General features: G+C 40.5%; 1 long non-coding RNA gene across 1 annotated transcript; it reads left to right on the top strand.

Moving 5' to 3' along the window:
• The first annotated feature begins 4459 nt into the window (after positions 1 to 4459).
• LOC142150115 (uncharacterized) lies at positions 4460 to 54359 on the top strand. The gene is made up of 3 exons (XR_012691018.1): positions 4460 to 4553; positions 21257 to 21324; positions 53940 to 54359. It is a non-coding gene; the product is annotated as an uncharacterized LOC142150115 (long non-coding RNA).
• The last annotated feature ends 17730 nt before the right edge of the window (positions 54360 to 72089 follow it).

Consider the following 72089-nt stretch of genomic DNA (forward strand, 5'->3'; position numbering starts at 1 on the left):
CTGATTGAATCTTTTCTTTCTTCCGCTAAGCTTTCAAAACTCTCTTCACAAGCTAGTACTCTTTTGGGGGCTGAGATTACTAGAGAGGAAATTGAACAAACCATAAAGTCTCAGAAAACAGGAAAGGCTCTGGGGCCAGATGGCTTTACTGCTGTGTACTATAAGAGGTTTGCTGGGCTCCTGGTCCCCCGTTTGCACACCCTATTCAACTCAGTCCTGACTGGGGGTTCCTGGTCTAGGGATTCATTGGAGGCCCGGATCTCCGTCATTCATAAAGAGGGCAAGGATGTTCATGACTGCGCTAGTTATCGCCCTATCTCCCTGCTTAATATAGATGTCAAATTATATGCAAACATTCTAGACTAGACTAGAGTCATTGATCTGATTCATATCATTAATACCAGGAAGGCCCCAGCCATTGTTCTCTCCCTTGATGCCGAGAAGGCTTTTGACAGGATCTCCTGGAGCTTTATGTCCCGAGCCTTGTTGGCGTTTGGGATTTTGGGCAACCTCTTCACGGGTATTCAAGCCTTATACTCTCGACCCTCCGCAAGAGTCATGATCAACGGTTCTCCCTCTGACCTTATAGCCATATCCAACGGTACCCACCAGGGGTGCCCTCTGTCTCCTCTCATCTTTGCCCTTGTTATTGAGCCTCTAGCGGCCTCTATCCGGGCCTGCCCGAACATACAGGGTATGCGGACGGGGAACCTGGAGAGTAAGCTCTCTCTCTTTGCGGACGATGTCCTTCTGACTCTCCTGCAGCCCGAGAAGTCTCTCCCTGGACTTTTTAACATATTTCACCATTATGGGCACCTCTCAGGCTACAAGATCAATATTACGAAATCAGAAGCTCTCCTCCTTAATATTCCCTCCCCAGAAGGATTGGTACTCACCTCCCGCTTTAACTTTCGGTGGCAGAGAAAGAAAAATAAATACTTAGGTATCTTCATTACTGACTCCTATGAATCCCTCTACCGGGAGAACTACCCGGCCCTCTTTGCTAAGATCAAGTCTGAATTGATCTCCTGGCGCTCACTGATCATTTCGTGGCTGGGCAGGATTATCTCTGTCAAAATGAACCTCCTTCCTAAGCTCCTCTATTATTTCCAGACCCTTCCTGTCAGAGTTCCCCTTTCAGATCTGACATCTATCCAAAAATGTCTCTCTAGGTTTATCTGGAATGGCCGGTCTCCCAGAATTAAGCTGGCTCTCTTAAAGAGACCCACCAAAGGTGGTGGTAGGGGTTTTCCGGATTTGAAAATTTACTATTGGGCGGCTCATTTGAGCCAGATCGTAGCCTCCTTTGCCCCCCCGCGGCACTGTCGTGGGTTGACATCGAATCCGCTTATCTTGATTTTCCAATCTTGTCCTGTATATGGGGTCTCTCAAAACAAACTAGATCTCCCCTTACCTCCCAATGCCCTACCCTTCTATTCTCAGCTGCAATATGGGAGACCTGCCGACCCCATCTCAAGATACCGGTGTCTTCTCTTACTGTCCTACCTCTTTGGGGTAGCCCTGCCTTTCCTCCTGGGCTCTCCTCTGCCTTCTATAGTCCCTGGGTCACTGTGGGAGTTCGATTTGTTGGAGACCTATTATTCAAGGGGGCCTTTATCTCCTGGGATGACCTACGCTCTAAATATCTAAGGCTCCATCCTAAATTCTACGAGTATTTCCAATTACGACACTTTGTGGGCTCTCTCCTCGGGGGGGGAGGCACCTCTCCCCCCTCTTAGGTCTCCCTTTGAATCCCTATGTCTCTCCTCACCCTTGGGTAGGGGCATGATTTCCTCTATCTACAGCTTAATTCTCAATGTACTTTTACCTCCGGGCGGTAGGCATGAGAGGGAGTGGGAGAGGTATCTGGGGCCCCCAGAGGAGGATTGTTGGGAAATCAGAAGGGATCAAGTTGCCACCAGCTCTATTTCCACTTTGGTGAAGGAGAACGCATATAAAGTATACTTTAGATGGTACTATACACCTGACAAACTCACTAAAATGTTCCCCTCTAGTTCTCCATTATGTTGGCGGGGTTGTGGCCAGCTGGGCTCCTTTCTGCATATCTGGTGGTCCTGCCCTAAAATATCCTCCTTTTGGGACCGAGTTAGGACCCTCCTCTCCTCCCTCCTTCCATGCCCTGTCTGGAAAGACCCATGGTCTTTTCTTCTCTGTTACCCTTTGATTGAGGATGATAGAGAGTCTGCAAAACTGGCCTCCCATGTCCTGGCTGCTGCACGTTGCCTAGTAGTCTTGGAAACGAGTTGATCCCCCCACTATGGCGGCCCTGCGATCCTATATCTGGTTTATTGCCCGGATGGAACAGATTACATACCACCTGCATGATAAGGATGATAAATTTCACCAGGTTTGGGCCTCTTGGCTTTACTTATAACCCCTTACCTCCTGTACCATCTCCTTCCTCCTAAATAGACTCCCTAGGTTCATAGGTGGCCTTACTCTTGACTCTCGATGTTGTTTCCCTTCCCAGGGAATCTAAGCAGTAATCTCCTCTGAAACTCTTATTGCCCCTCTTCTATTTATTTGTTCCTCCTCTTAAAAAGGAAGGATAGGGTTGGGGAACTGTGTGGATAATTGGGAAGAATGTTCTCTTTTTCTTTCAGTCTCTGTGGTGACCAATGCCCCCCCCCCTCCTACCCCCTCCCCCACAATATATTGTTATAAAATGTGATAGTGTCTTGAGTATTCTGCATAACAATTGTATACTTACCTGCCTGTTTATTGACAACATCTGGCTATTTTATATATTTGCTACTCAAATATTTTCAGCTTCTTTGACTTATGCCCATGACATGTACTGTTCTCTGTTTTGGTCTCTTGTCCTGCAAATGTACTAATTGTTGATTCTTATCTGTACATGATTGCTATTTTTCAAAATAAATAGTTAAAAAAAAATAATAATAAAATAATTTTTTGTAAGGTGCAAGAGATAAAAATGTTGAAATGCTATACACACACTAAATTTGGAACATTATACAGCATGCATCATGGAGAGTTAAGATGCAATAACAATCAGATGTCATTAGATGGACAAAGGCATCAGTAGATATTTAGACAAGTACATATCCAATTGTAAAAAGCTAAATAATTTGCGGTCACTATATAAATAATGATGACGCTGATAGACAAAGATTGCCTGCACCCATACTAATAAACTTAAAAGATTACGCACACAATACATTTTGAATTTCATAGGGTATTGTTCATAGACAGACAGTGAAGCTACAGTAACAGGCAGATGTCATTGCATGGACAGTGGTATGGATAGAGTTAGACATTTAGAAAGTAAATAGACGAAGGTGGCATGCACCTATACTACGAACGGCTCGAGTGTATCCAGATTGTGACCCTGGCAGCCGGGAGTTCACATTCAGTCCTTCGCGTCCGGGCCATTGCTAGTGCATCTGTGGCACCTCTCATATTGCTGTTGCATCCCGGCAAGTAACAGGCACCTGTGACGCACAGTTGTAATTAAATTATTGCTGCCTCTTGCTTGAGTGGACATAGGAGACATGCTTTTGGCCCCTTTTTTTATTGGTCCCTATCAGTTAAAAGACAGGGAGGGCTTAGTCTCCCTGCCAGTTGTAGAGCTTTTACCCTGCAATAGCTAATCTGCTCCCTGTTCTGTGAATCCTGGGAATACCTCTGATTGATTCCTGTTGTGACCCTTGGCTCGTTTTCTGGACCCTGCTTGATTGCTGATGGCCCCTCACCTCTTGGCTCATTCTTCTGGACTATACTTGTTTGCTTCCAGTCCCGACCTATTGGCCTGTTTGTGATACACCTTGCTCGCTGCTGACCCACAACCTCTGGTCTGACCCTGGTTATTAATGTACTGAGTCGCCTGACTGCCTGCCTCCTATCTCCATGCTACCGGTTCTTGCTCATAAGCTTTTACTACATTGACCTGAGCCCTGGGGGCATTTGAGTACCTGTGAGTGCATCCAACTTAATGGGAAAGGTGACTACTGTAGGTGAAGATCTCTCCTGTTAGTTCTAAAAGCTTATGACAGTAACTAGACTTAACATCCTAAAGGATTAGGATGCAATAAAAGGGAGATATCAACACTATGCAACAAAATTATTTTTTTAATGAAATCAGAGAAAGAAAATGCAATGATGGCAAAGATACAAAATCATTATTTAAGACAGTTTTCTGCAGACTTTGGCCAAAGTTGGTGAAACTTGGGAAAGTTCTGAAGGAATTTTTAGAAAATAGGCTGAAAATGACTGGAAATGAATGTTAGCGCTTTAAATAGTAATATTGAATCAAAGACAGCTCAAAATGACATTATTTTACCTATTTTTTGCACAATTTTTAATTAAATCCAAATCAAAAACACAAACACTTTTTAGAACCAAAACCACATCCAAAACCAAAACTCGGGGGTAAACGCACATCTCTATTAATAATGTCTAAAATTTATTTTCAAACAGAGTGCCGCCATCAGCGCCTTCACCGGGAGGTCCATGATGAGGTCCAGGCGAAGGCCCATGAGGAGGTGGGAAGCCCATACCAGGCACCTGAAGAAGTATGTAAGTATTTTGATTTAATAATATAGTATTATATTTTAGTGTGTTGTTTCCGTAGAAAAGTATAGGCTTCACAAAAGATTTATTTTTGATTCTGTATTTACATAGGCAAATGCTGCTATTATACAGCTGTATAAATGAATGGGCATTATAACTGTTTATCCGTAAATAAAACAATCCCACCAACTACTATGTTCCTCCAAAATGCAGTCTTCTGCTTAGTACTGTGTTAATAATAAGATGAATCTACTATCAACCATACAGCATAATTATGTTTCTAATATGTAAAATTATTATTATGTAGTGATGTTCAAATGCAGTATTTAATATTTTTCTCCCAGCTGAACATCATGCAGAGGCAAAAGAAAGGATCCCCTTGCCTTTAATTTTAGAAGAAAGAACCCGCCCCCAAACAAAAATTACACATCTAAAAATATATTAGCAATATCAAAGTACGTTTGTGGGGTTTTTTTTTTGATTTTTATTTTGTTTTTGTTGTTATATAAAAAAGAGGATTTATATACTTACGTTAAATCCGTTTCTCTGATTCCGTCTGGGGGACACTGCTTACCATGGGGTGTGAAGGGGAACATGGGAGTTGGCACCTAGCTAGTTAATTTCTAGCACTGCTGACAGACCCCTCCCATCTATAACTCCCCCCCCCTGCCTCTTCCGCCTCAGTTAATTTAAAAAGCCCCAAGGAGAAGGGTCAATCAAACAAGAGCACACAGAGGAAAAGCAAAAGGGAGGGATTGCAGTGTCCCCCAGACGGAATCAGAGAAACGGATTTAACGTAAGTATATAAATCCTCTTTTCTCTTTCATCCAGTCTGGGGGACACTGTTTACCATGGGGATGTTCTAAAGCAGCCCCCTAAGGGTGGGACTGCTCTGAAAACCCCGCTCGTAGAGCACTACGAGTGAAATCTGCATCTGCGGATGCGAATACATTAAATTGATAGAATTTGGTAAATGTGTGGACAGAAGACCAGGAGGCTGCCCTGCAAAGCTGGTCAGCAGAAGCCCCATTTCTCGCTGCCCATGACGCCCCTACCGATCTGGTGGAATGGGCCGTAAGTCTCTCCGGCACAGGCCGGTTAGCTGTAATGTAAGCCTGCCTAATAGTTGCCGTAATCCATCTTGCAATGGACTGTTTTGAGGCTAGCCAGCCTCTTTTGTTAGAATCATATAGGACAAACAGAGAATCGGTTTGTCTAATTTGAGGTGTTCTTTTGACATAAATACGGAGAGCCCTGACCACATCTAACTTTTTCATAGACTGCCGATCAGAGTGAGAAGTAGATGAAAAAACCGGAACTACAATTTCCTGGTTCAAATGGAAGGAGGACACCACTCTTGGAACAAAAGAGGGGAGTGTTCTCAAAACCGCTCTGTCCTCATGAAAAAACAGATATGGCTCCCGGCAAGACAGAGCTCCCAATTCCGATACCCTACATGCCGATGCAATTGCTAAAAGAAAAACAACCCTTCAGGTCAAACACCTAAAATCTGCCTCAGGTAAAGGTTCAAAGGGAGGCCCTTTAAGCATGTCCAGTACCAGTTTAAGATCCCATGGTGCTGTAGGTGGAACATAGGGAGGTTGAATATGTAAGACTCCCTGAAGAAAAGTCTTGATATCTGGCAAATCCGCTAATTTCAGATGAAGAAAGACTGAAAGTGCCGATACCTGAACCTTTAGGGAACCTAAACGAAGACCTGCTTCCAGCCCATGCTGAAGGAAAGCCAATAAGCAAGGGAGACGGAAGGAAGACGTGTAATATGACCTATTTTCACACCATCTGATATAGGCTCTCCAAATCCGTTGATAGATGCGAGCTGAAACTGGTTTTCGAGATTGCATCATAGTGTTAACTACACTGGAGGAAAAACCCCTAGCCCTCCAGAGGCTGGTTTCAACAGCCATGCCGTTAAACTGAGCTGAGGTAAATTCTGCTGACGGAAGGGACCTTGAAGAAGGAGGTCGTCTCGTGACGGAAGACGAAGTCCTTATCCTATCGCCATAGAGATTATGTCTGCGTACCACACACGACGTGGCCATGAGGGAGCTATTCGTATTATCGGAAGACCCCCTTGCCTTACTCGTCTGAGCATGCGAGGAAGCATGGGAATCGGGGGAACCAGGTATCCCAACCTGAGCTCCCATGACATTGTCATTTCGTCCACTGCCACCGCTAAGGGATCTCTTGCCCTTGCGAAAAACCTGTGAACCTTCTTGTTGTGTCTGGAGGCCTTGAGATCTATATCCGGAAGACCCCACCTCTGAACTAGAGACTAAAATACTTCCGGATGGAGTGACCACTCCCCCGGCATCATTTGATTTTGACTTAGATAGTCGGCCTCCTAAATCCTTATTCTTGGAAAGAATACTGCCGAAATTTCTGGAACCTACTGTTCTGTCCAAAAATAAATCTGAGCTGCAATTTTCATTGCGGCTGTACTCCTGGTTCTTCCCTGCCTGTTGACATATGCCACAGCCATGGCATTGTCGGACGGAATTCTGACAGGGTGGCCCTAAAGGAGGGACTGGGCCCCCCGAAGGGCTAAAAGAATTGCCTACAACTGTAACACATTTATTGGTAAGGCTGATTCCTGAACCGACCAAGGTGGTGCAAGACTACCGCCCCCCAACCTCTCTGGTAATGGGAGGACCCCACTGTGAATCTTAGGCTGCAGATGACTCTTTGTGAAAGAGGGGAGGAGACACAAACTTGTATTGCCTGACTTCCTGATCGCTCTCGGGGTAGCGGTGTTACAAAAAAACAATGTGGTACCGGACCCAGCAGGTCTCTCATGTACCCCCTTGTTATAATACCCCGAATCCAAGTGCCTTGGGATGACGCTGCCCACTGTTCCCGAACAGACAGACATCTCCCCCCGTGGCGCCACCTCTGGCAGAGTAGATTGGTCGTCAGGACACAGGCTTCTCCTGTGTCCTAGAGGCCTGGCGCCTAGCCGCAAATGAGGATCTTCCCCCGACGGAGGAGCCTCGAACATTTGGTTGTCTACCTCTAAATGACTGTCCTCTAGGCCAGGAGTTCCCTCTAAAGGGCTGACGAAAGGAGCCGACCCGAGGAGTCCTGCCCCTACCTGAGAATACCGGCAAAGAAGTGCTTTTGCCCCCTGTTGCCTGGGAAATCATAGTATCCAATTCCGGCCCGAACAAACCTGCTGCTGAAAAAGGAATGGATTCAATGGACTTCTTTGATTCCGAATCTCCTTCCCAGGATTTCAGCCATAACGTTCTTTTTGCTGAAATGGATGCAGCCTGAATAGAGGAGGACACAGATGCTGAGTTCTGAGCCGCCTCATAAAGGTACCCCAATGCCTCTTTCATATGCAAAGCCAGGGGAAGTAAATCCGAGTCCTGTAAGGCATCTGCCAGTTGGTCTGCCCATGTTTCCATGGCTCTAGCAACCCAAGCTGAAGCAAATGAAGAACCCGCAGCTACAAATATAGATTTTAGCTGGGATTCCACCCTGCGATCATTGACATCCTGCAGAGTTGCTGAACCTGGGACTGGTAGTGTGTCTGGCCAAATGGGCTACTGGAATATCTACCTTAGGAATACTCTCCCAGCGGGCCAAATCTTCCTCCTGTAATGGATACAGGAAAGGGAACTTTCTGGGAACAGAGAACCTTTTATCAGGCTGTTTCCAGGCTGCCTCTGCAATATCTCTGAGTTCTACAGAAGGGGGAAAACGAATAGCCTTCCTTTTGGCCTTCTTAAAGAGACATCTGTCTCTAGGAGTAGGATCCTCCGGCTCTGGGAGGTCCAACGCCTCTCTTACCGCTAAAACCAAATCATTAATAAAATGGCTTTTAGGGTCTTCTTCCTGTTCCAAAGGTTGCCCCTGGTCAGGATCAGAATATACTTCCCCCTCCTCCTCTAAAACCCCCTCCGGGTCTGAAAGGACCATAAGGGTATTAGTGGATCTAGGCCTCTTCCTTTTAGCAGGCGGGATGTTTGGGGATTCAATTAACTGGTTTAGTTTATCCAAACCCTTTATAAATGCTGCGGACCATGCCGGTTCTGTGGGAACAGGGGCCTGGTCTGTAAGCAATGAGGAAGGTCCTGGCATAGACTCTTCAAAAGAACCTGTGGAAGCAGGGAGGCCCAAAGGCTTGCTAGCACTATTAGCCACCACGGCTGCCACAGTAGACATCAGCTGATTGGACTGTGACACCATCTGTGCTAAAGAGGAAACCGACTGTGTCAGGGAGGCCACCCAGGCCGGTTCCTCCGTCAGTGGGGCTGTAACAAGCTGGGATTGCGTAGGGAGACCCCCTGCATTGCAGACAGAACATAGTGCCAACGGGTCCTTCTGCCCTCTAGGTAATTTTGCATTACATTTTGAACATGTGAAATACTTTACTTTAGAGCCCTTTCCTTTATCTGTCATTTTACAAAGGAAGGCACACCAAACACACAGACTTAAATTTAGCTGTTAGAGAGCGAGAGACAGCAGAGAAAATAATATGAAAAAGAAAAGAGAAACAAGTAATCGGACATAAAAGTTATACTTGTAAATTGTTAAACCAAAATAAAATAACTTGGCAAGTGGGAGAACTATAATATAACTCCCACTAGCCCACTTTGCAGTCAGCAATACAATAATATATGTTTAAATAAATCAGATACTTAGCCACAGGCCAAACAGGGGAGAAGTCCAACAGCAGTGCCTGGTGCCTGCTCCCTCTCCTCTACGTCCTTTCCCTGGCTTCTATATGGCGCCAAAAGGCCGGGCTAGTCCAATTTTCCCTGGAGAGCAGGGGAGCTCTATATCATAGCTCCCCCCCTCTGATAATGCTGTCTCTCTGTGGTGCTTTTCCTGCCCCATTAGCGGGGAGGAGAAAGAAAACAAATAATATATGGCAGAGTAGTGGAGACCTCAATTGAGGTCTCTGCCGCGGATTTCCACCCCGATGCCCCCTCCTATGTCTGAGGGGGGATCTTGGTATGGACCCTTTACGTTTCCTCTCCTGCACGGATTTAAAAATGGCCGCATTCTTTTCATTCCGATACCCGACCCTCCATGCCCAATGGCAGCGCCGGTTATCGGTGAAGCCTCAAGAGTGACAGCGGTCCGGAGAGACCGCTAGTCACTCTGTAGTCAAGCACCCTAATTTGCTCTGCCAGTGAGAGCCTCTGGCTCCCAGCTGACAGAGCAGTGCCTGCGCTGCTTTTCTGGGAGTGTGCTCTCTATAACAGAACACACTCCCAGGTCTGCCCAAGATATTCTCCTACAAAAAAAGAAAAAGAAAAGAAAATTTAGCAGCAACTAAAACAGTGCCTAACTCCATGGGCACCTATAAAAACGGAGGAGGAAGGGGCAGGGGGGGGGGGGGGGGAGTTAGAGGGGAGGGGTCTGTCAGCAGTGCTAGAAATTAACTAGCTAGGTGCCAACTCCCATGCTCCCCTTCACACTTCATGGTAAGCAGTGTTCCCCAGACTGGATGAAAGAGAAAATACAATTTTTAATCAAAAATTGTGTCTTTGTTTAATTCATAATATCCAATTTGTAATAACATTGCTTTTCTTCATATCTGTAGTGGATGAGCTCTTATTTTATGGCATTTATAGGAATTGACTTTATTTTTCATCTAAAATTTAGACCAAGAGCAGTGAACAAACACTTTGACAGTACACTTGCATATAGTTGTTTCTATGGCAAATTGTCTTTGGCTACTGGTTAGGAGTCCCATAGACCTTCAATTATATTCAACACATAAACAATCGCAACTGTATTTTCACACATTTCTTGTAACTGATTTAAATAAGCTTGTAAATAAAAATACATTTATTCCAATATGCTACTAGAAATGTCCTATCTATTTTGAAAATATAAAAAAAATCAGTAAGAATGAAATGAAATAATTCCTGGTGAAAGTGACTAAATGATAAAACAAGAGAATTGATGGTGGAAAGAGCAAAATCCCTCATGTAATTAAAAAGTTAATCATGCACTTATTTAATTACATAATGCAATGTACACACATTTGCTGAAACCACATACTAAAGTTAATGACACTCAGGAATTTTTAGCCCTACATGATTTACATTTTGGAACCTGGCACTTATACATTTTATTGGCCTGCATATAGTTGATGCACCCCAGCACAATTCTCAGTTTTTTCTTCATATGCTGGGTTGCTTGGTAGCCAATCTATTAGCACAGTGTGGTCACTTGAATGCATTGCACCAAATCACTAGAGATTGAGAGAGTGCTCGGCTCTGCTGGGGACTCTGATTGGCTCATTGCTCCTTATAGTGCAGGAAGCCCAATCTCCCAGTGCCAGTAATTGTAGTAGCCATGCTGTGGCTGTGCATGTGTGAACCCTGCCTGGACTTTGAAGTTTGTGTGGATAACTGACAACCCCTTATACTGACTGCTGCCTAGACTTTGCATACTGCTTGTATAGTGACTTCTGGCTGGACTTTAATTTTGATCATCACCATTCCTGACCCTGACTTGGTTCTATACCCCCACTTGTCATCTCAGTCACTTCTGGAGCAGTTGGACATCTGGACATTGCTAAGTGCATCTACTTATTAACTGGTCATCAATATATCTCTCATAAATGCCAGAGCTGGTATGAACCGGTACTACCAAGTCCTAGAGGCAACTGAGTACCGGTGAGAATGTCTAGATTCAGGGGAAAGGGGACTATTATAAGTAAAGTTGTGTATTAGGTATTAGATTTTGTGTATTAGGATTTAGGGGACTCCTGACAGTTTCTGGTGACTGACATCACAGCACCAAATTTCTAGCTCACTAGTGCTTCTAAGCGCTATGAACACTATCTAAAGTGTTTATAAAGCTTCTTATCAGCAGTATTGTGTCATGCACTCTGAAGTTTACAATTTTTCCTATGTACAGGCAAATACAATGTATAAGCACGAGGTTCCAAGAGCTCAACCATGCTGATGTTTAAAATACCAATGTGATACTGGCATGAGTATTGTTTGTTTAAGTGTAGTTTACAAATGAAAAGTACAAGTCTGATGGCTTGCTATTTGGTTACAGCACATTTGTGCAGTTTTATGTTACTAAATAATATAATTTAAACTTGTAAAGTCAACTTGTGGCATCAAAATTAATTAAAAACATATTTATGTTGTTCCTACCTTGTTTTTATACCATGGTTGTAAGTTGCAGCTGAATTCTTGTAATTGGTTCTCATCAGTAAGGCATATATAATACTTCAGTGGGATGGCAAAGACAGCAGGAAAATTCTATCATCATACTGCATGAGATAATGTGACATAACATATCCTTCCCCCATTCAAATAAAAACATTATACACTGTGGGCCTAATGCAGAATTAAATGCAACTTAGACCTAATTTACAACCTAAAAATGCACACACAAAATCATTATAGCATACCTCCAATTCACTTCTGAAATCACCTCTGACCAAACTACAGTGATTGTAAATCAAAAAGCAGTGATCTAAGCAATGTCACTCTTAATAAGGTTGACAAGTTCAACTGTCTTCACAAGTCACAGATCATTGCTCTACACATGCCGGAAATATGGGACCTTGGAATCAGGCAAAAAAACCAAGATGTAATTTTATCAAGAAAACTTCTCAGACTACTAATTCCTCTCCACCTAATCTCGACCTTTGTCTCTCATTGTGCTCTGTAGTACAATAGGCAATTAAATGACCCATCACCCAGATCTACACTGGTCAGCAACCTGTAAAAATCAGAAACAAAGATTAGGGTAAATATACAATTGGTACCCAATTGAAATCACATCTATATCCAAAAAGTCTGCTGTAAGGTTTTCAAATTAACAGACACTCATAAACTTCAACAATTTCCCGCCTGTTCCATAGTGGATCTCCTAACAAAAGCCTATAGGAAATATATCCTCATTTGTACATCATTAAAATGAAACCACTAGCTTTGGCCCTTCTGGACAGTATCAATCTGTCAATTCACAAAACAAAAAAGAATACAAGGTGATGTTGCAGTAAAAACATAATGGAGTTTATTGCAGTTCAGTGCACATAATGACGGTCTAAATACCACACACTGGATATTGCAGTAATTAAGAGAAGCCAGGTGAAAACACAGACTCAGAGGTAGTGCAGGGATGAGTCACAGTCTAAAGACAATGCATGAATAAAACACAATCTTTGCAATAATGTAGTTATATAACACTGTCTCTGTACCAATGCTGGTATGTAACAGTCTTTGTAGCAATGTAGAAATATACACAGCCTTTATTGCAAATGTCCAGCAGAGTGAGCAATGATGGTGCCGGAGGATACTCTGCAGAGCTATATGAATAGCATGCAGATACAAAGCCAGTAAAGAGGAAGCAGCAGGCTGTAAGTTGCAGACTCAGATATCATGAATCATGGGACTGTAAGTTGCAAATCCATACACCGTAACTAGGAGACAATAGGTTTCACAACCTGGTATCAGGAATCAGGAGACCGCTGAATGCAGAGCCAGGAACTGCTTGATGCAAGATCAGAATAGCACAGAATACAGATACAGGAACCACTGGCCTTGCGTGCAGGACAGGTGAGAGCTTATAAAGTGAAGCATTCCAATAAATAGTCAGAGGGAGACACACCTGAACTGCATAGTAGATGTGAGCAGCAAGCAGGATGCAAAGCAGATGAAAACCTAACATGCACACTTTGAATACAATCACTATAAGGAAAGCTCTAAGAATCATGTTTATAGTTAACCCCCTTTCAACCCAATTATCTGGCCATCTCTCTGCATACCACATGCCTGCCAAGTACGCTACAATTCTAATATATTGCATCAGTAAACAGCTCTAACACAACATTAGAATTCTCAGTTTCTTGGCAACAGGATTTCCCATTATAGTTAGCCAGAAATGTTTGCCAGACTCATAAGTTCTCCCGTATAACTACAAACACTCTCCTAAAATGATTTGGATTTTGACCCTCTTTGTTGTCAAGTTCAACCTAGTGCAAAAAACATGAAAAGTATTAACTTGATGTTTGGTCTGGCTGGGGGGAAGTAGGAAATTTATTAAATGGGAATTCTATTAATTTAATTTCAGGGTTGGTTAGGGGAAGGAGGCCTAAAGTGTTCACTCATTGCTTGTCTTTCCATATTTCATGTAGATATCCCTTTTCCAACATTCCAGCTTAAGACACCAGCAGCAGCAGGTAGTGAAATTTGCAAGAGCACTACTGTCTGCCTTCTGTTCCGATTCTGCTGGCACAGTCCAAATTTTGAGGGACTATCTCGCTTAGTCAGTTTTGGGAGGTATGGATAGGCAATATACTGACCCTATCGTAATACCTCGCCAATAGAAAGGAATGATAACACAGTATGTCTTCTTTCTACTGCAGTATTAAAGGTGTCACTGTGTATGTGGCCTAGTTGGCTCCCTCAACAATTTCTTACTTTTCTGAGGTGTCTGGTGGAGGAGGGGTCAGAGGGCAGATCTTCTCACTCACTTACTCACTCAATCACTCACTCAATGCAGTGCCATGTTGATGGAAGGAGTCTGTGCAGAGTGCCAAAGTTGTCGTCTTTGGCACCCCCCCCCCCCTGAAGAGGGGGCCGTCCCCTGAACTGGGATTTAACTGTACAAACACAGTCTCCTTTCCTCCATGTTGATAAAGTTGTGTTGTGTGAGTGGTTGAGATGAGCAGCCCTCTGGCACACTCCTCCACCGGACCCCAAAGCAAGGTAAAAGTGGTGGAGAAGGGGAAGCTTACTTTTCACATTTCTTGAAACGCTGTGCAAATGAAAACACCCCAAATGGCATAAAGCAGCACCTCCAGATTGAATGTCAGTGTCTCCAGATTGATTAGGCTTTATAATGAGTGTTTCATTATTTTAGATGTGTCTTTGTGGTGCTTCATATAGATAATGACAACAAAAAAACATATACATATGCTTTCATTTACAGGACTATCATGGAGATATGGTGCAAAAATTTCAGCAGCAGCAACATCTGCAAGAAGGTATAGACACACCAACAGAGGGAGAACATAGCACCATGGTCACCCTCCATGTGTTAGACATAGGTTCAGAAGTACCTGCTGCAGAATATAAGCCTAGCCACAAGGCCCCGTCCAGCTACACATCTGCCATAACAGAACCCTGTAGAGCCAGTGCTAGATATGAGAGCTGCATTATCGTACACAAAGTGATTTAAGCATATTATTTGTCTAGCAAACATCAGCTCCATCTAGGTTAGTGACTGTTTCTTCTTCTTCTTGAGCTTTGTAAGCAATTTCTGAAGACAGGTTATTCACAAAAATTTCCCGGCGCATATCAGGACATGGAAAATAAATTTCCAATAGTGTGTACCACTTTTATTTTTATTTCTTTTTATATTATTTTTAACAATAGTTCTTATTGACTTTATCAACAATTATACATAGACAAAAACACACAAGTCACAAAACCAAAAAAAAAAAAGAGAATCTCCAAGAGATACATAATGAGAAAATAAAGATATCACTGTTAAATATACAAACAGCATCAAACATTACATATCAGATATGTAGCCAAAGCGTAATACCTCAAAGAACACCATTAAAGTACCTTAAATCTAAACATATCTATGTGATACAAAGATTTAACTAAGGTTTCGATTCTAAGGAAACCCTATATTGAATAGATCTACTCACATCGGACATAAAATCTAGTCAGCTACTCCAAGACATATGTTAAGGTCTTATGGAGGAAGAATAGGAAGCATTAAAGTTTCCAGGTCGCAGCTAACTTGCACTTTAGCAGCTATCTTCTTTATGGAGGGTACTATTTCGGATTTCCATGACTGTGTAATTACAGCCCACGTAGCGATAAAAATAGGACCACTAACATAATTATCGGAAGAAGAAATACCAGATGGAAACATCCGTAATAGGGACACTTCTGGAGACATGGAAAAATCCTGTTTAATAACAGCTTTAATGAGCGCAAGTACCGTGGTGCACAAGGCTTAAACTACAGGGCAAGTCCAGAAAATGTGGAAAATATCTCCACTTTCCCCACACTTGTGCCAGCAATATTTTGACACCAAAGGCCACATTTTATGTATTTGGAGCCTATGACTTACCGTAGTTTAAAGAGCATCTCACTATGATTTAAGCAGCATGAAATATAGTGAATTGAGAAAAAAGAGACTCCAATTGAGCTGTGGTATGACCTATGTCTCGTTCCCAAGAAAGTTGAGAAGAGGACTTTAAATATTGAGATGATAGAAAAAACTCATACCAAAACAAGATATCTGCTCTATTATCACCCGATTTCAGTCTAGTCAACAATCGATGGGGAGGCTTGGAGAACAATGAGTGGTAGAGCCCAAGTGATTTTATCCAAAGTCTTAGTTGAAGAAATTTATAAAATTCTTATGCTGGTGGGTCAAATTGAAACCTAATCTGTGAATAAGATATAAGACCCTCCTCATTATATAACTGTGTCACTGTAGAGACACCATCTGCAACTATTGATCAAGATTAAGATCAGGGATAATTTTAGCTATAACAAACACGGAGATATTAGATGTAGGTAACAAAACATATTGAGCGTCAGCCAATACTTTATCCAAGACCATCAAGGAGTCTCTCATGGAAAGGGGGCAGACTACAAGCAGGAGGTCATCAAGTCCTAGGAGCCATCACCAAATCTGTCAAAGGAAAAGAGGGGATGACATTTTTCTTAAAGTCTACCCAGGGCTTTAACTGTGGTGGTAGAGACCAGTTCCTCATTTTAAACAAAAATCACGCCTCCTGGGATTTTGTCAGATCAGGTAGTGCTAGACTTCCTTTCTTCTACTCACGAGTCATACAAGAGTAGCTCAAATGCGGAGGTTTACCTTTCCAAACATATTAACACATTAATTTATGAAATTCGGAAATCAACCCGTTAGGCAGCACCATTGGTATATTTGCAAAATAGATATAATAACTTGGGTAGTATCATCATTTTAAAAATTATGATCCTACTCGCTTTTAAATAAATCTAAGATCTAATAATGAAAATCTGCTAACCTGTGTGCAGACTTCACAATGTCAAATCTTACAAGTCCTCTTCTAAGCTTCAATCACTAAATGCATTCAATGCTGTCTTGTCAATGCAGTGTTTTTAGCTTTCACAGATGTATCTCCATCTATTTCTTAATACCACCACTCAGAGGTTTCAGTTTATTCCCAAGGTATAACTTTAATTTAATAAAAACAAACCCACATCATGTAAAAAATTTCTAACATTTAAAAAACTATACAAATTGAACTCACATTTGAAGAAGCTATTAAAGCCTGTCATCAACCTGTTTGCAGTCCAGTGTAGAGTCCTCAGCTTTCACTACAATTGGATACTAATTGGTCTCTTTGAATATTGTTTAGTCATAAATGAAAATGAGATTAATTGCGGAAATTTTAACTAAATGTATCAGTTTGTATAGCGCTACGGAATATGTTGGCGCTATATAAATAAATGATGATGATGATGATGGTTTATGAAATATATTATTATTACTGTTGTGTGAACAATGTATAGCTATTTCAGGATTGCTGTGTGTTTTACATTTGGAAAAGGTCATCTAATAAGATTTGGGATGGGGTTATAAATATGGATTCAAGTCAGTTGACCATCACTTTCTGAGGAAGTGAGTGGACTCCCATCAAACACATTAAAGGTGGTGGCTATACACCGGAATGCAGACTGGGAGTACTCCGAGTTCAGGACAGGCTTGAATAGCTTCTTCACCAGTGGCTGCAATTTGTATCATTTTTTTAAATGTTAAATGGTTTTATATGATGTGGGTTTGTTTTTATTAGAATAAATTTATATTTTGTGTAGCAAAGAGGGCTTTTTTCCCACACTTCTCATGCATAGGGAAAGGTGTGGTCCTTGGACGTCTGCAGAGGAAGACTACATACAGTGTTAATTCCATACACAGACAAATTCCTAGTCTACACACACACACACACACACACACACGTGGCCTAATGAGGTAATTAGATTAAGGGGAGGAGACTTGTGTATGTAAAAATTGAGTTGGACAATTGTGTTTGTGACTAATGCTGGAAGAGCTGACCAGTCAGTAAAGAGCCAGACTGTGTTTAGCTTAGCATTTCAGTCACCAGGAGGTGTAACAACGGGACTTTGTTTACTGGTGTCCTTCTGATGAAGTATTGCTCTTTATTGTGATGCAAACAATAAAGCAACATTTATTTTGAAGCTGTCTGTGTCTGATGTCTGTGGGATGTCAGTGCCAGAAGTACTACAAGTGATGTCAGAAGGTGTCAGCAGTGCCACACTTGGTAATATTCTGAAACCTCTGAGTGGTGGTATTAAGAAAGATATGGAGTGATATTTATGGATGCATTGAATGAATGAAGCTTAGCAGGGGGTTTCCCAGATACATGATTTTGAAATCTGCATACAAGTGAGCAGATTTTCATGATTAGATCTTGTACTTATGTATTTTATGTTCATCTTACCACATTTCAACATATTAGGAGAGTAAATGTTTATCATCATAATCACTCAGGATGACTCTTACATTGAAGAACTAAAGACTCATCAGTCTCATCGTCAAATTGATGCGACGAAAACTCTGTGTCATGATTTGATAAAAAGGATGGTATAAATTCAAGTTAATGACAGTTGATACAAAAAAACTTGATATCGAGGCTTCATAATACAAGAAGGGCTCTAACTAGAAGCGATGGACTAACTACCAACAAGTGCAGAAATAAACTACTTGAGATGACAATTTATTGCCTTGGTATTCCTACAGTAGCAAATGGTAATTATACAAGTGAAGACAAAAAAATGTTGTTGTTTTTAACCAGTGCATTGGGAAATATACACCAGTGATATTCCAATGTGTTCCTTGGATATTTCTACACTTAGAGATCTAACAGTACTAATTGTCAAGTGGAGTAAAAAAACATTTTGCTCCAGTCAGTGTGTGTTAAAATGATATCAGTTGGGATGCCAATTTCTTGCCTGGATATCATCCGGTTTTACTGTGCAGCGTTGTTATGTGCGCCGTCTGGCAAGATGACACCTTCCTGGTTTAACTGGCTGGGTGAGTGCCATTTCACCAGACAAACCTTTCCTACACATAAATAGATTAAAAAAGACAAGTGTGGCTCCCACTAGAATACTGAACCATCTCCAGCTCTATACAGTCTAAATTGGTGGAAACCAGCACCAGGCTACACAGATTGGGCCAGATCACACTATAATAAGGAAACCCACTGTATGGGGTCCTCCTGTCATAGAGGGGAATAGCACCAACCTGGTCAGTGTGGGGCTAGAGACTCTACAGAGGAGGGGGTGGAAATATAAAGGATGTTCCCCCTCTCAAAGATAACCAGCCCCATGCTTAAAAGCAGTAGACTCTTCAGGCACACCTGAGCTTTAGGCACCAGGCAATGTAATAAATTGAAGCCACTGGAATGCTAACTTTGCCACCCCAAGTGATCCCATTATAATGAGAAGGAGTCCATAAGTCATATAACATGTGCAGTTTGTATTAGAAAATAATAATTAAAATGCCGTCTCTTTCTTTTGACCAGACTACTCACTTGTAAAAGTAAAAAGTTAATTTAACATTTAAAGCAATTAGCAAACAAGATAGAAACTTTCCCAAAGAAACAAGTCAACTACTTCAATTTGTTTGCTGTGATCCAAAAAAGAAGAAGAATGCATGACAGGTAAATGTAAAGACTGTACTACAGATCTCAGAACATTAGTTTCTGATGATGCTGACACTTACAGCAACATTATCTGGCAGCAAAGGAAAGAAATTGATTGTCACCCCAAACTAGTTGAGACTGAAGGCTACATGAAGATGGTATTGCTGAGCTAAATTCAGTTACTTCGATTTGAAAATCTTGCTTATGTTAAAAGATTTCAGTCTCATTCATTCACTGACATGATTGAAAATCAAAAGGAAGGTGAGGCTGTACTCCAAATTGATTTTGCACAAAATTTCTCTGCAGTGACCCAAGATGAAATACAGTCAGTGCATTGGAACCACAATTAGGACATAGCTTTCAAGGGAAGAAAAACGTTCCTTTGCAATGGTCACTGATTGCCTTGCCCACGACAAGCATGCTGTATTTGCCTGATTCAAACTATAGTTGGGAGTCCGTGCTTCCCTATTAGTGTAATAATCAGTATGCTGCCAGTGGGAAGATGAAGGTGAATTTATGTACAATATAATCCCAGGCACAGTATAAATATGAAGCGAGAGTCACAGTCATGTGCACTGATGTGTAATGTAATTCTGCAGGGAACTGAATGCACAATCAATAATCATCAATATGTAGACCCAAAAATTGTAGATTCCCAGGTGACGAGAAGGTGTTGGGTTTATAAAGGTCTCAGGAATGTACATGTATATGCAGATGGTGACAAGAACCAGTAGGTGTAAACTGAATAAATCTGATGGAACATTCAAATAATCAAACGCTGTAATGAAAGCACGAACAGTAGTACCAGTGCACCGATGAAACAAAACAAACAATGTAGAGAACTTGCAATCATCACCAAATGCTGATGCTCAAATGACTTCAATGGTAATGAAAGTCCAAAAGCGCACAGTGGTCCCTATTAGAGTAACCAAGTATATGACAATTGACAGTAAATGGCTGTGGGGTTCCTTTTGCCAATATAGTCCACAAATTGAATGAGGCTAAATTTTATGAAGAAAGTTGATGCACACAGTTGATGTCACAGTCCCATACTGGCATTTAACACCCATTTCAGAATACACAAGAATAAACCATATCTATATGTATGGAGTGATTTTATAATGTCTGCAGCCTGAGACAAACTGTAAAATACCCTTTGGACCAAGATTCAGCTTTCTGTCTTCACGATCCATCATAACAGCATCTACTAATATTGAATTCTAGCATTAATACAGTTCCAACATATAACAGAACTTGTCACATCCTCATCCCCATACACATCCTCATGAATGGGATAATTTTGCTTCTATTAGGGTCAAGCTTCAACTTTCTGTCCTCTTATTACTTCTAAACTACCTCCTCCCTTAAGGCCATAATTATTCCCTAGTTACATGAACTGTCATTTTTGGTGATTAGATTTAAGATCCCTGAGTTTGAAAGTTCTGGAGAAACCTGATATAATTGCCCAACATCCCATTCTAAAAGATCTATGCAGATGTGTATTTTATATATTTATGTTTATGACATATATTTATATCTTTTCATCAAGTGAACAAAATCATGGTTTTATTTCATATTGATATTCATAGCATGTCAAGTTGTGCAAACAGTGGTGAAACAAGCTACTTGGTAACAAGTTACTTTTCTATTAGACTGTTTCCAAACTTTGGTAACAGCATAAATGTATAGAGAAATAAATAAAATAAACATTTGACAATATCTGTTCTACCCTATGTAAATGTGTATTTCTGTGCTGCAGTGGCAGCAAAGCAAGTTGTGAAAGAAACAAAACACTTGTAACTAAGTATTAGTCAAGGTATGAGATTTATCATCTGTTTTGACACAACAGTGTTGGATTCTTTTCATATTGCTTACACTGGAAGCTGGCCATTTAATACAGTATTCAAGTTTTGATGTTAACATTCATTAAACTTTTCTAGTGCCACCTTATACATAATGTGTTTCTAGCATGCCATATGGGTTATTGAAAGATGACCATGTTATCTCATTTCCTAGGCCTATATGGAGATGGTTGTACAGGTGATAACTCAATGAAAGGTACAGGATATAAGAAAGTGACTAAGGTAAGTTTTTAATATGAAAAAGTAAACCCGGTGTTAGAGGTATGCATGTTACTGATACTGACATGATTCCAATCTAAACAGAAGTAAACATGTTTAATTTATAGCACATGTCTAGAAAGAAAAAGTACTGACCAGGTGTTATGTAGACATTATTAAGCATTCTGAAGTTTTCCACAATATGTCACAATCTATCTCTGCTTTCTGCTGTTTGTGATAACCAAACAGGACTGACTTAAATGTACAAATGCTTTCTTTGGGTGCAATTCAGAAACACTGATTCGGGTAGACTAGTAAGGACGGTAATTAGTCATTGCGGGAAATTATGAGTACATGAATTAATATTTTTTTTAGATGTAAATAGCAGGATTCAGATATACATTGGATGTGGGGAACAAAGGATTGTTCTGAGTCAAGGATCACACCTAGACAACAAGCTTAAGGGGTGGAATGTATTGTCATGTTGTCAGCAGAAATAGACATGTTCAGTAGGTAACTTCTGTTGGCTGGTCAGAATAATATTAGCTCTGTTTTTGAAAGATTCAGTTTTAGTTGTTGATAGGTCAAGGGCAAGATGAAATGACAGAAAGTCAGTAATGCGGGTGAACACAGAAAGTGAGAGATCCAGAGAGTTCAGATACATTTGGGTATCATCCGCATAAAGGGAACGTCCATGAGACACTTTGCGGTGAAGATTTCTGTAAAATCTCCGCTCATTTTTCCTTGACCGCATGGAGGTGCAAGGAAAATTGAGCAGAGATTTTTACTGTAATTGCCAGTAATGTGTGTGGCGCGATGTCGCCAATTGCCGGTAATTGAATTCACTCCATACTAAAATCCAAAAGGAGCTTATTTATTTTCTAAGACATAAATATATATAATGAAATAAGTAGGGGAGAGCAGAGGACTAAGCCTTGTCAACCTTAGCCAGTGCAGTCTCTGTGAAGTGTTGGAAACAAAACCTTAACTATTGAGGGTCCAATGGGATGTGTGAGGAAAGAGAGTGTGTGAGGCGATTGTAGGTAATTCTCTCAAGAAGCTCGAAGGGCATTAGAGCTGAGAGATGGAATGTCACACTTCTGGTTTCACAGAAGGAATCCAATAGCAAGGTAGTACTAAAGTAAGCATGATTTATTTTGATATAGAAATCTAAAATATCCAACAAGTGAAGTCATAGTCCCTAGGCAGATAAAGGTCTGGTAAAAATATCTAACAATTGCAATCCAAATCACAAGAGGGAGCAGCCTCTTTGGGCCCATCTGGCTCAGATTCAACGCAGTACTCAAGCAAAGGCTTCAAAACAGGAAGTGTCTTTTTTAGGCCCAAACAGGAAATGAGATTTAAGATGGAATCTTCATGAGATAATCCCAAACATCTTGGATGAGGACTATTGTAAGGGCAAGTTCATAACATGGGATGATAATTTAAGAGAGAGTTTTCGTCCAAATTTTGTTTTCCAGAATAGGAGAGATCACTGGGTGCTTCAATAATGATGGAAGGATACCAGTGAAAGAGAGATTCAGATTTTAGTTAAGGTTGGGATGAGCACAGAAGACAAGGATCGAGTGACTTGTGGACCAAAAGGACAGGTAGTAGAGTAGGAAGATACAAAGATAGTAGATACCTCATCTTAATTTGTGAGATCAAATGAAGAGAAGGTGCCAGAGGATGTAGGAAATGAATAGAGCTGGTTGTTTGTCAAAGAAGTGGATACCATTTAATGTTGGATCTCATGAATCTTGTGCTTGAAGTAGGAAACAAGATCTTACCAAAGTTCAAATCAAGAAAGGAGTTAAAACATGTGTGAGGTGTTAAAGACAATTAATTTCTGCACTCTTGATTAATAACCATTTGTTCCTGAAAGCACCAAGTCAAACACCTCAGAGACAGATTAGCAGATGACAAGGATGGGACCCAATTTAAGATATTCTCAATTCTTGATCTAGCAGTCTCACGCCTTAATCACACCCTAGCTCCAGTTACTCTTTCTTCCCAGCTACAATCATGATCTCAACCGTGATGCACAAAGGAAATATGCTGTGTTGAACATCTCTCCTGCAAACTAGAACATAATTGGCAAAAGTATTGTGCTTCTGATAACTTTCTCAAATAGACTGCTATTTACTAACCATACTGAAATGTGTGCAAGTTGCATCAGAGCATGAATCAGGCCGTCTATACCCATACACACTCTAGCACCATGAGGTATATGCCAAATAATAACACAATGAGCCAGGTGTGTGGCTGAAATAAAATTACAGGTTAGGGACTCCTAGGAACCCCTCCTTTGCATATTTATGTAGGGTGCGCCATTTCACAAGCGATCATTTTCCCGCCTGATAAAGTTAGTAATTTCATGCTGAACGTCCTTTGTTGATTAATTAGCTAGGTAAATGCCCAGGTATTTAAGATTGTGATTCTGGCATAAAAAATTAAGGTTTGCTGCTATCTGTTTCCTAAGCACAGGCAACATATTTACTGCCAGACAGGGGTGTAAAAAGACATTTGTGGCACCATAGCCTCATTTTTAAGGGCTGCCTTGTACTAAGCAATGGTGAAAAACTTACATATACAAATGGAGCTTTGCCTGAGCTGCAGCACACATAGCAGCTGCACACCTGAACCTATGGTAATTACGCTCTTGGAGCCAGTACTTCAGTCTAGAGACTTTGCCAAATGCATGGATCCCACACATCAGGTTTGCATAATTAGAACAAATAATTGGGTTTGTCACTGTTAGTAATATGTCATTCAGTGTATAGTCTTACAAAGTATTCTCAGGGGCTGACCCAGATCCAAGAGATATCCAGGGTGACTCATAGTTTGGATGTGAAGGGCTCCATCATGAATGCCAAAAATATTGGGTAGAGGTGGCATCCCTGCCTGGTGCCATTGTGTATTCCAAATGCAGTTGAAACAAATCCAATGGTTAAAATGGAAGTGGTGGGTTATGATGGTAAACAACACTGACTCTCCTTAGTCTCCTAAAGTAGCTGTCCCCTAAAAAAAGATGGAGAGGCATTTTATGCATAAAGAGCCATGAGACATAATCAAGTGCCTTTTTAGGTTAATGCATTTAGCTTGGTTGAGAAGAAGCGGGAGGGTGTGGTTATCGGGCACCATTAATTAAGGGTGATCCAGTCTGGGACACATTTCATCTTGTGCCTCTATAATATTAATGTTATTTTTAATCCCAATATAAACAGGTTCTACATTATATTATACTGTGTATATTCTGTTTTGTGCGCTGTATGTTTTTTTCATTGTTTAATGCATTAATAGTCAGTTGCAGTTTCTCTAGACATGTCTTTCCAAAGCTAAATGGTCTTCTTCTTTAAAACAATCAATGTGAAGTTTTTTTAACAGCTTATATTATTTTTGGGGGGTTTACCACATTGTGTGTTATGGTGAGCGCTCCTATGGCACAGTGGCCACCTCTGACAGTCTAACCACCACAAGTACCAATTAAAATTGGAGAACCTGTGTCCTTTACTACATAGGACCTCGGTATGAATTGCATTCCATCTGCAGTAAGAGTGTTTTTGTAATAGAAGGTTTTAACATTACATTCACCTAGTATTAGATACCTATGCCTGTTTCAAATATCTCTTTTGGATTTAGTTCATCTTTAATACCCTATGTCTTAGGCTGATGATATTCTGTAAATGATACTTCCAGTTTTATCACTTAATGAACAATATCATCCTATTTGTTTCATGAAATAAGTAACAGATGCGCCCAATGTTTCTTCTGGAATATATATTTGGTTTAACCTTTTATATTATGTTCATTGATCAGTACTATGTCATTACTTTTTATGCTTTGAATCACACAAAATGGACTGTAACATATCTTCCAACTGTAAAAGCATGTCCTTACTTTATTATATATGACGTTTGTTTTATTTTTTCATTATGTTTTCTATTAAACCCTATTAGAATATGTCAGACAATGGTCTTTAATGTTTTGACAAATGAACTTTCACTATAAAGTTGTCATAACTGACAATGGTCACCCAATTACAACACATATAAGGTATTTTGTGGAAGTGAAAGCAAAATAAAGCAAGGATGAATGTTCCACTCTACTTGATGATCATATGTACATGCAATATTGTACTAAATCTCTATAGAAGTCATCTCTCGCTCCTTTGTGAACTTGAAGTGCAATACCCTTGCTGCCGACACTTTATTAGTCAAACATTCCAAGCTACGCTTTACAAGAAAGCTCTAAGTGGATGCAGATGGTATTTTAGAAGTCACTACACTGACATACATCCAAATAGTTGTCCTCATTTTTAAAATTTCACCTCATTTATCGGGTTGGGTTTAACCCTGCTAAAGTCAGTTCTCCACCCTGCAGACTGTAATGTTCATCTGGGATGGAAAGTCTACTATAAATCAAATGCAGTGATTTTTTTTTTTGCCATCAAATATTTGCCAAAAATAGTGTGAGCGAAACTGAGATCTCAAGCAAAGCAGTTTATGAGACTTTCTTTTGTTCATTTTGATAAATGTATATTGTATAGATTATTGCATTATTGTTATTTCCTGTATAGGACTGATAAAGCAATATGAAAACTATTTTATGCACTGATGCTTACCTAATTTTACCATTTCTGCCAAGTGAATTAGAAACCATACAGATGTCTCCCAAAAGTAATGTTTGTAAGGAATTCCTCAAATAACACATATGTAATTTAAAATTACATGTGTAGTGCAGAAATATACAAACATAAAATTTGACAACAGAAAATAACCTACGCATCAATTAAGTCTGCCTTTTTGTGTTATGTATTGTTTTGTTTTAGGAGGGTTATTTTTTCCTCAATTTTTTTACGCAAGACTTTATAATAGCAATACGGTTGTCCTAATGCATTCTTGAATTATTTTATTGTATGAGTCCCCACTACAATTGCTGGTGACTATTCCATGGATCGATCACCCTATATTTCAGTCTCCCACCCTCCAATTTTAAAGTATTCACCTTGTTCGAGAAATTGATTTTTTATTTAAAAAACAAAAACAAAAAAAAACACCTTCCTGAACTCTATTATTACTTTTGGTATATTTGAATGTCTGTATCACATCACCTTATCCCCCCTGTACCTTCTCTCCTCTGAGCTGTACATGTTGAAGTCTTTCTTGATAAATTTTGTTATGTACCATTTTAGTAGCCCTTCTTGGAATGTTTTCTATTTTATTAATGTTTTTTCCAAGATAGGACCTCCAAAACTGTACACAGTACTCAAGGTGAGGTCATACAGAGATCTACAAATTGGAAATATAACATCCCTCTTTCTACTTCTAATGCTTCTAATACCTCTTCTTATACAACCAAATATTCTAAAGAAAAGCAAACTATGAAAAGAAACTAGGAAAAGTATACTACTTGCAAAGAGACAAAACAAAGGGCAAAATGAACTCAAAGGAAATTAACAGAAGAGGGTAGAAACAAAGATAAAGATACGCTCATACACATATATAAGGAGATAAAAAATTTAGAGCAGAATGAAAACATTGGCAAACTGGAAACTATTGTCTCATTGGTATTATATTACATTTTCCTTGTTGAGCTGTATTATACTATAAATGTTATGTGTGTAAGAGATTTTATGTGCTGTCTATATGTTCTTGAAGTTATTGTGTGTTATTATAACATATTGTAATATATCTGCACTGTGATTGCGGGTTATCTATAACAAGAATAGGTGTAAACAGGAGAGTACAGTATTAATACAGGGATATTGAGTCTGGCTATGTGCAAAGTTTTTGTGTGTTATTAAGTAATAAAAACGAATGAAGTGGACATTGGTCCAGGCATATTGGTAGGTTAATTGGCTGCTATCAAAATTGACCCTAGTGTGTGTGTGTGTGTGTGTGTGTGTCTGTGTGTGTGTCTGTGTGTATGTTAGGGAATTTAGACTGTAAGCTCCAATGGGGCAGGGACTAATGTGAATGAGTTCTCTTTACAGTGTTGCAGAATCAGTGGCGCTATATAAATAAATGGTGATGATGATGATGATGATAATGAGATGCAATTCAACGATACACCACAGTTTACATATGGATGTATAAGTCTGCTTGTTTGATGTGCATATGTCCAACTGTAATTGAGCCCATTTGTGGTTATTAAATGAGCAGTAATATGTTGAATAATGATAATTGTGATAAAATCTGTAATAATGTGACTGCAGATGCTGGCAGAGAAAGAGATGAACAAGAATAGGGTTGGTGGTAGAAAGTGTATTAGGGAAATTGTCACCTTAGCAGACACTGTGCTACAATGTTTAAGGAATTATAGATGTGTAATCCAAAAAGAAAATCTCTATAATGTTTGTTTAAGAACCCTTTTAAACATCCAATGCATGAATTAACCTAGTGCATTTGGTGCTAATGGAAACACATTCTCCACTGTGTTTGTCTGCAGCATACATCTGTTTATAGTGCATAAAATACATGTTGCACAACAGACACCGCTTAGTACAGCACAAAATGATGATGACAACCCCAGAGATGGTGGAGACACTTGTGATACGACTAGCAGTAATAGAAGGGCAAATCATTACATAAGTAAAGAAGCATCTATGGCCCAGTAATTATTGTATACACATCTGTCATTTCTGACTACCCCCTTATGAGATGTATATATTTTTTTTTTTACAAAAATGAAAAGTTATAAAAACAGACTATTTAAGCTGGTGCACATGGTGAAGTGTTACATGATCTGCTCTGTTATTCTTGTTGCACAAGCTGGCCCCACAGAACACTGAATTACCAAAATATATACTTGGTGGGAGCTAGCCAAATATGCTACCCAGGCTCTTTTATTTTCCCTTGGTAGTATCTTGTCAGAAAGTGTATTTAGTGTACCTGGAGCAATACTTAATGACAAATGTACCTCTCTGTCAGCCAACAAAGTGCTTACCATTTTAACCACTTCAAGACCAGAGAGTTTTCACCCTCATTACAACCAGGCCTAATTTCACATTTTTCATTGCATTTGATTTTAAATGGCATAACTTTTTATTCAATACTATTCTTTCAGGACAAATAGGGATTTTTTTTGGTAGCACATTACAGTACATACAATTTTAGATTATGGCCATTACATAAGTGAAAAATTAAAAAGTAGCAAAAATATCTACTATCAAATGATTTTTCCTATAATTACAAAAACTCCAGTTATTTACCCTAAAATTTAATCTTCTAATTTGGTTTAAGGATATAAAAACTGTTATAGTTACATAGCCCATAAGATAAGTGCCCTGAGTCATTAAAGAGAGCAAAGCATAAAAAAGGAAACAAATGATAACTGAATCAACTGGCGCTCCACTAGGATGCTGCCTTTTCCTTCGCATAGCAGTACTACATATGCCTGCCTGAAAACTATAATAAAATATGAATGAGAAATGGAACATAGGTGCTTCCTAAAATAACTTCACAAAGTGTTTGGGACAATACAAATATATTCTACAACAATGCATACAGTGCAAAATATCTCTAAATTGCAATCATGAAAATCTTTCCACACCTTCTTATCCACATGTGATTATACTCACAAGATAAAGGATGTAACAGGGCTCTTCATATATAACTTCCAATGGCACCACTGGATTCTTTCCTTCACCCCTCCCCCCCTTTCTTCCTCCCTCTCTGCCACTGACTTCGCCTCCTTTTTCTCCTCTAAAATTGCGGCCATCAGACTTGAAATCTCTTCCTCCACCAACCCTTCCGCCACCCCCCCTCTCGCCCTTCCTCCCCCCTCCACTCTCCCCCCCTCTCCCCAGCCACCAACTCCTTCTTTCCTTCCACCCTACCTTGTGAGAGAAAGTCCACTCTCTCATTTCTTCTTCCCCTCCTTCTACCTACCCCCAGGACCCCATCCCTTCTCACCTTCTTCGCTCCCTTTCCGCCTCCACCTGCTCCCACCTCGCTCACCTCTTTAACCTGTCCCTCTCCACCGGCATCTTCCCCTCTGCCTTTAAACATGCTCTCGTCTCACCCATTCTCAAGAAACCCAACCTTGACCCCACCTCACTCTCTAATTACCGCCCCATTTCCCTTCTCCCCTTTGCCTCCAAAATCGAGAGAGACTTATCTGCAACCGTGTCTCCACCTTTCCTCTCTGAACACTCCCTCCTTGACCCTCTCCAATCAGGCTTCCGCCCCCTCCATTCCATTGAAACTGCCCTGGCTCAAGTTACGAATGATCTCCTCTCGGCTAAAGCCATGGGCCACTACTCCCTCCTGATTCTCCTCGACCTCTCAGCGGCCTTTGACACCGTTGACCACCCCCTCCTGCTTTACACCCTCCAGTCCATTGGCCTCTCCGGTACCGTCCTCTCCTGGTTCACCTCTTACCTTGCTGACCGTTCCTTCTCTGTTTCCACCTCTGAGTCTCTCTCCCCATCTCCCTCCCTTCCAGTCGGGGTCCCTCAGGGCTCTGTCCTTGGACCCTTACTATTCTCAATATACACCTCTTCTCTGGGTGCACTCATCAGCTCCTTTGGCCTCAAGTACCACCTTTATGCTGACGACACTCAACTCTACCTTTCTTCTCCTGATCTCTCTCCCTCCCTTCTCTCCAAGGTATCCGCATGCCTCTCTGCCATCTCCACCTGGATGTCCTCTAGATTTCTTAAACTCAATCTTGCTAAAACTGAACTCATTGTCTTTCCTCCCTCTCGAACCTCCTTCCCCTCTGACCTCTCTATCACTGTTGACAACTCCTCTATCTCCCCTGTTCCCCAACTCCGCTACCTAGGTGTCATCCTCGACTCCTCTCTCTCCTTTGCCCCTCACATTCACTCTCTCGCCAAATCCTGCCATTTCCAGCTTCGCAACATTGCCCGCATTCGGCCCTTCCTCTCCCAGGATGCCATCAAATCTCTCGTCCACTCTCTGATTATCTCCCGCTTGGACTACTGCAACCTTCTCCTTATCAGCCTCCCCCTCTCTCATCTCGCTCCTCTTAGATCTGTACTTAACGCCGCTGCTAGGCTTATTTTCCTCTCTCGCCGTTCCACCTCTGTCTCCCCACTCTACCAGGCCCTTCACTGGCTCCCCTTCCCCTACAGAATCCTTTTCAAGCTCCTCACTCTCACTTACAAGGCCCTCGCCAACTCCACTGCTCCCTACATCTCTAACCTTATCTCTATTCACACTCCCTCCCGCCCTCTGCGATCGTCCAACGATCGTCGCCTCTCTTCCCCACTGATTACCTCCTCTCACGCAGGTATCCAAGACTTCTCCCGCGCCTCTCCCCTCCATTGGAACTAGCACCCCCGCTCCATCAGAACTTCCCCTAATCTGTCCTCTTTCAAACGAACATTAAAAACCCACCTTTTCCTAAAAGCCTTCCAGTCTCATGCCTAAACTCCCACTGGTCGGCTTCCTCTCTTTCTCATCCCTTCTTCCCTTCTCCCCCTTCCTCGACTCCGTCTCCGTCTCTCCCATCTCATCCATGTGTCTGTCTGTCTTCCCCTCCCTTTAGATTGTACGCTCCTTTGAGCAGGGCTCTCCTACCTCCTGTTTCCATCACTTTTAACTGCGTTCTCCAGCTACTCAGTTCACCTCCTCTCTGTCCCTCGTCCCTCTGCCCTCTGTCTCCTCTCGCTTCTCTCCGCTTCCCTTAGTGACTCTTTACCTGTCATCCGTGCCCACCCTCTTGGGCCATAGTTACCTGCCTGTACTCACTTTTCCCCTCCCTCTCTTTCTTGCTGTGACTGAGCCCCCAGAGTTATAGTGCTTACTGTTACTTGTACTGTGCTGTTTCACCTTGTACTGTGCCATTGTTTGTCCTTGTACGACGCTACGGATACTTTGTGGCGCCCTATAAATAAAAATTAAGAATAATAATAATAATAATAATAATAATAATAATAATAATAATAATAATTATCTTATTCATCCAAATGCTTTCTTCCCCACAGGAACTTTGTGCTACAAATCACCAGAAAGGTGAAAAAATATATTCCCCAAAGAACAGACAATATTGTCATTTTTAGTCCACATGTAATAGACCAGTGAGAAATAAAAAAATAGTGTAATCCCGTTTATGTCAAAAATATGTATTATATTTATTAATGCACTCACATAACAAAATTCATAAAACACTAATTGATACACAATCTCCATAATAAAGAGGTCTGTACCAGATGGTAATAGGTAGAAAGCATCCACAAATATCAGACAGCTGTCACCTGCAATGAGGCTGCTGTTAGTAGGTTTTAAACGAAACACTTTACACGTCTTGTTGTATCTGTACGAATTCCCTGCAAACACACCAACGCATTGCAACTCAAATAAAATCATTCTCTAGGTGATGCAAAGGATGGGGAGGTGTATTATATATATATATATATATATATATATATATATATATATATATATATATATATATATATGACCTCCCCAACCAGTCCATGTTATCAAGTTCAAATAAAATAAAATACAAGTATTCACAAATCGAAGAAATACTTAAACAAACATCTCTGTATCACATACATAGCTAAAATATTCATATAAATATTCATATAAAATATATTTATTATATTAGAAACTATTCTTCTCATGATCGAATATATAATATTAAACAATTGTGCAACCCACGGCCGTAATAAATACTGTTATAACTACCGTACCTGCATATGTTATAACTACCGTACCTGCATAAACTATAATATGTTATCAAGCCACAATACCCAAACATGGCTTGTATGTGAAAAGATTTTTAAAAATATCACAACCAGAATCCATTTAATCCACTTCTAATGAGACACACCTGTCATACCTAACTTTCCGATATCGTAACCTCTATTCTGACAGTGTTGTAATAAAATAAGAGTAACTTTGCACCTGGGATAAACCATGTTCATTGGAAGAGAGGTAAATTTGAAATGTGGGGACAGATTTATAGTTTATACTTTTTATATACTTTAAATTTCAGTGTAAAAATAAAGCTATCGAGTATTTGAGTGCTACATGAAAAAGCAGCCAATATTTAATTTATGTGCAAAGTAATACTAATTTTCACCCCTTTCATTGCATTGTAACATGATTTGTCAAGCAAACTTGCTGTGTTCTCCTTAATGACTCAGATCCTGGGTGTATATTTTAATTCAAAATCCCTTTCCTTATGGTATACCATGTATGCCCATGTTTACAGCATACTAATGTGTGTTACGACTAGAGATGGGCGGGCTCGGTTCCCAGAGAACCGAACCCACCCGAACTTTGCCTATCCGAGTACCGAGCCGAGCAGGCTCGGTACTCTCCCGCCCATTCGAAATCAAAATCGAGGCAAAACGTCATCATGACGTAGTCGGATCCCAGAGCTCGGTTCTCGCGATATTTGAAAAGCATAAATACCCACCTACACAGCAATCCATCGCCATTTGACAGAGGGAGAGAGCAGGGTTAGGTCACAGGCTGTATTAGAGCAGGGACAGAGCAATATTTGTACACCTTATTCTTTTTATTATTATTTCAATTCTAATCTGTTCAATTCTATTATTATTACCAATTCTATTAGCAATTGTTAGAGCAGGAATAGAGGAGGATAGAGGAGGCTTTTTTTTTCAATTATTTGCACTACAAGTGCTTTAGGGTGTCCCATATTCCCCAGTATGAAACACTATTTTTTCTGGCTGCCAAAAGTCATATTTAGCAGTAGTATTTATACAATATTTTGCACTACAAGTGCTTTGGGGTGTCCCATATTCCCCATTGTGAAACAATAATTTTTCTGGCTGCCAAAAGTCATATTTAGCAGCAGTACCTATCTATACAATATTTTGCACTACAAGTGGTTTGGGCTCATTAAAATGGATTAAAAGCAGTCCACATATGAGCAGAATCAGCAAGCAGGTGCTGGCACCAGTCCTGATGGTAGTGTTCCCAGTACGTCATCTGGTAAAGCCTATGTAAAAGTACATAGTCATTTTAAATCAGGGAAAAAAACACACACCAATTTTTTTTTTTACCATGTTGAAGTGAAAAAGAAGTGTAACTGAGGAAAAGTTAACTGCCGATAAAAAAAAAAATGCCAACATGCCATTCTACACACGCAGTGGCGAAAAATGAATGAGGCCTTCGCCTTTCTCTATTAGTGGCAAATCAAAAAATGTTACTGAGCCTTCTCCTTGTATGGTCACTCGTAACCAAGCAAGACCAGGTAATTTGGAGTCTAAAAGTGGTGCACAACTACTGTTACGCGGGAAAGCCGAGCTGCAAGAAAACAGTAAGGCATTAGAGGATAATGTATGCTCTGAATCAGAAATGACACCAATCCCTGTGGAAAGTCCATCCACCAGTGGTATGTCTAATAGTGAGCATTCTGTTTGTGTACCCATAAAGAAGTTCCTTTTCAGCAGTTCGTAGCCGGTGATACATAAATTGAGGATGCCACTTTGAAATTAGAGGAGGATGAGGGGGAGATTTGTGTAGGCGATGAGGGCGTAATGATGATATTGATGAGGAGGATGCAGACAGATACAAAATTGCCTTTCTCAATTTCTATTTATATTCTAGATTCTATAATAGCTGTATAGTTTTCTATTTTACTCCTAGTGGAGAGGGGGTCTGATGCAGACAGATACCAAACTGCATTTGTCCATTTCAATTTATATTGTACAGTCTATAACGGCTGAATTTTTTTGTATTTTCTACAAGTGGAGGGGGGCCTATAGAGACAGAAACCAAACTGGCTTTGTCCATTTCAATTTATATTGTACAGTCTATAACGGCTGAATTTTTAGTATTTTCTACAATTGGAGGGGGGCCTAGAGAGACAGAAACCAAACTGCATTTGTCCATTTCTTTAGATATTTAACTATAAGTGTAGGGTGTAATATACACCCAAAGATGATGGCTGCATTGCCAATATGCATAGATGGAGAGGAAGACATTCTGGTTTGCGTGTCAAATTAATGACAGCCTACCAGGAATTAAACAGTTTTTTTTCATAATTATATAGATTTACAATTACATTACTTATCCAAGAAACAGGTGGAGCACTAAATTCGGTTATTTTATTGTTAAAAAACAAAATTGCAAAACAAAACCAAATCACGCAAGGATGGTTTGGCAAAACCAAAACCAAAACACGACGGTAATCCAAATCCAAAGCCAAAACCAGAACATGGGGGTCAGTGAGCATCTCTAGTTACGTCTTACGAATATTGACATAAGCTTCCAGGTGACAGCGGTCTTCGCCTTTAGCAGCTGCCTTTCCCATAGAGCTTGTTGCACTCACAGGTACTTGGAGGCCTCCAGGTCTTAACTCTCAGAGTAGTGGAAACTTGTTATACAATACTGCAGCAGGTAGATGTGAGGCGGTAGCCAAGACAAGAGGGGATAGTCAGGAGCAGGCCAGGGTCAGAGGTCCGTAGCAGGCTTGGACAGACCAAAAGGTTGGGGCTGGCAGCGAACAGGGAAATGCAATTAACAAAGCCAAAGGTCAGGGCAATCAGAGTACAAGCAGGGACCAGAAACAAGCCAGGGGTCATAACCGGAATCAATCAGCAAAAGGAGAAGGTACCCAAAGGAACAAGACTGGTCAGCAAACTGTGTAGCATACAGAACTCTATAATCAGCAGGGAGGCTAAGTCTAGAACTGGCCAATCTGGAGTTGGGGCCTTAATGTGTGGTAATTGGCACCCCTAGGAAGTACTTAATTAATAAATACTATTTGTACACGCTGCCACAGACACCGGGACAATAAGCTGATTTTGAAGCCACCAGAGCAACAGTCGGGACAGAACTACTGGAAATGAAGTTGGCATGACAGCCGGGATGCAAATGAGAGCGACCCCACACAATCCACGGTTCGGAACAATATGAACAAATTCTTAGTTTGGAAAAAAAAAAAAGGATGGGGACATGATTAGAAGACAAATATTGGGGGCTGGTGTAATTTGGGCTGATTGAGGTGAACCTCATTCTGGGTGACAATTATACACAACAGTGTATGGCACGTTCGCTAAAGTACGCATATATAACACACAAGATGTGGCAGTAATTTTTTTCTAATTTAAAAACTTTTAGTTATTAACTTTTCCTTTATTTACTTTAACAAAAAATCTTTATTTTTCATTCTATTTTCTTTTAACCTTTGAGGAGACCCAATAGAAAGGGGAGGCTCTAACAGATCTAAATACTAATCTAAATACTTTTAAATCCAGTGTTTATTATCTAATACCAGCTTAAATGTAAACTGCTATTGGATCCAGTGTTACTTAATGTTAGTGGCAGAAGAAATGTGATGTGAACCTCTCCCACATTATTATTGGATCCCCCACCCCACAGGGACTTCTCATGTTGTCATCATGATGGTAGCCTTTGTTAAAGAAACTACATTTATGTCTTAATTGTGCACTCTATCTTGATACATGGTTCCTGAATATATTCCATATTTAACCACACACTTTTACATTTTTCCTCTTTCGACACGCATAATCCAGTCCATTTTACTAAATTAACTTCTAATTCTCAAAGAGTTCTAAATATAATATTTCATGTATCAAGACACTATAAAATCAATTTAAAATTGTACAATAATGTAACAAAACAAGTCCAATAACATAGTCTTATACATGGTACATATAATAGTTCAATATATATGACATACTGTAGGTAGGTACAATAACTTATATTACTAATTTCTTGAAGTCACTGGTTCATGTATATTTATTCCCAGACATCATATACAGTCACATGATTATACAGCCTTGCAGGGTTTATTATCATTATTATTATCTTTTATTTATAGGGCGCCACAAAGTGTCTGTAGCGCTGTACAAGGACATACAATGGCACAGTACAAGATTAAACAGCACAGTACAATTAACAATAAGCACTATAACTCCGGAAGCTCATAGCACAGCTAGATAGAAATGGTATGTAATGTACATTTGAAATTGGACAGAGTAGGGGATGTTCTGATGGAGCAAGGGAGCTTGTTGCAATGGAGGGAGCAGCGCAGGAGAAGTCTTGGATACGTGCGTGAGAAGAGATAATTAGAGGGAGGAGAGGCTACAATAATTGGCCGATCGCAGTGCGCGGGATGGAGTGTGAATAGAGATGAGGTTGAAGATGTAGGGAGCTATGGAGTTGGCAAGGGCCTTGTAAGTCAGTGTGAGGAGCTTGAAAAGTATTTTATAGGGGAAGGGGAGCCAGTGGAGGGCTTGGTAGAGGGGGGAGACAGAAGTAGAGCGTCGAGAAAGGAAGATGAGCCTAGCAGCTGTGTTGAGTACAGATTGAAGAGTCGCAAGATGGGAATGGGGGAAGCCAATAAGGAGAAGGTTGCAGTAGTCCAAGCTGGAAATAATCAGAGAGTGGATGAGAGACTTGGTAGCATCCCAGGACAGGAAAGGCTGAATGCGTAACTGAAAGTGGCAGGATTTGTCAAGGGAGGGAATGTGTGGGGGAAAGGAGAGAGAGGAGTCCAGGATAACACCCAGGCAGTAAAGTTGGAGAACAGGAGAGATAGAGAAATTGTTGACAGTGAGAGAGAGGCCAGAGGGGGAGGAGGTTTGAGAAGGAGGAAAGACAATGAGTTCGGTTTTAGCAAAATTGAGTTGGAGAAATCTGGAGGACATCCAGGAGGAGATGGCAAAGAGGCAGGCGGACACCCTGGAGAGGAGGGAGGGAGAGAGATCAGGAGATGATAGGTAGAGTTGAGTGTCGTCAACATAAAGGTGGTACTTGAGGTCGAAGGAGCTGATGAGCTCACCCAGGGAGGAGTTGTATAGTGAAAAGAGTAAGGATCAAAGAACAGAGCCCTGTGGGACCCCAAGTGGAAGGGTGGGACAGGTGGAGAGAGAACCAGAGGCGGGAAACAGAGAAGGAACGGTCGGAAAGGTAAGAGGTGAACCAGGAAAGGATGGTGTCAGAGAGGCCAATGGAATGGAGGGTGTGAAGCAGGAGCGGGTGGTCAACAGTGTTGAAGGCCGTTGAAAGGTCTAGGAGAATCAGAAGGGAGAAGTGGTCCCTATATTTAGCCTAGAGGAGATCATTAGTAACTTAAGCCAGGGCAGGTTCAGTGGAGTGGAGGTTGCGGAAACCAGACTGAAGAGGATCAAGGAGGGAGTGCTCAGAAAAGTAAGTGGTGAGACGGTTTTAGATGAGCCTCTCAAGTATTTTGGAGGTAAACAGGAGAAGGGAAATGGTAGTTAAAGAGTAAGGTGGGGTCAAGATTGGGTTTCTTTGGAATGGGTGAGACGAGAGCATGTTTAAAAGAAGAGGGGAAAATGCCATTGGAGCAGGACAGAGTAAAGAGGTGAGCGAGGTGGGACCAGGTGGAGGAGGAAAGGGAGCGAAGGAGGCGAGAAGGAATAGGATCCAGGGGAAAGGTAGAAGGGGGGGAGGATGAAATGAGAGAGTGAACTTCCTCACCCATGGTAGGGCGGAAGCAATATAGGAGTTGATGGCTGGGGGGAGAGGAGGGGGGAGAGGGGGGTGGAAGAGTGAGTTAGGAGTGTGTCGGAAGTGTGAGCGGAGGAAGAGATTTCAGCCATGTAACAAGCATATTACACAATACAGTCCGTATTAAACGATACAGCCACTGTTAGCAATATTAATGCTAAAATTCCAATAGTTACATTATGCAGCATTGCAGAGGTTAAGCAACAAACTCAGTTCTTACTAAATGTCAACTATACAGGTTTACTAAAATCTCAATAAACCATATATTTCATCTCTACAAAACATCTATAGCAGAGTTAAGCAATAAGCAATACAGTACAGTACTCACAAGTCAACAGCACACATAACAATCTTTTCCATGTCTCAATTTCTACAGAAACTATTCCTATTAATGTTTACTAAGTCACTCTTTCCACACAAACTATTTACAACTCCTATTACTAACACAATAAAATCATCTTTGAACAAATCAAACACTGTCTAACACATAATCTATATGGTATCTCACCATGTTTACATATGTAGCCATTATATATTTACTCATGATCAAATAATGCAACAGCACAGAATGGCTTATGAATGATGATTCTAGTTGTCTTAACCATGGTGGTCAGCGAGTAAATGTGTGTATGTCTGTGTCCAGAGAGTTTTCTGTTAAATTAGACCAACTACAGGATATTCAGGTCTGTCTTAAGAGATGTTAATTAGAAAGGCTTCTGTAGACATAGCCCCTGTACAAGATGTGAGCCAGGCCTATTCAGATGTTGCCAAAAGGTCTTTAGTCTAAAACTCATCTAACAACTTACAGTTTGGACAAAGACTAGTATCATGCCATATCTAGTGGGGGAGGAGATTAATGTCCAGGGAGTTGTGTGAATGTCTGCATGGAAAATTATATATTACACTCTTTTTCACTTGTCTTTCTGTGCAGTGCTTTGCACTTCCACATTCAGCACACTGCAGTCACTTTGAGTGCAGTAGGCGAATGCACCCCTATCCATAAGAAGTGGGCCCTCTCCCTCTCAGATATCTTGTCTGCAGTCCCCGTGCATTGTGTCCCACCTTCTGCTTCTTACCTTAGCAGATTGGAGGTGGGGGTGGCATCGCCTGTTCCTCAGACTGGGAGTGTGATGCTGGGCTGTAACATCATGACCAAGCCCCACACTACCAGTGTATTACAGTTGTGGAGCAGCAGCAGCAGCTGGAAAATTAAGACACTGCCAGTTGCTACTCCTCCATGCCAGTGTCCAATGTGGGGGCACCGCTGGGAAATTTAAAGTACTAAATGAGTGACATTATCACTCATCACTCATAACGGTAGCACCAGCCCTGAGGTGATTTAAAGAGGCGAAAACTGAATTGCTCCGTTCTTGCCCCTTCAGGTCACAGTTGGGTTGTAACTGACATCCCTGATACAATGATGACAGTGCGTGTGGGAGTGTATTATGGTCATTACTACCTAGATTAAAAATAGAGCCTACAGTCTGATGTAAATGTACTGTTGTCAGTCAGGAGCAAGTTAAAATGAAGAGACATTGAATTTCCTCAAATGGGCTCAGCATGATGATTAGGAAATGTATCCTGTTAGTACTTGTTAAAAATAACTTATCTTGACTGATGACATTGACCTTTCTTACTTTTGCTTGAAGGGCACCTAACATAAGTAATTACATAACTCCCTATAGGGTCTTTGGTTTCAAAGCTAATATTTCTGTATTTTGTCACCTATTTTTTATTATTCCAACTCCATCACTACTGTTGCTACTCAAAAGTACCCAAAATATAGCTATTCTTGTTTTGTATGGTATCCTGGATGTCATATTGTAACCCATATTTTAATAAAAAGACCAAAGCATTTTCTCTGATAATAACCTTAATCTTATTACACCTTTTCCTGGAATGTAAAATAAATAGCCAAAATATAGTATAGCCACAATATAATATACAGTACATATATTACGTAGTTAAGAACCAGAAATAACATCAAAATATAATTGATTGAATTGCATTGATTTAAACAATAACGACCCTGATTTGATATTTCCAGCCAAATCAAAAATTTGCCAAAAGTAGAATGTCTCCTTGACTAGTTCACAAACACGCATCTCTATTTCTATTTAAGTATATTTTTTATATTTCTTGGATTTGATATATTAAAGCAGACTGAAAACTTGTATATTCGACATTCCTCTGGGTTTGGTGTATTCAAATCTTGATGAATATTTATACTGATGGAGATACAAGATTAGTCCATGATGCCCCCCTTTTTTTTATAACTTTTACTACAATAGGGAGCCTGCTTTCTGTATCCTCATATGGTAATATGCTGTTTATGGAAGATGCATCTTGAAGCCATATTTGGTAGGGGAATATACTTCCTGCCAGCAGTGAGCCTACTACCATTTTGTAAGCACAAGCACAAATACTAGTATGTTACTAAGGTGTCTTTAGAAGAAATAGATTCCATTCTCGTACCCAGTTACATGTTTTTCTAGCATTAAAAATGCTATTAAAGCATATATTTTGAAGCCAGTGCACAAGGGACCTTAATTTGTTATATTATGAATGAATAATAAGCTTGTAAAGAGGGTTCTAACCATGTCATAAACAAAAGTGGCATGAATACTAAAACACCAATGCTGTCTCTGACCTTGCTTAGGCCAAATCACTTGAGCTGCCTGTGTGGCCAGATTTACAATGGCTTGAAATTCATATATAATGCTCTGCCCCATATCCATGGAACTTAATAACCTATCACATCTCAATTAATTTCTGTTGATTTTAAAATAATAGTATTAATGTACTCAGACCTTGAAATACACATCTGGTTGTGTCTTTTAAAATCAGTTCCAGTACATGTATTATTGAAGGAAATTGTGAATGAATTAGACATTGTTATTAACCGGTTTGCTACATAACTGTAAGTATTGCTTTAAAGAAAGCAATATTTGTAGCACTTCGTTGTAACAGTGATTACTTGTGCCAACAAATTATTAGCACATGTCTAACGAAAAACTTTAATAAACTATATTCTTTGAAGAGGCAGATTGCTTTTTTGGATGTGAGGAAATAATATAATTGTTAGCATCACGGCTGCAGGCTGCAGGTACCTAACTTACCTAAGTGTTCCATTTCCACACGCTAAAGTGAATTTGAAGCAAATGCTTATTGTCTTTGGTGTCGGGGGGTACTGCAACTTAACCTGTATCATTTCATTTTGATTTCTTCCTGAGAAGGTTGGATTATGAAACATTCTCTATGACTCACTTCATAAAACAGGTTGATAACATTGATAAAAAGTACTGTAACATACCATATTGTTGGATATTAAACATCTGTTCTTTTCTGTGCAGTATAGCCTCTTACCACTGAAACATATAACATGCATTTTAGCACGTGTCTAAAATATCTTAAAGTTATTCTGTAGTAAGATCAAAATACTGCTACAATATATCATTATTGTTTAAGCAGAACACATATTATGTGCATATAGTACGCGTTCTGCCAGTACAGCAGCACTACAGTATAAAGTTGGGTAGAAAATGAGTTGACTAAACTTTGTATAGAATCTAGACACTTATTAAATCACATATGACAAAATAAATATAGTACCCTATCATTGTATCAAGGATCTATTGGCACCATAGTTTTATCTAGTATTAGTATAGTATTTTATTTAATTGTATGCTCATTGAGAAATACTTATCAAATTTTGCTTCTTTTAACAGGGAAGAATATAACTAGACTAAAGTGTAAAATATTTAGGAAAAAAAGTACATATAATTGAATTGTAGTATAAACCAGCAAAGTGAAGCAAAATAATTCATTGCATCAAATATGTGCACAACCTCTGAACTGTTCAATGAGGACCTTACTCAGTTTGTCACCACATGGTGCCTGAAAATTCTGCATGCAAATTTTATCGAAGTGCAAAATACTCCAGTGTAAAAGAGGAAGAGCGTTCCCATTCACTTCAGGATCTCAGCACAGGAACAAGCGAGCACACTGAAATTCTTTCTGGACAAGCTGCTAGTATTAAAAATGACCACTCTAACTATACTCAACAAATAGTCTTTAGAGTTCAAGCACATTATAATAACACAAGCATAATATATCTTGAACATAATATATCTTGAACATAATATATCTTGATGTAGATATGATGTAGCTTTCAATGTGCAATTACATTTTAGTTGAATGTAAATTAACATATAAAGGTATATATGTGTTAATGAATGTATGAATTATTTTATTTAAATAGTTATTAGTTCTAGTGTCTACTCAAAGCAGAATGGGCAACCGTCTAAGAGTGAGGCATCCTTGGGGTTCCATAACATTTGTCCTCAGTATAAGATAGCAGCGGTATACAGTACAGATCTAGAGCTGAATCTCTCTCTTTTATTTTGTTTGCTGGACAATCTCAGAAGCCAGTAATCTCAAGGAAACACTCGGGACAACAATAAGTAATAACCGCATATTTAAGATGGAGAGTGGCAGCCATTTTCTTGTAGGACAGATCTATTTCTTGCTAGTTAAAAACATAACTGACCTGTTATCTAGAGGAAATAATAAAGGGAAATGTTATATAATTTATATATGACAGCATTTGTCGCTGTTAATGAGAGTGGCAGCCATTTTCTTGCAGTATTGAAGGTGAATATCTGCTAGTACAGAAATACTATACCGGAACTGTAAATATAGAAACCTACATCTGACTGGTTAAATAATTAATGACTAGAGTAAAATAGATAGTCATCTGGTCAGTAATTCATTACAGCTCCTATTATCGATCCAGCAGATATGTTCATATACAGTCAGTGGTCGGAGTGTAAATTTAGAGCTAGGAGTATGGGAATTTAGAAGTGGCGATATGAAAAATATAAGTCAATGGAATGTCATCGTTTTACAATTAAAGCAGTAGTAGAAGTTGCCGTATGGCATATTATTATTATTTTTAATTATTATTTTTTATTTATATGGCACCACAAAGTGTCCGCAGCGGCATACGTAGTGCATAAGAGAAAATACAACACGCCATACAAGGAAGTACAAAAAAATAAGACACACTGAGGACAGATGAACCGGGCAGAGAGGTATGACTGAATAAAGAACACTTCTGAGCCAGAACGGGAAAGGAAGATAGGTGGGAAGTGGACTAAAGAAGGATGGGTCTGAAACCAGGAGTGTGGGTGCAACTAGCAGGACCAGAGCCAGTAATAGAGAAAGGGAAGGGAGAGGAGGAGATCAAGACAGGAGCCCAGTGTTGAAGTTGAGGAATGAAGCTGGGGTGCCGGAAACAAAACTAAGGTTACAGGAGAATTAGGACAGAAGGAATAGAGGCCCCTGCTCGGGGGAGCTTGCAGTCTATGGGAGTGGGCAGATCTCTTATATTCCCCAAAATATCTGACTGGATATGCAGTAATGATAGAACAAAAAATGAATGAAACAAAACTAAAATCAATTATTACCACAGATCACAGCAACATGTTTTGAAGAACCAGCAGTGGGTCTGTGTGATGCACGACACTGATTACATTCATGAAAATTAAATTTCAAAACCATGTTTTCACAGCAGCTGAAAGCTGTTTACTTTAAGCAGAAATGCAATGTATGAAGGGCAGTGTCCTCATTGGCGGTAGTCCACCTTTGCAAATAAAAGTAAACATAGTCTAGTATGTGAACATATTACCCATTTTGTGACTTTTCCCAGTATGTTGCACACCTAACGTGTTTCTTCACCTGCAGCCATTATCAATTTGAGAGCGGCCTTGCAGCCATTTTCAAACCTGCATTGAATATATTAAAATGTTAGTACAGAAAAGAGAGAGAGGCATGTTTTTATCACACCTTTATTTAGTAGTAACAGTTATACATATTCAACTAGGGAAAATAAACACTATCCAATGTATAGAATTTACCAAATGTGAAACTACTCTCATTAAAATACAAGCTGTGTTTCTAATGATTGGAAGGCAGAGATTCAATACACATTTACACCTTGCCTAACTCCTAGTGAAAAGCAATAACATACCACTTATGGCTGCACCCAGCCTGTGAAGTAGAGCAGACAGGATTAATTCACATATCCTTTCCATGATTCCTTTTAAATTAAAGACCTAAAACAAGATTTTAGTAACCCATTTATGGTTGAATATATAGAAACCAGAGCAAAGTCATCATGTATTTCACTTTCTATTATGAAGTATAGACCATATAAATAGAAAATATGCAAAACAAAGGAAAGCTTCTTAAACAGTTCTTATACTGGCCTCATATATAGCTACCATATAGGTCAGTCCATATTTAGGCTTTTTGCTGACCTAGCTAACTCATACTTGCCAACTCCCGCATTTTGCGAGAGTCTCCCGGACACCCGGGCGAGTGTGGCAATCTCCCGCATCTGGATAATTCTGACCACTTCCTAGTGAAGTGGGCAGAATTAAGTCCCAAACGCCGCGATTCCCGGTGAATCGCGGCAATTGGCCCCGCCCCCCGCTGTCAAATGACGCGATTTGCATCATCACGTCATGGGGCGGGTCCAAAATGACGCCATTTTCGAGCCCCGCCCCCCCCCATTATGCCCACCTCCTCCGCTGGCTCCCGGATTTGAAGAACAGAAAGTTGTTAAGTATGAGCTAACTAAATATAATGTTATTCATTTTCACAGGGCTAAATATTTAACCCATCAATGCTTTACCATCCATGTCCCATGTAATTATAGCAGATAAAATACAACTAGTAAGATGTGAAAAATAACTGTATTTTGAGTAGTAACAAGCTATACATAAGGGGCCTGAGTCATTAAGGAGAGCAAAGCATAAAAAAGGAATAACTTTGCACCTGGGCAAAGCCATGTTGCATTGGAGGGGGAGGTAAATTTAAAATGTGCATACAGGTTTATAGTTGGGATAGGGCATGTCCTAAATCAACTTTAAATTTCAGTATAAAAGTAAAGCTATCAAGTATTTGTGTGCTAGATGAAAAAGCGGCCGATATATGCAAAATAATCAACCAATTTGCACCCCTTGCATTGTAACATGGTTTGTCCCAAAAAAACATTTACTACTTTCTTTTGCCTTGCTCTCCTTAATGACTCAGGCCCAAGTAGTTTTGTTGTAATACTTGGTTACTGTTGTTATTCTCCTTTTCCTTGGAAAACTCTCCAGCACCGCACTCATGTTATGTCTGCAAGATGCATTTATTGTCAGGTGCGAGTTATTAATAAAAGTAAGACAAAAATTAAATTAAATGATATGATAATTGTTAGATATGATTTTTTAAGGGTAAGTCCAGATGGATGTTTTTGGAATATATTTTAAGTGTTTTGATGTTTCAGATATGATCTTAACACACATCTCAAATGTTCCTCCATTCATTTGAGTGGGAGTCTAACACTAAACCATGAGAGTTTTGTTAAAAAATGTCAGGCACAGCCATGCTGATCTTTCACACTCCTGGGCACATCATAAGGAGAAACAATGCCTATGGTATTTTAAAAATTCTGAAAAATATAATCGCCTTATAGCAACTTACTGTTGAAATAGATATATGTGTATCATACTATATGACTGGATAGGTGAAGTGTATTTCGGAGAGTGAATTATGTTTGTGTAAGAGAAAATGGATAACCAAGTGGAAAATGTGATACAGAAAACTGTTGTTATGTATACACATGATTTTGTTCACAAAGAGCAAAAAAAGAAGGCACCATGCAAAATCCTCTTTGGTGATGCCTTGATTTGCACTGGTGTGTTGAGATTTCCTCCAAAGTGCATTGAGTTGTAGAGCAAAGTGGCAGCATTTGTAGAGGAGCACTGGACAATGGGAAAAGTTGGGCGGAGGGGGCATTTCTTGCTACATATGCAGTCGGTGCTCCAGTATACACAATTTTGTGGCTCTTTTTATTTTAACATAAAAAAAAAATTTTTTGAGAGTGAGATTTTTTGCTATTTCTAGATGATCATTAGTAAAAGCTGCCAGAATCTAACACATCATCATCAACATAATTTATTTTTATAGCGCCAGCAAATTCCGTACCATTTTACAATTGGGAACAAATATTAATAAAACAATACTGGGTAATACATACAGACAGAGAGGTAGGAGAACCCTGCTCACAAGCTTACAATCTATGGGACAATAGGAGTTTGAAACACAAGGGCATGTGCTACATCATATTGCACACTGGACCAGCTAGAATGCAAAGGTAAAAGTATTGAGTGGGCTGTGTGTGTACCAATGTTGGTCAGAGGGTTGTTGTCTTGTGTTAGCTGTGTAGTGGTAATAGGAGAAATTAAGATGGTGGTTGAGGAATATCATAAGCTTGTCTGAAGAGGTGGGTTTTCAGAAAACGTTTGAAGGTTTGGAGACTAGAGGAAAGTCTTACTGTGCGAGGGAGGAAATTCCACAAAGTGTGTGCAGCCCGAAAAATCCTGTAACCGAGAATAGGAGGATGTGGTGAAAGTGGAAGAGAGACGCAGATCTTGTGCAGAACGGAGGTGTCGAGTAGGGAGATATTTTGAGACAAGTGAGGAAATGTATGTCGGTGCAATTTTGTTTATGGCTTTGTATGCTAGTAGAAGAATTTTATATTGGATTCGTGGAAATACAGGCAACCAATGTAGAGACTGACAGAGTGGCTCAGCAGAGGAAGAACGGTTTGCAATGAAAATCAATCTAGCCGCTGAGTGAAAAATAGATTGTACTGGTTCAAGTCTGACTTTGGGAAGACCAGTACAGGGGTGCACACAGGGGGGGAGTTTCTGGGTCTCCAGAAACCCCTCCCTCCGCTAACGAAGTGACCCTCATAACGGCACTGTACTATACAGCAGCAGCGGTGCTGTCAAAGAAGCATCCGCGGCGGTGCTACAGCACCGCCGTGGACGCTTCTTTGACAGCGCCGCGGCTGCTGTATAGTACAGTACTGCCGAAACAAAGCTGCTGCGCATGCGCGGGCACATGTGCAGCAGCTCTCTCTGGGTTTTTTTTCTTTTGTTTTGGTTTTTTTCGGTGGGGGGGAAACCCTCCCCTAAAAATCCTGCGTGCGCCCCTGCAGTAAGGAGGGAATTGCAATAGTTGATGCAGGAGATGATGACTGCATGAATTAAAGTTTTTGTGATGTCTTGTGTGAGATCCCTTCCCCTACAGAATCCTTTTCAAACTCCTCACCACCACTTACAAGGCTCTCTCCAACTCTACTGCCCCTTATATCTCTAACCTCCTCTCCATTCACACTCCTGCCCGCTCCCTGCGCTGGGCCAACGACCGCTGCCTCTCCTCCACTCTTATCACCTCTTCCCACTCCAGAATCCAAGACTTTTCCCGCGCTGCCCCCCTTCTCTGGAACGACCTCCCTCGTTCCATCCATCTCTCTCCTACTCTGTGCTCCTTCAAATGTGCACTCAAAACTCACCTCTTCCTCAAAGCCTACCAACCATCTACTTAACCCCCATCTCCTCCCTTCAGCTCGTCCTCCCTTCTCTACCTCTTGCCTCAACTGGCTCCTCTTGTGCCTGGTCTGTTTACCCTCCCTTATGATGTAAGCTTGTATGAGCAGGCCCCCCTCCCTTCCTGTCTCCATACCTGTTCTTCCGCTCCGTCATTACTGCATATGACTGCCCGGAGTTACTGAAGTATTGGTACTTTTTGTTCATTGTTCTGTATGGTTTCACCCTGTATAGTCTACTGTCTCCTGTTTGTACTGTGTGCGACGCTGCGGATACCTTGTGGCGCCTAACAAATAAATGATAATAATAATAATAATAATAATAATAGTATGTGCGTATTCTGGAAATGTTCTTTAGATGTATGTAACATGATTTAGATATAGAGTTGATGTGGGAAATAAATGATAGTTGTGAGTCAAGGATAACACCTAGGCAGCGAGCTTGCGTGGTGGGATTTAAGCTTCTGTTTTTGGGTGGGAATATTATTAATTCAGTTTTTGAAAGATTGCGTTTGAGTTGGCGGGAAGACATCCAAGATGAAATGGCAGAAAGACAGTCAATACCGCGAGACAATACAGATGGTGAAAGATCAGGAGAGGATAGATAGATTTGTGTATCATCCGCATAGAGATGATACTGAAATCCAAAGGAGCTTATTAGTTTTCCAAGAGAAGTGGTTTAGATAGAGAATAGAAGAGAGATCTAGGACTGAGCCTTGCGGTACTTCAACTGATAAAGGAAGCGGAGCAGAGGTGGATCCAGAGAAATTAACGCTGAAAGAGCGATTAGATAGGTAAGATGCGAAACAGGATAGGACAGTGCCTTCAAGACCTAGGGATTGTAGCGTTTGTATGAGGAGAGTGTGGTCAACAGTGTCAAATGCGGCAGAGAGATCCAGGAGAATTAGAAGAGAGTAATGGTCTTTACTTTTTGCTGTGATCAAATCATTGACATCCTTGGTCAGCGCAGTCTCTGTGGAGTGTTGAGAGCGAAAGACTGACTGAAGAGTATCCAATAGGGTGTTTGCTGTAAGAAAGTGTGTGAGGGGAGTGTAGGCAATTCTCTCGAGAAGCTTGGAGGGGCATAGGAGCTGAGAGATGGGGAGGTAATTTGTGAGAGAGTTAGGGTTAGAATTTAGTTTTTTTAAAATGGGAGTAATCACTGCATGCTTGAATAGTGATGGAAAAATACCAGTAGAAAGAGATAGATTACAGATTTTAGTTAGAGGGGGAATGAGCACAGGAGACAGGGACCTACTAATTTTTGGGGGAATGGGATCAAGAGGACAGGAGGTAGAGTAGGAAGATGAGAAGAGAGTAAAAACGTCCTCTTCATTTGTAGGATGAAATGAAGAGAGAGTGTCAGAGAGTGCTACAAAGGAATTGAGGCGATTGCTTGTCGAGGGAGATGATATTATTTCAAGACTGATCTTATCTATTTTGTCCTTGAAATAGGAAGGAAGATCCTGGGCACTGATGGTAGTTGGAGGATTTGCTGCGGGAGGATTCAGAAGAGATTTAAATGTGTTAAAAAAGCATTTGGGGTTAGAAGCCTGAACATAGATGAGACATTGAAAGTATGTTTGTTTTGCAGTGTCCAGAGTATTTCTATAGGAGTGATAGACATCGGTATATGTGATGAAATCATTAGAGGTACAAGATTTACACCAGTGACTTCTGCTTTACGAGAAAGTTTTTGTAGAGTTTGTGTTACTTTAGTGTGCCACGGTTGGCAATGAAGTCTATGTGGAGTATGTAGTGTCGCTGGAGCCACTTGATCCAGGGCAGTTGATAGGGTTTGGTGAAAATGGGGTACTGCCCAATCAGGGGAGGAGAAGATAGAAATTGGGGAAAGAAGGTGTTGGAGAGAGGTGGAAAACTGTTCAAGATTAATAGAGTTGATATTCCTGCGGTTGTGAGGAGGCTTGGAAGAAATTGACACTAGGGAGGGTAAAGAACTGGGGGTGAGTGAGTAGCTAATAAGGTGATGATCTGAGAGGGGGCAAGGAGTGTTAAGGAAATGAGAAACTGAGCATAATCTAGAGAAAACAAGATCAAGACAGTGGCCATCCAGATCAGTAGCAGATTCAATCCACTGGGAGAGGACAAGTATGGAGGTTAGAGAGAGTAGTTTGTAAGCATCATTGGAACATGGATTAGAAATAGGGATGTTGAAATCACCCATGAGGGGATGTCAGAGGATAAGAAGTGTGGGAGCCACACAGAGAAGTGTTCAAGAAATTGTTGGTGTGGACCAGGGGGGCGATAGATGACAGCAACACTTATAGACAACGGGTTGAAAATCCTAACAGCATGTACTTCAAAAGATGTAAACGTGAGGGATGGGACATTTGGTAGAACTGTGAACGTGCACTGTGGGGAGAGAAGTAGTCCAACCCCCCCTCTTTGTCTGCCTCCAGGTCTGGTGGTGTGGGTGAAATGAAGACCACCATGTGAAAGGGCTGCAGGTGAGACAGTGTCTGATTGCGTGAGCCATGTTTCTGTTTTTGCTAGAAGGTTGAGGTTGTTTGAGAGGAAGAGATCGTGTACAGAGGTAAGTTTGTTACAAACAGAGCGTGCATTCCAAAGGGCACATTAAAGGACTTTGGAAGAGAGGGGAGACAGGTGATGCATTTGAGGTTTGCTGGATTTCTGTAGTGTTCAGATATATGCGTCTGGGAGAATTGAGGGGGACCTGTATTAGGTGATATATCACCAGCTATTAGAAGCAGGGAGGAAGAAAGGTAAGATGAGTGTCTTTTTCGTTTCTGGCGACAGGGTGAGGCTGTTAAAGTTATTAAATTTAAATAGGAAAAGAGTTCATGAGTGTCTACTAGAGGTGAGGGAAGTAATGAAGGGGCAATGTGGACAGAGGTGTGTGTTGCATTATTGGTGAGAGATGATATAGTCCTAAAGATAATGCCATGAAAAGAGATAAAGAAATATATTTTGGCAAACATTGGGATTTATGAGTAAAATAGCAAAAATGTGGGAAATAAAGGAATTACCTTATTGCAATATCTTGTGTAATCAGAGAAGTAGTGCAGAGCTAGGTTGCACAAAATGTAGTGTATTCCTGGATGTCTGGATAGTATAGAGGAATGATGTGGGAGCCATGTGGAGGAGTGGGTGGAAGTGTTGAATGGAGAGTAATAAAGAGCAGGTGATTGAGTAGCTGAGTTTTCGCAGAGTCATGAGGGAGGAGAGTGGTTGAAAGTCAGTATCATTTCTTTCTGCTTGTGATGGAAGACAAAGCTTAAAGTAGAATTGAAAGTACAATGCTGAGGTAGGGGACTGAAATAACTGTAGTATGGGTAGGGAGTGGCTGAGCAAGTAGTACAGCAGGCTGATTAAACAGAGGGGATTTTTCAGGGAAAATAAACTGCCAGATAAAACAAACTTTCATGAGATGAGAAGAATATAAGATCAGAGTCCAAAACAGTCCTCATGTTGCGTATAGCTTGTAGTCATGGTGAGTTGAATACATCAGGAGTAGAATATGGAGTTTCAAGTGAATACTGACTGTTGTCCTTGTGTAGCTGTGATAATAGCAGAATGTTCTTCTCCTGTTTCCTCCTGTTTAACTCTGGTATAATTCCGAATTATGCTATTTAAATATTTTACACTTGTAACTAACACACTTAGAACTATACACACTAACTATGCATCAATCACTGGCTTGCAGCAATTCTACAATGAATCTTAAAACATAATTCAACCTGGAATGTGTACACCCTCCTGCCAGCTTGGTATGTATTAGGTACAGGATTCACACCACATCTCACCACCGCATCTATTAACTTAAAGTCTGATATAATCTTATTAAATAGCTTTCCACTAATGTCATTATTAGTGATCCATATTTTTCAATTTAAATCTCCTGCTATCACCAAAGGGATTTTGCGGGCGCATAAATATTTTAGATTCTTAAAGAAACACTTCTAAAATTAACTATAACTGAAATACACCTTCCTTCTTCTATAAATGTATAATTCTCAATTATATTTTGTTTATTTCTAACTAAAAAAACAATGCCATTGTTTTTTATTTTTCTTTGATAAAGACCACAGGGGCTACACTTAAGCCGCATTCTTGCAGATAAAATATATCACCCCATTTGCAACTATATCCTATAATATAGCAGCATTTCTTGCGTTTGATTGGAAAACTCTCACATTGAGGGAAGTAATAGTAAAAGAAAACATTTATACCTGAAAAAGAAAGCAAAAACCAATAATCAAATGCAGGATATAAAACTAAATTAAACAAAACATTTGTATCAGCACATGTTGCGACATTATTACTAAATGCAACAGTATCAGCCTAGTTCTGAGAATTGACAGATCTCCTCAAACTTAGTGACATCCTCCTCTTCTAGGAAACCATGGCTTGTCTCCTCACTAAAGGAGGTGTAGCAGGATTAGGCGGAGTGTCCATGCTTTCCACACTGAGAGCCGCATAACAATTTTGAGCTAGAGGGGATATCTCCCGTGTCCAGTCGTGGCTTTTTTGCACCTTTTCTCTTTGCTTTAATTAACTCAAAATTACCTTCTTTATTTGTATCCAACACTTCAGGCTCCATTCATTGTCTGCTGGCCCTGTGCATTGCTTCAGGCTGAAATCAAGGTCCTCAATAGCCCTAGCTGCAGAAGGGTTAGCCTCTGCAGCACTAGACTGAGCTCCATTTGAAAGTGGGAAAGTGGAGAGCCATTATGGCTTCCACTAGTTCCCTCATCTGCCTCAATGTCCAGAATGGCAGTCTGTGCTGCCTGTTCAGAAGACATATGTGGCACAGAAACAGTTTCTTTTGGAAAAGCTGAAACAGGCACTTGTACATTCATTGCAGTCAGCATCTGATCAGAGAAGAAATTTGCAGTTCATAGTGGTGATGCTCCAACATTGCAGCTGAGTTCCCTGCACTCACACCTGCTGGCTGATTAGTATCCAGCTGATTTTATTCAGCTGCAACAATAGCAGCCAATTTTCACTTTAAACTGTGAATTTTCATTTCTAAATCCATTTTTTCTTGCTCCTTCCCTCACTGTACAACAGGCAATTTTCTCTGCTTCCCCTGCCCAAACCAACTCTGTCCATTTTTACCACACAAGCAACACTTTTTAGGCCTTGGGCATGCACCAGCGTCATGGCCAGTCTCATAGCTGTTTCTACAACTGACCAATGACAGTATTTGTTTGTGGTATATCAAGCTTTCAACATTCTGCCAAGTTCAAAATGCTGCTATTCTTCAAAATGATCTTCTATTTTGGACTCTTTACATAAATGAGAGTCTACATCACATGAAATAAGGGGACATTGCCAATGAAACACCTATATTGCAAGAGGTAGAACACCGGTATGAATTACAGACCAAGACGTGCTGTGGCTTTCTATTCTAAATGTGCACAATGTTTCAGCGTTCAAGATAGACAGACAGAAAGAGAAATCCTGATCTCAGCTAGAAATATTGGCCATCATATCGCCTCATTTTTGATGGTTCTCTTATACTAGAATGTGCAAGTACCTCATATAAGCTTAGACATAAACACAACCTGCTCTTTTATTTTTAAAGGCATTCCATGTATTGAAACTTCTGAGTATGAAAAGGACTATGTAATACATGTGCACAATGGTAGAGGGAGACACCAGGTCTTGCATGTGTGTACTATGTCTATACACCTAGGGAGCTCTCACCTCCCAATGGCAAAAGAAAGTTCTTTAAGTATACTAAGTCTTTGAACAGGTCTGTGTGACATGATGCATCTCTCCAACTCTCAATAGCCTAATAGTGAAATTCCAAGCACATAAATCCATTTTTGAAGTCATGTTGGAAAAATTATCATAGAGGCAAGGAAGAGATTTGTGGCTCTCAGTTAATAATGTTTATTGCCATAAAGTGATAAAAATCTGAATGGTAACATTATTAGCCTGACAGAACTATATTTGCCACAAAATCCAATGTCTGTTAACATAATTGTCACTATGCATCTCATCCTTGCTAAATTATGGTACAACACTGCAATTGTTTTGGCCTGTCTGAACATGTACACATTTGTGATAAATTCAAGTGTCTGTATTTTCAGAACATTTTACAACACACATATATTGGTTTAATTTTCTAAAGTGTGATTATTTAACTTGGTTCCTCACTCAAATATTACAAAGAGACACAGTGCCGGAATTTGTATACAATGCCACACATGCCTCCACTAGGTTGGTCATAGAACGTAATTTTGGGGAACTTGAATCCTGATCCCGTTTGCTTAATCAGTCTGGACCAACGATCGCTATTAGGATTAGAGGTGTCTTTGGAGGAGGTTGAGGTTGCTAGCGAGTAGGCAGAAATGTTGACCTGAAGTTTGGGCACACACAAGAATATGCCTCCTTTCGCAGTTATGTGCTTCACCAATGCTTTATTTGTTTGTGCAATGTAGTCATACCTATTATACTTGTATATATTAAAGCCTTAATAGCCTTCCATATTTTGAGGCATGTAAAAAAATACAAAATAATATCTTAAGCATGATAATTCGGTATGTATGTTTTGCACAAATATTTATACTGTATATACTGCAGAAAAATGTTGATGGTCTACACACACATTTCACCATGTATCATATATATTTGAAATTACAATAAATGCCATGTCCATTTTTAGTAAGAAGAAAATTTACTCTGCTTTTATCTATTAACTAAGTATAACTAACTGGAATGTTTACTTGTTTTGTTTTTTCATTTTTTTCCCACAGAGCCAATTTTACTATTTGTTCTCAGCACCTGGCTCCAAGTGGCCCAAGCACCGTGGCTGTATGAATCGAAGAAGGTGTTTAGCACACTCCTCCCATAAACTCAGCCTCCACATGGCCAAATGTGGGGCCAGACTCAGGAGCCGCAGGGAGCAAGTAATTCTGGCCTCCTGCCAGGGATGGACTAACCCCTTTGATAGCTGAAATAATATGCTTCTCCTTGGCTTTAAACTCCTGAAGGCTTACACAGGTGGTTCACAGGACGTCCTCTTTACCCACCTGCTTATGCTGTTCCTTCGTGGTGGGTGGGTGCTCCATATCTAAAACAAAATATAGACAAATGTCCCATTGTTTTACAGAAAAACATATTCTCTATAGTAAGCATTATATATATAGAACATTTAAAATGTAAGCAATGATCACATAGACATGTTTCATACATTTGTGTGACACTTATATATATACTTATATAATAAGTGTGCAGTTTACTAAGTCTACCAATGTAGTGTTCCTTAAGGCTTACACATTATTTGCTAATAAAGGTTAAAATAATAGATGGTGGTGCACATGTGAGGTGTTTCTGTCTAAAATATATTTAAAAAAAATCAGCAGAATTTTTGCCTCATTCCTCATTTGGCAGTGGAATATCACGTTACTTTGTTTCACACAGAATCCCTCTCCTCTTGACCACACTACACAGTATAATGAATTTACACCACAATTACAGCTATACCTAAAGAAAACAGAATAGCAAAGTGAAACTCTAATATTATATAGATGGAAGTTGGACAATGGTCTGTTCTATTTGCACAAATTCCACCTCAACTGTACTCAACTCTAAGATAGAGACAGCCTGACACATAATTGGAATAATTACTTTTCTTGCCTAACATGTTTGTGATATATCGAGCTTTGTACTCAATAGCAATTATCAATTTTTTGAAGACTGATATACGAGGTTAGATGTAAGCAAGGTTAGTTGAATATGTGTGTCCATAGAGCATTTTACTTTACACAAATGTGTCTGGATAACAAAGCACCAAATTCCCAATTTGTAAAGTGACTCAATGCAAGTATTTTGCTTGACTTTTTGCATGATTGCAAACCTATATGGAAACCTGAAACAAGTAAAACAAACTGCTATTTTTTTTGGACACAATCATTTTTTTTTTCTTCTAAAATACTGTATGAACCTCAATTTTGTAATAGATAAACCTTGACAGATAGGGTACATTGTGACAGTTGGTCTGGTTGGTTCACTGAAAGCATAGGTAACATATAATACATTCCACCTTCAAGGAAGTCTACAAACACACACGCGGAACATTGGTGTTCTTAGCCAGTATTAAGCACCCAATCTCTCCTTCCATTCCAACCTTAGGTCACTGTTCCTCCTCTTTCACAATTGTATGCAAATAATAACATCACTTATTACATCAGAATAGGCATTTATTGGTCCAATTATACACTCCCAGGGACTGGTGACCACATGTTTGGGCAAATGCCCATGATGCTCATTATTTAAATCTGTTGAGGCTATTCTCTGGTACCTAGGTAACAGGTTGTGTTTGCATTAGTTGTGGTTAAGCATTAATTTTTCTGACCTCCTAATACTGGCACATCTCTTGTTCAGAAACAGAAAGAAATGGCCTAGGTGCACAGTACTTTTAATTATTTTAAAGTTGGAGATAGAGAGAGGTATATAAAACTTAACTTTTATTTATTACAAACAAAAAAGCGAAATAAATCTGACTATCCTCATTTAAAAACAATTGTGTGTGTTTAAAATCCACTGATAGAGTGATTCTGCCTCTTATTTTATAAGGAATCGATCATAGGTAGTATCATAAAGGAATTGCTAATATAATATGGTATGATAGTACTGCATGAAAGATTGTCTATCTGTACACTATTGTAAATAGATCCCGGTATAATGACCACTTAGATTGCAGCAGATTCCAGATACGTATAGATGGGTATGGGCAAATTCTGCTATAGAAAAACCTTCTATTATAATACAGCAATGTGTCTTGCTATCCAGTGCTTGCCTCTCTATATTGCAGGGAATTTCTGTTCTAAACTGCTCCAATATACCCCAAGTTAGAAGGAGCATTAGTTAGGTAGTTAGCAATACACGTTTAGGAATATTGCTGCATACCGCTCCGTTAGATCCAAAGTGAGAAGGAGCAATAGATAGGTAGATAGCAAGACACATTGCTGTATTATAATAGAAGGTTTTTCTATAGCAGAATTTGCCCATACCCATCTATACGTATCTGCAATCTGCTGCAATCTAAGTGGTCATTATACCAGGATCTATTTACAATAGTGTACAGATAGACAATCTTTCATGCAGCACTATCATACCATATTGTATTAGCAATTCCTTTATGATACTACCTATGATCGATCCCTTATAAAATAAGAGGCAGAATCACTCTATCAGTGGATTTTAAACACACACAATTGTTTTTAAATGAGGATAGTCGGATTTATTTAGCTTTTTTGTTTGTAATAAATAAAAGTTAAGTTTCATATACCTCTCTCTATCTCCAACTTTAAAATAATTAAGAGTACTGTGCACCTAGGCCATTTCTTTCTGTTTCTGGTTCATATTATCTATCGATGGCTGGTGCACCCTCTGTACCTATAGGAAATAAATATCATCTTTCAAAGTAATAAAGGAGGAGTTACTTTTGTTCATTGGTGCGACATAACCTTCGTTTATTTCTATAACTTCGATATGAAACACATTTCTTCTTCACTCTGATCATTTGCTAGTGACTCTGACACCAGCTTGTTATAGCTTTTTGAACCAATTCTGTCTGCTCTGACAATGAGCTCTGATGAAACCGCCCACTTAGAGGCGGAGAAACGCGTCAGGATACATAGTAGGAAGATTGTCTGTTCACAGAATTGTCCGTGGAGAAATACATGACAATATCATTATTAACTCAGTTCCAGCCCCAGCAGGAATTCAAAAAGGAGACACTGGTCCGATTGTATAAGGTACAGCAAGTGAATCCAGTAATTTGTGGATACGGAATACAGGCCTCTTTGATACAGAGACTATGGGGTATATTTACTAACCTGCTGGTTTGCAAAAGTGGAGATGTTGCCTATAGCAAACAAATAGATTCTCGCTGTCATTTTGTAGAATGCACTAAATAAATGATGACTAAAAACTGATTGGTTGCTATAGGCAACATCTCCACTTTTTTAAACCCGCAGTTTAGTAAATATATCCCTATGTTTTCTTAACGATCTACACAAATATGATTTTGTTGGAGCCCTTATTGAAAGGTTTTACACCTGTGACTGTAGTTAGTATTCACAGTGTCAAACAAGACTGCATGTTGGCACAATATAGGAACAACATTTCCTTGATTGGAATCATTGGAGCTAATTCTCTGTACCATACTAATGGATATCACTATTTAAGGACGATTATTTGTTATACCCATGGACAATATTGCTGAAGGAGAATAATAATTTGTTTAGATATATTTCTGTTTTCTTTCACTATGCTGAGCACATTAATAAATTATATGTTTATCAGTATTTAATATATTTATGGTCTTAATAAATTACAATCAATTTTATTATCAACGCTTATATATATATATATATATATATATATATATATATATATATATATTGTAACAAAAGGAGGCATTTAGCTGGCAATATACAGAGAAGGCAGGGAAGTAGAGTAAAACATTTGTGCAGTAATGCACCTAGAGTGAAGACTTATGTGTGAAAAGCAATAGTTTAAATTTGGTTAAACTTACATGATCTGAAATCCTTCCTCTCAGCAAACAGACAGGGCGTGTCTGGTTGTGCAAACAGAGGCAGTGATGGGTGTTTTCTTTTAAAGAGAAGGTGGGTGTGTCACCTGTCCATCAAGCTAAGGCCTGGGGAGGAGCATCATGTATAAAAGCTTGTTTGTTTCATTTGTTCAGGGAGACCACTGCTGGGTGAGCTGGCTGGTCCTGAGAGAGAGCTGGACTATGTATAGCTAGTGTTTAGGGTCTCCATGATTGCTGTACAAGTATACGGTGTCAAACATTTACCATCCATACAATAAAGCACCATAAAAAGGAAGTTGTTGTTCGCGTGTGCTTCTGCAGTAGCGGGCTCTTGCCACAAGTGGTGTCAAGAGTGATATACTCGGGGAAGCAAGTTTCCGCTACCCAACCCACGCAGACGTCAACATGGAGGAAGTACTGAGAACCCTCGTGAATGTGGCCGCTGCGCAGCAACAGCAGCAAGCTCAATAGTTACGAGTTGCCGAGGCACATGTGGAAAACACAAGGCTCTTAAGAGAAGAGTTAAGCCAGGTGAGACATGACAGAAATGAACCACTTGGTCCTGTTCTCCAGAAAATGTCGCCAGGTGATGACATAGAAGCATATCTGGTGTCTTTCGAGAGACTTGCAAAAAGGGCAAAATGGCCTCCTAAAGATTGGGCTGAGAGGCTGGCGCCATATCTGACTGGTGAAGCTCAGCGAGCTTATATGGATCTAGATGAGGAATGGGCCTCTGACTATCTGTGCCTAAAGTCTGAGATATTGGCTCGCATTGGAGTTTCCGGGCCAGGCCGAGCCCAGCGCTATCACCAATGGCGCTATGTTAAAGAAAAAACGGTCAGAGCGCAAGTGGCTGAGCTTTCTAAAATTTGAAAGAAATGGCTTCAGCCTGAGGAGAATTCGCCTTCTCGGATTATTGAAGTTCTGACGATAGATCACTGCATCCGGGGGCTGAACCGCGATTTGCAAAGGTGGGTGCTGCAATCAGACCCACAAACTTATGAAGAGCTTGCCACCGTGGTAGAAAGGTTTTGTGCGTTACAGCAAATGACTAAAGAACCTGCATTTGTGCCAAAGCCGCTGCCACGCCAAAAGCCAGGTTTGACAATTCTTGCAACAGGGCCCAATGGCAAAAATGCTATGGACAGAGGGCTAGGTGCAAAGCTGTCTAATCTGAAGTGTGTTGAATGTGGTGAGCCAGGCCACTTTAAGGCAGAGTGTCCTAAACTACAAGAACCCATGGACTGTTCCGTGGCACATATTGGGCCTGCGTTTCCAAGCTGTTTTACCATGAGTCCCACATCAGGAAGTCCTTGTTTGTTCCGGGTGACTGTGCTAATCAACCAAAACCTTGTTCTGGTCTTGTTTGACTCGGGGAGTGAACTCTCATTGGTTTCCAGCTCTGCCTTACCCCAAACCATAACTTCTCGGTTGCCCAAAGTGAAGGTTCTTTGCATACATGGCACGACAGAGGAGTATGAAAGAACAATACTACCAGTCACACTCAAAGACAAAACTGTTATGGTGGTAGCTGCCATAGCACCTAAACTCCCATATCCACTCATTTTGGGGCGAAACTTCCCACTGTTTAATGATGTCCTCGTGAGCGGATCCGGCCGGACATGCCGGCAACTGATGCAACGGTCGGAAGCCCGGTCTTAAAGGAACCGCCCAAGAATCCACAGCATCTGGACATCAATCTTTGGGAACCGCCAAACCGGAATGCCATCCTGGGAGTCACAGCAGGAGTTCCACAAAAGCATCCACCTGCGGGGAAACATGGACAGTCCAAACTAGCATTGGTTGGTGATGTCGCAGATGAGCACACCCCGCCTGTCAGTGAGGATACGGACTGGTCCGCAATACCAATTTTGTTTCCTCTGCAGGACTTTGCTCGAGACCAACTTAATGATGCCACTTTGGAACATGCCTTTAAAAGTGTGACTGAGGTAAATGGGGTAGCGAAAGCCGCCCAGCCTGCAGAAGGTATACCATATTTTATTGTTAAAAATAATTTCCTGTATAGAGTTGCTACTGTACAGGGGGATAAAGTAGAACAATTAATGGTTCCTCAGGTCCATATAACCCTAGTGTTAAAAGCAGCACATACACATGTCTGTGGGGGACACCTAGGGGAGGATAAAACACGGGAACGAGTTCTGCTTAGGTTTTACTGGCCCGGTGTACACATGGCAGTGAAAAAGTATTGCCGGTCCTGTCCCATTTGTCAGAGAACCTGTCCCAAACCCATGTACAGGGCACCTCTTATTCCGATACCAATAGTACAAGTTCCCTTTGAACGGATAGCTATGGACCTTGTGGGGCCACTGGAAAAATCTGCACATGGGCACCAATATATACTAGTGGTGCTTGACTATGCAACCAGATATCCAGAGGCAATTCCCCTACGAAACATAAAGTCCAGCACCATAGCTAAGGAACTTGTATTGATGTTTACACGATTGGGAATACCCAAAGAAATTCTCACAGATCAGGGTACTCATTTCATGTCTAAACTGATGAAGGACATGTGCCAGTTGCTAGGGGTTATGGCGCTTCACACCTCTGTATACCATCCACAAACAGATGGCTTGGTGGAACGCTTTAACCGCACATTAAAGCACATGCTCAGGAAAGCAGTGGCTCAAGAGAAAAAAGATTGGGACACTCTTATTCCCTATTTGATGTTTGCCATCCATGAGGTACCTCAAGCTTCAACAGGGTTTAGTCCCTTTGAGTTATTGTTTGGGAGACAGCCCAGGGGTATCTTGGATATGTTAAAAGAAGGGTGGGAGCAACAAGGTCCCAGGGAGCCAAATCTGGTACAATTTATGTCACAAATGTATGAGAGGCTAGGAAAGATAGGGCCCATTGTGCAGCAACATGTAAAAGAGGCTCAGGTACGACAGAGAAAAAGTTATGATAAAAGTGCTGTTGTTCGATCTTTCAAGCCTGGGGACAAGGTCCTAGTCCTGGTTCCCTCCCAGGAAAGCAAACTTTTTGCCCATTGGCAGGGTCCATATGAAGTTCTAGAGGCTGTCGGTCCTGTCAATTACAGAGTCCGCCAATTAGGTAGGAGAAGGGAGGAGCAAATATATCATGTCAACCTCCTTAAACCTTGGCATGATGAGGAAACCTCTCCTCAGGTAGTGAGTACTGCCATTGAAAAGTCTGAGGTGCCCATAGAGCCAGCTTTGTCCATTCAGCAGAGACAACAGACTGAAGAAATGGTTCGTCGGAACAGGGATGTCTTCTCTTCCATTCCTGGGTGCACTACCTTAATCGAACACGACATTGTCACTGTGCCAGGAGTCATTGTAAAGCAGAAGCCTTATCGTATTCCAGAAGCCAGATGGGTGGACGTGAGAAAGGAGGTCGAGAAGATGCTCCAGTTAGATGTGATTGAAGAGTCCACTAATGAATGGAATAGTCCCATTGTACTTGTCCCGAAACCCAATGGGACAATTAGGTTCTGCTATGACTTTAGGCGCCTAAACAGTATGTCGCAGTTTGATGCCTATCCGATGCCACGTGTGGATGAACTAGTGGAAAATCTTGCTGGTAGCAATTATTTAACAACCCTTGATCTAACAAAGGGTTATTGGCAAGTTCCCCTGACTTCCACGGCCAAGCCAAAGACTGCATTTTCCACCCCTGATGGTCTCTATCAATATAAAGTCCTACCTTTTGGGTTGCATGGGGCACCTGCCACCTTCCAAAGGGCCATGAATAAATTGCTACGACCTCACACAGCTTATGCAGCCGCTTACTTGGACGACATAGTGATTTATACCCCAGACTGGGGATCACATTTAGCCAAAGTTGAGGCTGTCTTAGCTTCATTAAGGTCAGCAGGGTTAACAGCTAACCCAGAGAAATGTGCCATAGCCATGAGAGAAGCCAAATATCTGGGGTACATTGTTGGTCGAGGGCATGTAAAACCCCAGCTAGACAAAGTGGAGGCAGTCAAAAATTGGGCAAGACCAGAAAAAAAGTCGCAGTTAAGAACCTTTTTAGGCTTAGTAGGTTACTACAGACGGTTTATAAGCCACTTCGCCACTAGAGCTGCTCCACTTACGGACATGTTAAAAAAAAGTTGTCCAGATAGATTAACCTGGTCTGATTCTGCAGAAACCGCCTGGTCTGATCTTCGGTTAGCTCTTTGTTCCTCCCCAGTTCTACAAGCACCGGATTTTACCCAGAGGTTCTTCCTCCAAACTGATGCTTCTGGTGTTGGTTTAGGTGCAGTCTTGTCACAGGAGAAGAATGGAGTAGTAAATCCTGTCCTGTACCTAAGTCGTAAGTTGCTTCCAGGGGAACAAAAATATGCAACTGTGGAGAAAGAATGTCTCGCCATAAAATGGGCTACAGAAGCTCTACGCTATTATCTTCTAGGCAGAGAGTTCACCTTAATAACAGACCATGCACCATTGAGATGGATGCAGAGCAACCGGGAGGTAAATGCCAAGGTAACCCGCTGGTTCTTGGCACTACAACCTTTCAAGTTCTCAGTAGAACATAGACCTGGGATCTGCACAAGAATGCAGATGCATTGTCACGAAAATATGCGCTCCTCACGATGTCCGCGTCCCCCGACTTGGAGACGCTAGGGGGAGGGATATGTAACAAAAGGAGGCATTTAGCTGGCAATATACAGAGAAATCAGGGAAGTAGAGTAAAACATTTGTGCAGTAATGCACCTAGAGTGAAGACTTATGTATGAAAAGCAATAGTTTAAATTTGGTTAAACTTACATGATCTGAAATCCTTCCTCTCAGCAAACAGACAAGGCGTGTCTGGTTGTGCAAACAGAGGCAGTGATGGGTGTTTTCTTTTAAAGAGAAGGTGGGTGTTTCACCTGTCCATCAAGCTAAGGCTGGGGGAGGAGCATCATGTATAAAAGCTTGTTTGTTTCATTTGTTCAGGGAGACCAATGCTGGGTGAGCTGGTTGGTCCTGAGAGAGAGCTGGACTATGTATAGCTAGTGTTTAGGGTCTCCATGATTGCTGTACAAGTATACGGTGTCAAAGATTTACCATCCTGACAATAAAGCACCATAAAAAGGTAGGTTTTGTTCGCGTGTGCTTCTGCAGTAGCGGGCTCTTGCCACAATATATATATACACACACATACTTTATTCTGTCAATGGACTGTTTATTGATCAGAACTAAACTCTTATTTCTCCACTAACCCCAACCCTTTTCTGGGCACCGTGGAAAGCAAGATCTGTTTGTAATAAACTTGCATCCGTCCATGAACTATTAAAATAGTATCTCAAACTTCTTGCCATTACAAAAACCTAACTTACCTGTTCTGAAACAATATACCCTGCTGCTCTCTCCTATGTGACTGCTACATCAGTCTCACTCACAGACCAGTAGATAAAAATGTGGCAGAGAAGGTACCCAACATTCACCACTCTAAACCTTCTGAGTCAGACCTCCGAAAACTCTCCCCTTGTTTTCTTCCTTTGAAGTACTCACAGGGCATCTGTTGCTGCCTGGCTCACATATTTCCTATCCTATGACCTACCTGCTCTCCTACTGAGTGATTTCTCACTGTGATAGACAACTTCTTGGGTATTTCTTCTTCCACTTCTGCTACCATTCTAGTTTCTACAACTCAGCCTTCCACCTCTCCGTCCATAACCTTCTTTCCTTCAGTCTCACCTTAAATCATGCTATACCTTCCACCCAACCCCACATGTACCTCTCCACCCCTGACCTCTCCCATTCTCTATTATTTCAAGTGAACAATTGTCTTTGATATTTGCACAGGGATATTTCAGGTAATACAGGCAATTAATGAGATTAGCTATGCTAGAATGTGGCAGTTTGAGCAAATACTTTATGTCATAAACAGGGTTTCAGTGTGATCAGCTATGCAAAGCTGTAGCAGTTTAAACAGATGCTTAATATAAAACAAGCAGTTAGTCAGGGAACTGGCAGAGTGATCTAGGTAAGTTTGACAATCTGTTTCTAAAGATAGGAGAGAGGTACAAATTCGATAATCAGGCTGTGTCAGATGCACAATCACAAAATAAAGAAGCTAGAATATGAATGGAGTTCAATATTGAGGCAACACGAGTCTATGGTCCCAACCAGTGGTTGAAGTGGAAATTTAGAAGTGACTTTGTGGAATTTTAGAAGTGGCAGTATGAAAAATGTAATGGGAATGTTAGTGATTGGAATTTGATAATTTTGCAATGAAGGCAGTAGGAGAAGTGACGGCATGGCATATCAACGTATACACGCTACCTAAAGCTTAACATATCTGTAACCATTTAGGTGAGTGCACCCTCATAGGTATTTATTGTCTTTCCTTCTCTCAGAGCTTGTCACCATCCCTCAAATCTCACTCACCATCACTAACTCCACAACTTTTTCAGTCTTTGAAGTCCATTGCCTTAGTGTGACTATACACTATGCTTTACTTCTCCCATCAAGTCTCTCTCACAGTCCTGTTGCCTGAAATATTATTAGAACATATCCTTTTATTACATATGATGCAACCAAAACACTTATTGTTTCCCTCAACTCCCATTTCGACTACTGTATCCTTCTCCAATCTGTCATTCTTCTCACTCACAAGTCCCCGCTTTATCTTGTAGTAAAATGCTGATCTTCCTTTCTTACTGCTCCACATGTTCTGCACTGAAAATTTCTATATTGGCTACCATATCCTCTAGAATTCAGTTCAAATTACTCACCCTCACCTACAAAGACTTCAACAACACCATCCTTCACACATGTAAAACCTCATTTCAATATATTCTCATTCAAACACTCTTAGATTTTCCTCTGACCTGTGCCTCACCTGCTGTCTCCTAACTTCCTCTTATTGCTACCTGAAAAACTTCCAGCTTGCTACTACCCACCTATGGAATTCCCTTCCACATATGACCAGACAATCCCATAGCCTTCAAATATTTAAATGCTCTTTACAAACCTAACCCTTTAATAGAGTCTATCCTACTTCCACCTATTCAACTCACATGGGTACACCATTAATACTAGAGATGCTCTGGCTCGGTTCTCCAAGAACAAAGCCCACCCAAACTTCGCTGATCTAAATACTGAGCCGTGGTGGCTCTGTACTTTTGCATGCCCTCGGAAGTGAAAACGAAGCAAAACGTGATCATGCAAGTTTTGGATTCTATAAGTACTGTCCTCCACAGCGATCCAGTGCCATTTCACAGAGTGACACAGAAGGGGTAGCATGGCAGTCTCTAATGCAGTTGGACAGCGTCATATCTAAAACAGAAAGAGGAGGGGTGGCGGTTTACTTAAAAGTCTCCAGTGACATTCTACTGAGTTATAGCTCATACAGAAACAGGAGAGGTCCATTGCTCCATTGCTAATTGTCATTGCTAAAATAGAAATAATAGGGCTGTCAGTGTTCTACAAAATCTACAGTCACATTGCACTGTGTTAATATAGCTCACACAGAAACAGGAGAGGTCCCAGTGTTGTTGTCAGTCTACAGTCTAGGTGGCATTGCTCCATTACTAATTGTCATTACTGAAATAGGAATAATAGAGCTGTCAGTGTTCTACAAAATCTGCAGTCACATTGCACTCTGTTAATATAGCTCACACAGAAACAGGAGAGGTCCCAGTGTTGTTGCCAGTCTACAGTCTAGGTGGCATTGCTCCATTGCTAATTGTCATTGCTGAAATAGAAATAATAGGGCTGTCAGTGTTCTTCAAAATCTGCAGTCACATTGTACTGTGCCATAGCTCACCCAGAAACAGGAGGGGTGGTAGTGTCCTTGTCACTCTCCAGTCTCTAGTCACATTGTTCTTGTCACTCTCCAGTCTTCAGTAACATTGTCCTTGTCACTTTATAGTCCCATTCCTGATTATACTAATCCCTCTGCATCATGTGCTAAAGCCTATGTTCAAGTGCACAGTGGTTTTAAGTCAGGGAAACAAAAATGTAAAAAAAAAAGCTTGTACCTTTTTAAAGAAAAAAACACCTCTCTAATAAAGGTTAAAGTTTACTGTAGAAAAACATAAAATTGCTAACATGCCATTATACCCAAAATATTAACAAGCATACCAGCATCAGCTAGCTTCCTTCTCTCAGATAGATCCCAGCACCTGCAATCTACACTGTCATCATCTTCACCCTCATCAGTGTGTACATCATCCTCACACAATACTAACTCATCCTCACTGGAATCCAACATTACAGAAGTCTCTGTACTTTGATGTAATTGCTGGTAATGGCTTTCCTCGTGGAATTTGTAGTTCATTTTACGACAAAGCTGTTACGATTTTTGGGCAATTCTTTAGATCAGACCAAATATCAAAATGGTGAGCTGACTCATCTGCATCACCACTGGGTGTCTTAGGAAAGCTAAGTTTTTTTCCTAGCAGCAGTTGCCAAAGAAACTGAGGGATCCTGGGAAAGCAAATAAAGTACTTGATCTACAAGTCCTACATAGTTAGCAGAATTACTTTGTTTCATCTCCTCCTTCAATTTCTCTAGCTGCTTTTCAAAAAGTCTAATTAGGGAAATCACTTGACTTGAGTTAACAGTGTCTGAACTCATTTCAGAGGTGATTACTTAGAGTGGTTTCAGCACCTTGCACAACACTGAAAGTGTTCTCCACTGCGCTGGACTAAAGTACATTCCCCCTCAAATTCGATTCTTCTTGCAGCAGCTGCAATCTCCTACATGCTGTTGTAGAATGTCAAAAATGACCCAAATTTTTTCAGATCACAGACAGCATCTCCTGCATTTCACTGTCATTTTTTAAAAAGCTCGGTACCACCAACTTGATTGTTTGAGCAAAACAAGGAATGTGATGGAGTTCTCCCCACTGTAATGCTCTCACAATATTGGTGGGATATCATAAATGAAATATACAGATTTACTAGGAATAAAACAATTAAACTGTATATTCTTTTCTTTGTATTTTGAGCTACTTCAGTATTGGCATATGGTGCATGTTGGCAAGATTTGGTAAGACTTCCTCATTAATTTTGTATTTTCAGCTATAAAAACTAAGCACATAAAAAAAAATCTGCGTATAAAATTTGCTAATTTTATCATATCTTCTCAAAACTTGCTGAAGCCATTCAGTGACCACAAGGTGGCAGACCTGCCTAGTGTTTTGCTTCTGTATGGTTTTCATGTGCATCTGTTATATTATTTCATTTTTCATGTTAAATATGTATTTGCAAATTGATGTTTCTTATGTTCTTCTTTTCCTTTTATATGTGATATAGTTAAGTGATTGCTACACAGAACCAACTGAGATAACAGTTTAAACCAAAATTCTTATATCATGTATAAGTAAAATATATTTGTTGTTTCATGGTTAACCATGAAGCAACCACTTCTTTAAGCTTACTTGTCACCAAAAAACACATTTTCTAATTCAAATGTTTTGAAAACAATGCCTTTATGTTATATAATTGTGTGTTCCAGAATGCCCATTTTTGAAAATGATTTTCTATATTTCCTAGTAGCATTCTAGTGATATAAAATTAAAGGTGATTCCTATCACTGTGCAATAGAATACAGAGATAGAACATTTTGCCATTATAATATGACCTCAAGTTTTTACAGTCCTACCCCAACCACACAGCAGATAGCAAGTTTATAAATACAAAGCTAAAAGGTGAAGCAAAAGCAAAACTTGAAAATTGTATTGCTGAAACTCCACAACTTTGTGGAACAAAACGAGATAACAAAAAGCGCTGTGAAGCTGTTAATATAACAATAATTTTCATTAATTAAATGTTACATTGTATATCCACCTTTGTCAGGTCAATTTTTCTGAATTGTAATGTGCCATTTGTGATATTACCAGCTTCACAGCACTTTTTGTTATCTTGTTTTGTTCTGTTTATTTAATCGGGTTGGTGAACCGATAAAGAGCTGCAGTGTTTCTGTTATATATTTGTTATTATATTTTCATATTTATGTTTATATTTTTTATTTAAATTTGTGTTTTACTAGTTTACAGCCAGCGCTGAAGGTTTTATTCCCGAAGGGAATTAGTTGAGGACAACTTTGTGGAACACCTTGTTCCACAGTGAAACTTGATTTGCAAAAAATTTCACTGAAACGTTGTTCATGTCTAATAAATAGACTGTGTATGATGTTACAGTATTTTTCAACACCATGCGTCTCTCATTATTTCAGTTAACAAAAGGCATTTATAAAAATACAAAACAGTTATCTGTCACTATTGCACTACGCTACTTTGTAACCTACCCTATTTTATTATTTGATGCATTATTTAAAAGAAAAATAAGTATTTAAAACACAGAAAATATAAGTTACAATTACAAACAAGCATATTACTCTGCCTTGCCCGGCTGCCCAAAATCCACCTCATCAATGCACAGGGCCCAAAACTGCGATCTGAAGTGAAAAAGGACTGATTATTCATCTAACAGTGCTGCATATCAATGGCGCATTGTGTTAGAGTGTGTAGAAATGATGAAGTGATAAATCAGGGTTCTCTAATAGCAAATGTACTTGCAAATACTATTAGGAGAATTTGACTAGGAAATATTGAATTAATAGATTAATCTTTGCTTCATTTTGTATTCCACGCCTTGAAATTGCCATAGTCATGTTTATTGCATTTCATGAGCTTTACATTGTTTGTCAGTATGATTATTCATTAAATTTAGAGCATTTTCCTGATCCCAATTTCCCATAGCACACCTGCCATTTTCTGCACCCATTCCTTCTTATTTACATTCCTTTCCTGTCACCACAAATGCAAAATTCTAATTGCAGCATCCAATTAAGGTAGTAGAAGAAGAGAAGAAACTGATTTCATGGGCATTTCATGGGTCTTTCTAAGAAGCTTTTACTGATCAAGTTGTTACATGCCCTAATTAGCAAAAAATCACAACCTGTGAGTTCACTAGGCAGTTGTATAAAACCACAGATGATGGACATTTAATGACGTCACTTTGTTTTGTTTATTATAATGGATTTTATGATGATGGCCTTATGTGAGTGGAGTTTGTATGTTCTCCCCGATTTTTCGTGGGTTTCCTCCGGGTGCTCCGGTTTCCTCCCACACTCCATAAACATACTAGTAGGTTAATTGGCTGCTATCAAAATTGACCCTAGTCTCTCTCTCTCTCTCTCTCTCTCTCTCTCTCTCTGTCTGTCTGTGTGTTAATGTTAAGGAATTTAGACTGTAAGCTCCAATGGAGCAGGGACTGATGTGAATGAGTTCTCTGGCAGAATGGTGGCTATACAAGGAGTGGGGGATGGAGGCTACAGCAAGGAGGGAGAATGGAGGCTATTCAAGGAGGGGGGGATGGAGGCTATACAAGGAGGGGGGGATGGAGGCTACAGCAAGGAGGCAGAATGGTGGCTATACAAGGAGGGGGGATGGAGGCTACAGCAAGGAGGCAGAATGGTGGCTATACAAGGAGTGGGGGATGGAGGCTACAGCAAGGAGGGAGAATGGAGGCTATACAAGGAGGGGGGGATGGAGGCTATACAAGGAGGGGGGGATGGAGGCTACAGCAAGGAGGCAGAATGGTGGCTATACAAGGAGGGGGGATGGAGGCTACAGCAAGGAGGCAGAATGGTGGCTATACAAGGAGTGGGGGATGGAGGCTACAGCAAGGAGGGAGAATGGAGGCTATACAAGGAGGGGGGGATGGAGGCTATACAAGGAGGGGGGATGGAGGCTACAGCAAAGAGGGAGAATGGTGGCTATACAAGGAGGGGGGATGGAGGCTATACAAGAGGGAGAATGGAGGCTATACAAGGGGGAATGGAGGCTATACAAGGGGGGAATGGAGGCTATACAAGGGGGGGGAAATGGAGGCTATACAAAGGGGAGGAATGGAGGCTATACAAAGGGGGAGAGAGAACGGAGGCTACAGAAAGGGGGCGAGAGGAGAAAACAGAGGCTACAAAAAGGGGGAAAGAATGGAGGCTACAAAAAGAGGGGGATAATGGAGGCTACAAAAAGGGGGGGAGAATGGAGGCTACAAAAAGGGGGGGAGAATGGAGGCTACAAAAAGAGGGGGATAATGGAGGCTACAAAAAGGGGGGGGAGAATGGAGGCTACAAAAAGGGGGGGAGAATGGAGGCTACAGAAAGGGGGGGAGAATGGAGTATATAGAAAGGGGAGAGAATGGAGGATACAGAAAGGGGGGAATGAATGCTACAGAAAGGGGGAGAATGGATGATACAGTAAATGTGTGTGGGGGAGAATGGATGCTACAGAATATTGGGGAGGGGGAGGAGGCTGGAGAAAATAGGGAATTGGGGATTACAATTAGAAATGTCCTTGAGTTAGAGACTCTGGGGTCTTGTACTAAAATAGTGTCATGACAAAATGCAGCTATGCATAATGAAGCACAGCTTTAATTCACCTTGCTGGGGCTACTCTAGGATAGTTAAGGAACCATTTATGTGTTTTAGTATTTGCCCTCTATTTGGCTCTCCTCTGTTGCCCTCTATTAGTATAATTATTTTTACATCTGCAGAATACATTAACAAATGCAAATAAAATAGAACGGTCTAGATTATCTGTCATTTAGATTACCTTTCTCTATTTATTTGCATGTGTTAGTATATTTAATATATCATCTACAGAATACATTAATAGACAGCAACAGAGGAGAGCCAAGTAGTGGGCAGGGGGGCATGTGAGTAAAGCTGGTGTTATGCGGCTGGCATATGTGACACAAGCTGATGGGCAAGGGGTGACATATGTGAGAACAGCTAGTGGGCAGATGGGCATGTGTGAGTGAAGTTGGTGGGCAGCGGGGTACATGTCAGTGTGTAACAGGTGAGTGATGTCATGTTTTCTTTTCTTTCATTTGTTTTGTTCTGAAGTCTAGCATTTGGAGCCTCCCCTCTAGATATCCTGGTGTTGCTCCTGGGCAACAGTGAAGCCTGGACAGCATTCTGCATCAGACATCAGTGCTGCTTCAGACATCTGGACTGCATCCTAGCCAGCCAAGAGGAGGTAAGAGTTATTATTTTTAAGTGTGTTAGGGGCTGGGAAAATAGATTTTTTTTTTTTTTTGGGGGGGGGGGGGGTGGGCGGCAAGCTTAAGCTTTGCCTAGGGTGCTGGGCAACCTTGCACCGGCCCTGGCTGTCATTTTGTAGAAAGTACTAAAAAAAAAAAAGCTAGAATCTGATTGGTTGCTATAGACAACATTCCCACTTTTTAAAACCGGCAGCTTAGTAAATCTAGCCCTTAATAGTCTTAGAATGAGGTGCCACTATTTATGGCTATGACTGTAGATGTGCATATTAGAGAAATAGAATATTATATCACAAACTCACATTTCTCAGTATCAGAGATGTAAGCTTCCCCCTAAATGTGCTTTGCTATAATTTATTTGGATTTGGCCTCAAAATTTGCGTATCATGCTAAAGTTAGATTGTTTTATTTCTACCAGAATAAAAGAATGAGCCTTTCCAATTTGATAGATCCGGATGCAGATTTGTCCTGCTTGTCTCTTGTCAGCTTAGTCTTTTGTGAAAAAATAGACTGATTGATATCACAATGCATTTTCTTTGGATTTGTACAACTATATTTCTAATAGAAATGGGCGGGTCTGGTTCCCCGAGAACCGAACCCACCCGAACTTTGGGTATCCGAATACCGAGCTGAGTAGCTCGGTACTCTCCTGCCCGCTCCGAATCCAAATCGAGGCCGAACGTCATTGTGACGTCGTTGGATTTCGTGGCTCGGTTCTCGCGATACTTCAAGATTATAAATACACGCCTCTACAGCAATCCATTGCCATATGACAGAGGGAGAGAGCAGGGTGTAGTCACAGGCTGATTAGAGCAGGGACAGAGAATACAATATTCTTATTCCAATTGCTGTAGCAAAAATCGCTAGAGAAGAGAGGAGGATAGAGGTTTATTTTATTTTTGTAATATTTGGCACTCCCCAGTGCTTTTGGGGTGTCCCCCATAATTGTGCATTAATATTTCTGGCTGTCAAAATTACTATCTGTCAGCAGTATCTACCAACTAATTTTTAGCACTCCCCAGTGCTTTTGGGGTGTCCCCCCCAATTGTGCATAAATATTTCTGGCTGTCAAAAGTCATATCTGTCAGCAGTATCTACCAAATAGTTTTTAGCACTCCCCAGTGCTTTTGGGGTGATCCCCATAATTGTGCATAAATATTTCTGGCTGTCAAAAGTCATATTTGTCAGTAGTATCTTACCAAATAATTTTTACCACTACAAGTGCTTTGCGATCAGAATGGATTCAAAGCAGTCCACATATGATCAGAATGAGCAACCAGGTTCTGCCACCAGTCCTGATGTTAGTGTTCCCAGTACGTCATCTGGGCAAGGCGATGTCAAACTACAGAGTGT

The sequence above is a fragment of the Mixophyes fleayi genome, chromosome 4 (assembly GCF_038048845.1).
Source record: "Mixophyes fleayi isolate aMixFle1 chromosome 4, aMixFle1.hap1, whole genome shotgun sequence".
In the NCBI taxonomy this organism is placed as follows: domain Eukaryota; kingdom Metazoa; phylum Chordata; class Amphibia; order Anura; family Limnodynastidae; genus Mixophyes; species Mixophyes fleayi.